Source organism: Melanerpes formicivorus, unplaced genomic scaffold (genome assembly GCF_026170545.1).
Source record: "Melanerpes formicivorus ecotype bairdi unplaced genomic scaffold, bMelFor1.0.p_v2 SCAF_52, whole genome shotgun sequence".
NCBI lineage: Eukaryota > Metazoa > Chordata > Aves > Piciformes > Picidae > Melanerpes > Melanerpes formicivorus.
Genome location: NW_027142404.1, coordinates 8,057 through 69,004, shown reverse-complemented (window position 1 = coordinate 69,004; position 60,948 = coordinate 8,057). Strand labels below are relative to the sequence as shown.

The 60,948-nt window shown below is 56.2% G+C and overlaps 4 long non-coding RNA genes across 4 annotated transcripts; all 4 read left to right on the top strand.

The window, feature by feature from the left end:
- The first annotated feature begins 4,520 nt into the window (after positions 1–4,520).
- LOC137452362 (uncharacterized) lies at positions 4,521–7,151 on the top strand. Its single transcript, XR_010990044.1, has 3 exons — positions 4,521–4,691; positions 4,936–5,095; positions 6,556–7,151. It is a non-coding gene; the product is annotated as an uncharacterized lncRNA (long non-coding RNA).
- Positions 7,152–25,194: 18,043 nt separating this feature from the next.
- Positions 25,195–27,808, top strand: LOC137452361 (uncharacterized). The gene is made up of 3 exons (XR_010990043.1): positions 25,195–25,348; positions 25,593–25,752; positions 27,213–27,808. It is a non-coding gene; the product is annotated as an uncharacterized lncRNA (long non-coding RNA).
- A 10,077-nt stretch (positions 27,809–37,885) lies between these two features.
- On the top strand, positions 37,886–40,499 carry LOC137452360 (uncharacterized). Its single transcript, XR_010990042.1, has 3 exons — positions 37,886–38,039; positions 38,284–38,443; positions 39,904–40,499. It is a non-coding gene; the product is annotated as an uncharacterized lncRNA (long non-coding RNA).
- Positions 40,500–48,089: 7,590 nt separating this feature from the next.
- On the top strand, positions 48,090–50,703 carry LOC137452359 (uncharacterized). The gene is made up of 3 exons (XR_010990041.1): positions 48,090–48,243; positions 48,488–48,647; positions 50,108–50,703. It is a non-coding gene; the product is annotated as an uncharacterized lncRNA (long non-coding RNA).
- Positions 50,704–60,948: the final 10,245 nt, after the last annotated feature.

The window sequence follows — 60,948 nt, the reverse complement described above, 5'->3', positions numbered from 1 at the left end:
TGCAAAGCCAATTCTTGCCTAACGTGTAAGTACATATTGCCTTCCCATCCCTCAATTTCCTTGCTGTGCTGCAAAGATTTTGATAGGAATTTCTAGGTATTAACTACAGCCAGGGCAATCCTTCAAGTGCCCTAGGAATGCAGTGAAAACCTTTTGGGAATTGTTCCTGCTCTGGTACTCCTCAAGCTATGAGGAGCTCTTCAGGGCAGCTCCAAGGTTAGGTTTGGATTCTCCTGGAGTCTCACACAGAACGAGTCTCACGATTCCAGTGGTCTCATTTCATAGCTGCATTTTCTTCTCTCTGCCTAGGTGACAGGACGACCTCACTAATCAAGAGAGATAGCCTGAGCTCTGCAGGAACCTTGAACCCAAGCAGCCAGTGCCTTCTGTGAGTACAAGCTGTCCTTGCTCAACGTGGAAGTAGTTGAGAGCTGAAGCCAGACCACGCCTTAATTCCCTTAGCTTCCTCTTCTGCAGATTAAACAGTCCCAGTTCCTTCAGCCACTCCTCCTAAGGCTTGTTATCCAGACCCCTCACCAGCTTTGTGGCCCTTCTCTGGACTCACTCTCTCACAAGGGGTGTCCTGGGGAACACCACTTGTGCCCGGCCGTCCACCGGCTGGGTTTAACTCTGTTCCCCACCGCTCTTGGGGCCCAGCCATCCATCCTGTTCTGCTGTCCAGCAGTCCCTTTGAAAAACAATCCATCTGAAAAAAGAAGTAGCAGAGAAGGAAAGTTGAAGCTGCAAGGATTGCAGTCCCCTCAGTTCTGGTTGTAGCCAGGTGGGGGTTGGTCTCTTCTCCCAGGCAAGCAGCACCAGAACAAGAGGACACAGTCTCAAGCTGTGCCAGGGGAGGTTTAGGCTGAATGTTAGGAAGTGGTTTACAGCTTGGCCAAAGACTCTTCTGATCCCTGTCTTCTGGTCGTGACCAGCAGCGTGCACGGGTGGCCAAGAAGGCCACTGGCAACCTGGCCAATATCAGGAACAGTGTGGCCAGCAGGAGCAGGGAGGTCATTCTGCCCCTGCACTTGGCACTGGTTAGGGCACACCTTGAGTCCCGTGTCCAGTTCTGGGCCCCTCCGTTTAAGCAAGACGTTGAGTTGCTGGAAGGAGTCCGGAGAAGGGCAACAAAGCTGGGGAGGGGTTTGGAGCACAGGCCTGTGAGGAGAGGCTGAGGGAGCTGGGGTTGCTTAGCCTGGAGAAGAGGAGGCTCAGGGGAGACCTTCTTGCTCTCTGCAACTCCCTGAAGGGAGGTTGTAGCCAGGTGGGGGTTGGTCTCTTCTTCCAGGCAAGCAGCACCAGAACAAGAGGACACAGTCTCAAGCTGTGGCAGGGGAGGTTTAGGCTAGAGGTTAGGAAGAGGTTCTGCACAGAGAGAGTGATGGCCCATTGGAATGGGCTGCCCAGGGAGGTGGTGGAGTCACCATCTTTGGAGGTGTTCAGGAGGAGACTGGATAGGGTGCTTGGTTGCATGGTTTAGTTGATTAGGTGGTGTTGGATGATAGGTTGGACACGATGATCTTGAAGGTCTCTTCCAACCTGGTCCGGTCCATTCCATTCCATCACCATCTAATCAACTAAACCATGGCACTGAGTGCCTCATCCAGTCTCTTTCTAAACACTTCCAGTGATGGTGACTCCACCACCTCCCTGGGCAGCACATTCCAAAGGCCAATCTCTCTTTCAACCTGCTCTATTCTATTCTATGAAGACCTTCTTCCTAACATCCAGGTTTAATTGGTGAGAGCCACAGACTTGGTTGCTGCCACCCGCTGCTAAGGGGTCTGAGTGGCCCCCAAATGGGGTTTGGAGGCAGGTAAAGGTTTCTTTTGGCATGTGAAGGGGTTTTGTGGGCATCTAGAAGGGGTGTGGAGCCCCCTGAAAGGGTCTGGGATAGTGTCAGGGGGTTCTGGGCTGGTCTACCAGCGGGTCTGGGGACATTAGAAGCGTCTGGGGGTACCTAAAACAGATCTGGGCGTATCAGATGGGGGGTTTGGGTGCATCCAAAGGGGTTTTGTGGGCATCTAAGTTGGGGAGTCTGGGGGGGTCCTGAAGGAGTTGGGGGGTTCTCCTCAAGCTATGAGCAGACACACAGACAGTTGTTAACGGACTTTCTTTGATCATTCCAGGACTGGTGTGCTGGGACTGGCAGGATCTTCCTGAGCTGTCCACGTACAGTTTCTGTCGACACTCTTCAGCTCGTACATCCGGTTTGCTGACAGAGGGTGTGGGGTTTGTGGGGCCCGGCAGCGAGACTTTTCCAAAGAGGAGCTCTTCAGGGCAGCTCCAAGGTTAGGTTTGGATTCTCCTGGAGTCTCACACAGAACGAGTCTCACGATTCCAGTGGTCTCATTTCATAGCTGCATTTTCTTCTCTCTGCCTAGGTGACAGGACGACCTCACTAATCAAGAGAGATAGCCTGAGCTCTGCAGGAACCTTGAACCCAAGCAGCCAGTGCCTTCTGTGAGTACAAGCTGTCCTTGCTCAACGTGGAAGTAGTTGAGAGCTGAAGCCAGACCATACCTTAATTCCCTCAGCTTCCTCTTCTGCAGATTAAACAGTCCCAGTTCCTTCAGCCACTCCTCCTAAGGCTTGTTATCCAGACCCCTCACCAGCTTTGTGGCCCTTCTCTGGACTCACTCTCTCACAAGGGGTGTCCTGGGGAACACCACTTGTGCCCGGCCGGCCACCGGCTGGGTTTAACTCTGTTCCCCACCGCTCTTGGGGCCCAGCCATCCATCCTGTTCTGCTGTCCAGCAGTCCCTTTGAAAAAAAATCCATCTGAAAAAAGAAGTAGCAGAGAAGGAAAGCTGAAGCTGCAAGGATTGCAGTCCCCTCAGTTCTGGTTGTAGCCAGGTGGGGGTTGGTCTCTTCTCCCAGGCAAGCAGCACCAGAACAAGAGGACACAGTCTCAAGCTGTGCCAGGGGAGGTTTAGGCTGGATGTTAGGAAGAAGGTCTTCATAGAATAGAATAGAGCAGGTTGAAAGAGAGATTGGCCTTTGGAATGTGCTGCTCAGGGAGGTGGTGCCCAGGGAGTCACCATCACTGGAAGTGTTTAGAAAGAGACTGGATGAGGCACTCAGTGCCGTGGTTTAGTTGATTAGATGGTGTTGGAATGGAATGGAACGGAATAGAATAGAATAGACCAGACCGAGTTGGAAGAGACCTTCAAGATCATCGTGTCCAACCTATCATCCAACACCACCTAATCAACTAAACCAAGCAACCAGGCACCCTATCCAGTCTCCTCCTGAACACCTCCAAAGATGGTGACTCCACCACCACCCTGGGCAGCCCATTCCAATGGGCCATCACTCTCTCCGTGCAGAACCTCTTCCTAACCTCTAGCCTAAACCTCCCCTGGTGCAGCCTGAGACTGTGTCCTCTTGCTGGGCCTGGTGATGATCAAAGTTCTTTTCCAAGCTGCTTACTCCTGTTTGGTTTTATTCTCCTGCATGAATTGTCAGTTCAAAGCACTCGAGAGAAATGGTGTGATGGCTGTGCTGCCAAGCATCAGACTGGGGACCGAAAGACAACCTCCTGTGGATCGATGTACCGGGATATTCCAGGAACCTCTGTGCTGCCACAGACCTGGACTTAAACTCGTTCCAGATGCCGCGGTGTGTTCCACATGACAATCGCACTCGGCACGTGAAGAGTGGCCAAGAGACTTCCCTTGTTTCCTTTGTGGAAGGCTTTTGTGTGTCCCCCGGCCCCGGGGGCCGTGTTCCTCTCGGGCAGGCTGAGGACGAGGCTGCCCTCGGCAGCAGGCGTGCCGCAAGCGGAGCGGCGAAGCTGTGTTCCTGGCAGTTCTCTCTCCGCCTGGATCAGGACGAAGGTGCCGGCCGACAAGGACTTGCCCTGACACAGGGTCAGAGAGCTGAGAGCACCAAAGGGTTTAATTGGTGAGAGCAACAGACTTGGTTGCTGCCACCCGCTGCTAAGTGGCCCCCACATGGGGTTTGGAGGCAGGTAAAGGTTTCTTTTGGCGTGTGAAGGGGTTTTGTGGGCATCTAGAAGGGGTGTGGAGCCCCCTGAAAGGGTCTGGGATAGTGTCAGGGGGTTCTGGGCTGGTCCACCAGCGGGTCTGGGGACATTGGAAGCATCTGGGGGTACCTAAAGTGGAGCTGGGTGTTTCAGATGGGGGGTTTGGGTGCAACCAAAGGGGTTTTGTGGGCATCTAAGTTGGAGAATCTGTGGGGGTCCTGAAGGAGTTGGGGGGTTCTCAGTGAGGTTTTGGAGTCTCTATGGAGTCCCTGTTGTATCTTGGGTCTGCTGTGGGATTGGTAGTGACTGGGTGCTCCGGTTTTGGTGGCTCCAGGGCAGCAGGTACCCACAGGGCTGTGCCTTGCTTTATGTTCCCCAGCTGTGGGCCAAGCAGGAGCCCCAGGGGAAGGGAATTTCAGCATGTGGCGGGTGATAGTGGAGGCGACTTCCTGACAAAATGGCTTTGGGGGTTTGGTTAGGTCTTGTTTTTATGGTTGACTCACTCTTGCTTTCTTTCCTTTTTTTTCAGGGAGCTTAACTGCTTTGCCTGAGGACCAGTTGCAGATTTGTATTCGGCCTCAGCCACAAGCCCTGACACGGAGCGGGGTGCTTTGGTGTCAGAATGTGGAGCTGTTGGAAACCAAATTGCTCACTGAAAAAAAGAAAAGGAATAATTTGTCATAAAAAAATCCCCACAGTTCCTGTAAGCTTTCGAGTTCCTACTTAATAATATAAAGCAGTTTGTGGTTTGGTTGGTTTGGTTTTTTTCTTGTTGTGCTGCAAAGATTTTGATAGGAATTTCTAGGTATTAACTACAGCCAGAGCAAGCCTCTACTTGCCCTGGGAACGCAGTGAAAACCTTTTGGGAATTGGTTCTGCTCTGTTACTCCTCAAGCTATGAGCAGACACACAGGCAGTTGTTAACAGAGTTTCTTTGTGCATTCCAGGTCCGGTGTGTTCAGACCGGCAGGATCTTCCTGGGCCATCCGATTACGGTTTCCGTTGACACTTTTCAGCCCTTACATCCGGTTTGCCGACAGAGGACGTTGGTTTGTGGGCCCTGGCAGCGACAGTTTTCCAAAGAGGAGCTCTAAGGCCAGCTGCAAGGTTAGGTTTGGATTCTCCTGGGGTGCCTGTGCTTGAAAGCCCCCCAGAGGCCGTGCAGAGTGGTGCTCGCAGTAGCTCTGTGCAAGTCTGCCATGGGCTCAGGAGGCCAGTATCTAGAGAGAGGGAAGGACAGAGACACTTCTAAGACAGTTTTAAAGAAATAATTATGAGAAGAGGCAAATTAATTCTGGGGACTCATGTGATATATCTGTTCAAGAGAAAAAAAAATGAAGGAGGTTTCTGACCATAACCAGGCTGACAAAGCACAGTAATGTGGTTTCCTATGGGATTCAACTCCTCCTGCATTGCACAGGACACTTCAACAGCTGTCCTGACAAGCTCTAAGTAATGAACTTAATCCACCCTGTGCGAGCAATGGGGCAAAAGATTACAAAATCCATGTATGCAGTTGAGATGTGTTACGTTGGGACGCCCAGGATACAGCTCATCAAGCTCTCCTAGTGTTTAGACGCAAGATGGAAGAAGGAAGGGGGAAGACAGAGCAGAAGGTCTATTTAAATATGAAACTCCTAGGCTGAAAGAAAAGAAAAACATTTTAAAGAGCACTCAGTGAGACTCTGTCACCAGCATAGCTAATCACAGAATCACTGAGTGTTAGGGGTTGGAAGGGACCCCAAAATAGCATCCGGTCCAACCCCTGTGCCAGTGCAGGATCACCTGGGGCGGGTTTTGAATGTCTCCAGAGACTCCACTAACTCTCTGGGCAGCCTGCTCCAGGGCTCTGGCACACACAGTGAAAAGGTTTTCCCTTCTGTTCCTGTGGAACTTCCTCCTTTTATTCGTCGGACGCAGCGAAGCCGCTGGGTCGTGTTGCTGCGGCAAGGTGACCCACCCTGTAGTTCAGGGCCTGGGTCTGTGCCTTCATGGCAGCCTGTTCCCTTGGCACCCTGTCAGCTTAACAGCCCTGTGCTCGGGGCCTGTGTGACGAGTTGTGGAGCCCTCCATCCCCCTTCTGTCCCCAGCAGCAGCCCAAGGTCCCTGTAAGCAGGGCTGGGGAGGCTGCTTTAGGCAGCTAACAGGAACCAACCTTGCCTGGCCCTTAGGGGGCTGAGGTCAGTCCCTGGGCTCCCGAAGAGGTGGTGTTGCGCTGCTGCCAGGAGGGCCGGCCCGTAGGTGGGGCACGGGCCAGAGCCTGTGGCTCTCTGTGGGGCTTTTTGGGAGTGCTGCTGAGGCCTCACTCTGTCCTGTTGGCATCCTTTGTCAGGGTAGCCAGATCCTAGGCCTGATGTCTATCGTTAGCTCAATCGCAGAATTTGCTCGTCTGCTGTTCCTGTCCGTAAATTTTTGCCAGTGCTTCTGTAATAAAAAGGTTTTTATTTCTCCTGTAACTTGCAAGCTGGTGACCTCCTTAGGAGCACCACTGTGTTGTTCACAAAGTTCTTTGCTGTTGCAAAGCTGGGAGAAGTGTGAGGTTCAGCTGATGAAGTTTCTCTCTTTAGGAGTGTCTGCTCAGCCGTCCTCTTCCTGGATCTCGGAGCTTTGTCTCTCCCTGTTTGCGGTGCCCCGACAAGGACTTGTGCCGACACATCCTCGGGAAGCTGAAACCACCAAAGGGTTTAATGGGTGAGAGCAAAGCTCAGCTGTGTGCTGAAGCTGCAAACCTTGCCCAGAAGGCTGTCCCCGGCTCGGGGTGATAAAAAGAACAGGAGCGTAGCCGCTCGGCTGTCTTTCCTTCTGTGATGCCACAGGGGGGTGGGCGAGGATACAGCAGAGGAGCAGTGAGGGAGGGGTGAGGGCAGCCTCCCACAAAGGCTGCTTGCAGACCTGAAATGCCAAATGTTTGAAATGCCAGGACGTTCTTGGAGGGGAGGGAAAGCCCCGGGCAAGTGTAAGAGTGAGTGTGAGGTGTTCCAGCAGAGGAACAGCGGTGCTGCTTATTGAGAGATTGCAGAAGGGCAGTGATTTGTGTGCAGAAAGGCCTTGACGTGACCCCCCTCTGTTCTGTAGAAAGGCTTCTAGAGGAGAAAAGCACATCCTGAGCAGAGCCACGGGGGGGTGTGGGGTGTGGTTTGAAGCAGAAATAGCAACTGTCTCTCAATTAAAACAGTGGATTGTCTTTCGTGTGTGTGTGTGGTGTGCTGTTTTTTCATTGACTGGAAAAAGCTCTGCAGGGAGACCAGCTGATCTGCTCCCGAGGCACAGCAGCACCGGACCTGCTGAGCGCTGGGGGCCTGTTAAGGAGGGTCTGCTGTCATCTGAAGTGGGCTTGGGGGTATGAAAGGGGAATTTGGGGGCATGTGAAGGGTTCTGGGAGCATCTAGAGGTGTCTGGGGACCTCTGGAGGGGCTCCTGGGTCATGTCTGGAGGGTCAGGGAGGAGTGGGGGGGTCTGTGCCTCAGTGTGGTTTCGGGGTCTCTGTGTCAGGTCCCCACAGCGTGTGGGTTGCTGTGTGGCACTGCTGGAGTCTCGGTGTCCCTAGCGCCGCTGACTCTTCTGCTCACTGCTCCCACCTTGTGGGCACGGCCAGGTACTGCTTGCTGTCGCCTGCTGCCAAGGGTGTGAGTGGCCTCTGCAGGGAGGCGCAGAGAGGTATTCTGGGGCGTCTAGAGGGGCTTTGTGGGCATCGAGAGGTGTCTGGCGGCCTCTGGAGGGTCTCCGGGGGGGTCTCTGGAGGGTCCTGAAGCAGCTGAGGGGGCGGGGAGTGGTGGTGCTGTGTTAGAGGTCTCGGGGGGGTTCCAGGGTTTGGGGTCCCGCAGGATTGGGGTGGTCTCACCCCGGTATTGGGTGTCCTGCAGTCCCAGGGTCCCCCAGCCACATCTCCCCCGGCATCTCAAGGCGAGCTGCGAGCACCTCAAGGGCCTTAGAGGGTGAGAAAGGAGGGCTGGGGGCATGTAGACGGAAGTGAGGGCACCAAGACGGCACCGTCCTCCCCGTGACAGCGCCTGCCCTTCCCAAGATGGCGCCGCCCTACCCGTGACAGCGCCTGCCCTTCCCAAGATGGCGTCGATCTCCCCGTGACAGCGCCTGCCCTTTCCAAGATGGCGTCGCCCTCCCCGTGACAGCGCCTGCCCTTCCCAAGATGGCGCCGCCCTCGCCCCGTCGGCTCCGACCTAGCCAGCGTAATCCTCGTCCCCTCTGCTTTCTCCGCTCCGCATCAGCTCAGTGTGGACTCTGCTGCTCTCTGGAGTTGCTCTGTGCCTGCTGCAGGACTCTGCTATGGGTTTGAGGGTGGGCGGCAGCGAGGGGGGGGCCGAGAAACACCAGCGGCGGGGGGGGGGGGGGTGGGTGTCGATTTGCCGCGGTCGGGAGCAGTCTACTCCCAGTTCACGAGCTGTTCTCCTGTCTCTCCCAGCTCTTGCAGGCTGACCCCAATGCCCTCAGACTCGCCCAGCGATCCCAGGGTGAACCCGGCAGCACCCAGACTCGCCCAGCGATCGTCACGTGATTAGGGGCCGCGCAAAGGAGGGGCGGGGAGCAGAGAAAGCGGCGGCGGCGCCCAGCCTCCAGCCACGCCCGCTGGAACATGCTTTCCAATTAGTACGCTACCTCTTAGGTTTCCAACCTGGGTATTCAAAGAACGCCGAGGAAAGTGGGGGCAGGTGCTTTTGCCAGGCAGCCTCCAATGAGCAGGCCCGGGGCAACGAGGAGGTGGCAGCAGCCAGCACATGCAGGCATTTCCTGGGGCTCAGTGAATGTTTAGAGCTCAGGGGCTCAGCCTGTGCTTCCGCTTCCTTTTCTTCAGCACAGGAGTTCGGTTTGGCTGTCCAGAGCCTTGCTCTGCACCCGAATGCCGTACCGAGCGTGAGGGAAAGATGAAGCAACACCCACGTAGGCACCCAGGGAAAAAGCGGAGGTTGTCTTAGGAGCCGGTTTGAGACAAAATTCACCCAACTCCTTCTGCGGTGGTGTACGGGAAAGAGTCGGTAGGGGAAGCCGCAGGACAGCCTGCAGCAAAGCTCAGGACTTGTTCCCTCGCCTCTGCCTTCTGCACGTCTCCTCGTCGGCCGCCTGTGAGCGAGACGCTTCACCAGCTGGCTTGTTTGAAATCAGCAAAGTTATGGCATGGAAGTTATCTGGTAGGAGTCGTTGCTAAACAGATGCAGTTGAAGCTTTGTATCTTCCGTTCTCTCTACTAGTTATTCTAATCTTGCCCTGTTGGTTTAGCCCATCAGTTTTCATGTTCTCTTCATCTATTAGTAGCAGAAGAAAGGGCCCCTTGATTCCAGTATTTCTTGCTGTAGTTCAGAGGTAGAGTTGGCTTTCCCTCTGACCTTTTATACTTTTACTTTGTGTTAAGTGGAACCCAAAACTGAATAGGATACTTTGTGTAAAGCTTGAGCAGCCCTTAACTTTCCAATTATTATACCGCATGCACTACTGCTTTGCAACATTCACAGGACTGTGGTGGTGTCAGATAGTTCACTTGCATTTAGTTCCTCAGGGCCCAGGCCTTCCTTTGGGCTGATGGTCTTGGCCAAAGCTGCAATGTTCAGTCCTTGCTGTGAAAGGCAGGAGGTGCTGGCTGGGCAGTTTGCTTTATTTTGTGCCTTTTTGGGGGCGACTCAAAGGGAGTGGGGGGATTGTGGGTGGGCTGGTTCTGCCACGTGGGGCAGGGGGCTGCTGCAGCAGAGGAGCAGGTGAGCGAGGGCTGGGGGCCCCCCCCTAAAGTGCTGAAAATTCTCCGAGGGGACCACACTATCTTTAAAAGTGTAAGTACTGGGGTGAGGCGAGGCGGAGGCAAACCTCTGGTTTGCAGCTGGAGAGGGAGGGCTTGGAGTGACTGGTGCGTAAGAAAGCTTTGGAAACGACCCCTGTCTGCCCTCTCTGCTTCTAAAAGGCTTTTAGCATTGGAAAATAAAAGCCAGGTGGGGGCCCGGCTGCTGCCCACGCCCAGGGAGGTGCTCAGTGCTGCCACCCGGTGTGTAACGGCCGGCAGTGCAGCCGTGCCGCGGCGTGTGCCGCCCCGGGGGAGCTCAATGCTGCCACCCTGTGTGTAAGGGCCGGCAGTGCAGCCGTGCCGCGGCGTGTGCCGCCCCGGGGGAGCTCAATGTTGCCATCCGGTGTGTAACGGCCGGCAGTGCTGGCGGAACGAACGTTTTTCTGACAGCTCTTGGAGGAACGTTTCTGTACAGGTGTTCCCCAGGGCTCCTCAGCTGCTCAGAACTCAACGTGTTGTCTTGGAGGGGAATAAAACCCATGGAACGCTGAGCGTGAGGTCACAACGCAGGCACCGCCCCCCCCAGCGTGGCACCGCCCCCCCCAGCGTGGCACCGCCCCCCCAGCGTGGCACCGCCCCCCCCAGCGTGGCACCGCCCCCCCCAGCGTGGCACCGCCCCCCCCCCCGCGTGGCACCGCCCCCCCAGCGTGGCACCGCCCCCCCAGCGTGGCACCGCCCCCCCAGCGTGGCACCGCCCCCCCAGCGTGGCACCGCCCCCCCAGCGTGGCACCGCCCCCCCAGCGTGGCACCGCCCCCCCAGCGTGGCACCGCCCCCCCAGCGTGGCACCGCCCCCCCAGCGTGGCACCGCCCCCCCAGCGTGGCACCGCCCCCCCCAGCGTGGCACCGCCCCCCCCAGCGTGGCACCGCCCCCCCCCAGCGTGGCACCGCCCCCCCCAGCGTGGCACCGCCCCCCCAGCGTGGCACCGCCCCCCCCAGCGTGGCACCGCCCCCCCAGCGTGGCACCGCCCCCCCCCAGCGTGGCACCGCCCCCCCCAGCGTGGCACCGCCCCCCCCAGCGTGGCACCGCCCCCCCCAGCGTGGCACCGCCCCCCCCAGCGTGGCACCGCCCCCCCAGCGTGGCACCGCCCCCCCCAGCGTGGCACCGCCCCCCCCAGCGTGGCACCGCCCCCCCCAGCGTGGCACCGCCCTCAATAACATGGCGCCAGATGCTTTAAAGTGGCTCAGTGCAGGGTTGTGGCTGGTAGAGGTTGGAGCTCTTCTGCTGTGTCCCAGGTCAGTGCCAGTCTCTGCTGCTTTGGGGGGTTTCTCTATAGCAGCCGCTGGAGCTGCGCGGGGCTTGGGGGGGTGGCCACCGGCGGGGCAGCGCGGGGCTTTTGGGGGGGAGAGGGGGGCGTGTCCGGGCTTGGCCGGCGGGGCTCTGCGGGGGTGGCGGCTGCTGCCTCAACCGTACCCAGAGGCCCCGTGGGAGCTCAATGCTGCCACCCTGTGTGTAATGGCCGGCAGTGCAGCCGTGCCGCGGCGTGTGCCGCCCTGGGGGAGCTAATTTCTGCAGCCTAACTGCGCTGAATGCTCGAAAATTCTTAGGGGAAGAGCGGAGGGCGGAGAGCTTGACTCGAGCGTCGCTATGGATCCGGCGCCTGCGCCCTAGCCCGGCTCTGCTCGCGCCAGGGGGGCAGCGTTCCGGTGGTCGCTATGGATACGGCGCCTGCGCCGCAGCGGGTCCGGTCCCGGTGTCGCTGCCGGCCCGGGACTCCCAGGTGTGTTCCTTCCGGCGTCTGAAGGTGGTCTGGGGCCATCGGCAGGGCTTTTGGGGGTGACGGAGGAGGTCTTGGGGACACCTAAAAGGGTCTGGGGATACGTAAAGTTCTCGTGGGGCCATCGGAAAGGGTCAAGGGTCGTGGGGAGGCAGCTGGGCACCTCCGACGGACCCTTTGGGAGGTCTCTGCAGGCTCCCGTGGGAGCTGGGGGTGTCTCGGGGTGGGTTTGGGTTTGGGTTTGTGCTGCAAACAGCGTTGATAATGACTTAGAGAAAGACACACAAGAGACTCAGTAAGTCTCTTGTATCGTGCTTCTATTCTGGCGCCTGACACAGGTAGGATCATTTCAAAAGAGCTGTGTGTCTTCAGAGAGGTTTGGGCAAACTTTTATACAAAAAGTTATCTGTCTATAATGACAGAGGTCCAGATGCTGCCTATCTATACAAAGCTTATCTATCTAAAAGAGCAGAAGTACACATATCATGCAGGTGTCCTTTGTCTTATCCAAAAGAGCATCTTGTCCAAGACTAACAGAAGTGAATCACTGACAAATCCTGTTATTCCTTCTCTATCCAAAGGCTGTCTGCCAACCCCTCTCCCCCTCCCTGCGTCCCAGCATTTCAGCTAACAAGCGGAAAATTCTTATCAACTCTGTGGTTCTGTTAATGAGACTTTTCTGTTCATCAGTTCCCCCCTTTCTCACAGCCAACAGTATATTCCTATACTATATTTTCTTAAGGCAAACTTTGGACCCAGGCTTTCTGAGCTATCTTTCCCATGCTGACACTTGTGGAAGTTACTCTCAGATGTAGTCACCCAGTCTGATGCCCCCCAAGTCCAATTCATTGAGGCTTCCCCAAATAAAGGGGTCCTCATTTGGCCTCGAGGAAGTTCAGTGCATATCCAACAGTTAGAGAGATTAGTTTGCAAAGCCAATTCTTGCCTAACGTGTAAGTACATATTGCCTTCCCATCCCTCAATTTCCTTGCTGTGCTGCAAAGATTTTGATAGGAATTTCTAGGTATTAACTACAGCCAGGGCAATCCTTCAAGTGCCCTAGGAACGCAGTGAAAACCTTTTGGGAATTGTTCCTGCTCTGGTACTCCTCAAGCTATGAGGAGCTCTTCAGGGCAGCTCCAAGGTTAGGTTTGGATTCTCCTGGAGTCTCACACAGAACGAGTCTCACGATTCCAGTGGTCTCATTTCATAGCTGCATTTTCTTCTCTCTGCCTAGGTGACAGGACGACCTCACTAATCAAGAGAGATAGCCTGAGCTCTGCAGGAACCTTGAACCCAAGCAGCCAGTGCCTTCTGTGAGTACAAGCTGTCCTTGCTCAACGTGGAAGTAGTTGAGAGCTGAAGCCAGACCACGCCTTAATTCCCTTAGCTTCCTCTTCTGCAGATTAAACAGTCCCAGTTCCTTCAGCCACTCCTCCTAAGGCTTGTTATCCAGACCCCTCACCAGCTTTGTGGCCCTTCTCTGGACTCACTCTCTCACAAGGGGTGTCCTGGGGAACACCACTTGTGCCCGGCCGGCCACCGGCTGGGTTTAACTCTGTTCCCCACCGCTCTTGGGGCCCAGCCATCCATCCTGTTCTGCTGTCCAGCAGTCCCTTTGAAAAAAAATCCATCTGAAAAAAGAAGTAGCAGAGAAGGAAAGTTGAAGCTGCAAGGATTGCAGTCCCCTCAGTTCTGGTTGTAGCCAGGTGGGGGTTGGTCTCTTCTCCCAGGCAAGCAGCACCAGAACAAGAGGACACAGTCTCAAGCTGTGCCAGGGGAGGTTTAGGCTGGATGTTAGGAAGTGGTTTACAGCTTGGCCAAAGACTCTTCTGATCCCTGTCTTCTGGTCGTGTCGGGTGCCAAGAAGGCCACTGGCAACCTGGCCAATATCAGGAACAGTGTGGCCAGCAGGAGCAGGGAGGTCATTCTGCCCCTGCACTTGGCACTGGTTAGGGCACACCTTGAGTCCCGTGTCCAGTTCTGGGCCCCTCCGTTTAAGCAAGACGTTGAGTTGCTGGAAGGAGTCCGGAGAAGGGCAACAAAGCTGGGGAGGGGTTTGGAGCACAGGCCTGTGAGGAGAGGCTGAGGGAGCTGGGGTTGCTTAGCCTGGAGAAGAGGAGGCTCAGGGGAGACCTTCTTGCTCTCTGCAACTCCCTGAAGGGAGGTTGTAGCCAGGTGGGGGTTGGTCTCTTCTTCCAGGCAAGCAGCACCAGAACAAGAGGACACAGTCTCAAGCTGTGGCAGGGGAGGTTTAGGCTAGAGGTTAGGAAGAGGTTCTGCACAGAGAAAGTGATTGCCCATTGGAGTGGGCTGCCCAGGGAGGTGGTGGAGTCACCATCTTTGGAGGTGTTCAGGAGGAGACTGGATAGGGTGCTTGGTTGCATGGTTTAGTTGATTAGGTGGTGTTGGATGATAGGTTGGACACGATGATCTTGAAGGTCTCTTCCAACCTGGTCCGGTCCATTCCATTCCATCACCATCTAATCAACTAAACCATGGCACTGAGTGCCTCATCCAGTCTCTTTCTAAACACTTCCAGTGATGGTGACTCCACCACCTCCCTGGGCAGCACATTCCAAAGGCCAATCTCTCTTTCATCCTGCTCTATTCTAGTCTGTGAAGATCTTCTTCCTAACATCCAGGTTTAATTGGTGAGAGCAACAGACTTGGTTGCTGCCACCCGCTGCTAAGGGGTCTGAGTGGCCCCCAAATGGGGTTTGGAGGCAGGTAAAGGTTTCTTTTGGCGTGTGAAGGGGTTTTGTGGGCATCTAGAAGGGGTGTGGAGCCCCCTGAAAGGGTCTGGGATAGTGTCAGGGGGTTCTGGGCTGGTCCACCAGCGGGTCTGGGGACATTAGAAGCGTCTGGGGGTACCTAAAACGGAGCTGGGCGTATCAGATGGGGGGTTTGGGTGACTCCAAAGGGGTTTTGTGGGCATCTAAGTTGGGGAATCTGTGGGGGTCCTGAAGGAGTTGGGGGGTTCTCAGTGAGGTTTTGGAGTCTCTATGGAGTGCCTGGAGTCTCCTGGAGTGCCTGTGCTTGAAACCCCCCCCAAAGGCCGTGCAGAGTGGTGCTCACAGTAGCTCTGCAAGTCTGCCATGGGCTCAGGAGGCTGTGGAGTGGTTAAACCTTTTCTTTTGCTCAAGCACAATCTTTCTGAATTCTTGGATTTTTTTTTTTTCCCAGGGTGATGTGAAACTGTCTGATTTTGGGCTAAGCACAGCTGTTCAGAAGTCTCAGAGACCTGAGCTCTACAGGAACTTCGCACACAAACCCCCAAGTGCTTTCTGTGAGTACAAGCTGTCCTTGTCCAGCATGGAGGTAGTTGAGAGCTGAAGCCAGACCACGCCATAATTCCCTCAGCTTCCTCTTCTGAAAAAAGAAGTAGCAGAGAAGGAAAGCTGAAGCTGCAAAGACTGCAGTCCCCTCAGTTCTGGTGGTACCCTCTGTGAGATCCTAAGCCACCTGAACTGAGCCGGTCAGGCAGCCAAGCTAGTGCAGCAGTGTCTTCTGGAGAGTTGATAGGAGCCAGTTCTGTGGGGTTTGTTGAAGGGAGTGGCCAGTCGTTCTACATGAACAATTGTCTTAGTGCTAGCAAGCAGGAGGCTCTGAAGTGTGGTACTTTGAGAGCTCCATTCATACTTGCCCTTCAGGAGGAGCCAGCTCTTTCATTGAAGGATCTTCCTGAGGTGTCCAAGTACAATTTCTGTTGACACTTTTCAGCTCTTACATCCAGGTTGCTGACAGAGGATGTTGGTTTGTGGGCCCTGGCAGCGACAGTTTTCCAAAGAGGAGCTCTAAGGCCAGCTGCAAGGTTAGGTTTGGATTCTCCTGGGGTGCCTGTTGTTCACAAAGTTCTTTGCTGTTGCAAAGCTGGGAGAAGTGTGAGGTTCAGCTGATGAAGTTTCTCTCTTTAGGAGTGTCTGCTCAGCCGTCCTCTTCCTGGATCTCGGAGCTTTGTCTCTCCCTGTTTGCGGTGCCCCGACAAGGACTTGTGCCGACACATCCTCGGGAAGCTGAAACCACCAAAGGGTTTAATGGGTTTGAGACAAAATTCACCCAACACCTTCTGCGGTGGTGTACGGGAAAGAGTCGGTAGGGGAAGCCGCAGGACAGCCTGCAGCAAAGCTCAGGACTTGTTCCCTCGCCTCTGCCTTCTGCACGTCTCCTCGTCGGCCGCCTGTGAGCGAGACGCTTCACCAGCTGGCTTGTTTGAAATCAGCAAAGTTATGGCATGGAAGTTATCTGGTAGGAGTCGTTGCTAAACAGATGCAGTTGAAGCTTTGTATCTTCCGTTCTCTCTACTAGTTATTCTAATCTTGCCCTGTTGGTTTAGCCCATCAGTTTTCATGTTCTCTTCATCTATTAGTAGCAGAAGAAAGGGCCCCTTGATTCCAGTATTTCTTGCTGTAGTTCAGAGGTAGAGTTGGAGTTGGCTTTCCCTCTGACCTTTTATACTTTTACTTTGTGTTAAGTGGAACCCAAAACTGAATAGGATACTTTGTGTAAAGCTTGAGCAGCCCTTAACTTTCGAATTATTATACTGCATGCACTACTGCTTTGCAACATTCACAGGACTGTGGTGGTGTCAGACGGTTCACTTGCATTTAGCTCCTCAGGGGCCAGGCCTTCCTTTGGGCTGATAGTCTTGGCCAAAGCTGCAATGTTCAGTCCTTGCTGTGAAAGGCAGGAGGTTCATCAGGAGGTTTCCTTTCTGAGGAGGTTCCCCTCAGAAAGGAAACTGGTGACATGGTCACAAGTGATGAGGAAAAGGCTGAGGTGCTTAATAACTTCTTTACCTCAGTCTTCACTGCAAGGGCCTCTAGCCACACTCCTGATGTTATGGAAGTCAAAGCCAGGGACGGGGAGGAAGAACTGCCCATTGTAAGTGCAGATCAGGTTCGTGATCACCTGAAGAACCTGAAAGTGTTCAAGTCCATGGGACCCGACGGGATACACCCACGGGTGCTGAGAGAACTGGCAGAGGAGGTTGCTAAACCCCTCTCTATTATATTTCAAAAGTCATGGCAGTCTGGGGCAGTCCCCACAGACTGGAAAAGGGGAAACATTGCCCCCATCTTCAAAAAGGGCAAGAAGGAGTAACCAGGGAACTCCAGGCCAGTCAGTCTCACCTCTGTGCCCGGAAAGATCATGGAGCAGATCCTCCTGGAGTCACTACTCGCTCAAAAGAATAGTGAAGAGGTGATTGGGAACAGTCAGCATGGCTTTGCCAAGGGCAAATCCTGCCTGACCAACCTGGTGGCCTTCTATGAGCAGGTGACAAAATTAATAGCTGAGGGGCGAGCAACTGATGTCGTTTACCTGGACCTGAGCAAAGCCTTCGACACTGTCCCGCACCACATCCTGGTCTCCAGGCTGGTGACACATGGGTGTGATGGGTGACCACTGGATGGATAAGGAACTGGCTTGATGGCCGCAGCCAAAGAGTGGCTGTCAATGGCTCCATGTCCCAGGGGAGGCCAGGGACAAGCAGAGTCCCTCAGGGATCACTCCTGGAACCAGGCTTGTTCAACATCTCTGTGGGTGCCATGGACAGTGGCATTGAGTGCACCCTCAGCAAGTTTGCTGATGACACCAAGCTGTGTGGTGCAGCAGACACGCTGGAGGGAAGGGAGGCCATCCAGAGGGACCTTGACAGGCTGGAGAGGTGGGCACAAGCCAACCTCATGAAGTTCAATAAGAGCAAGTGCAGGGTCCTGCATCTGGGTCGAGGCAATCCCAGGCACAAATCCAGGCTGGGCAGTGACTGGCTGGAAAGTAGCCCTGAGGAGAGAGACTTGGGGGTGCTGGTGGACAAAAAGCTCAACATGAGCTCTCAATGTGCACTTGCAGCCCGCAAGGCCAATCAGATCCTGGGCTGCATCAGGAGAAGTGTGGCTAGCAGGTCGAGGGAGGTGATCCTCCCCCTCTGCTCAGCCCTGGTGAGACCCCACCTGGAGTACTGTGTCCAGTTCTGGAGCCCCTATGACAAGAGGGATGTGGAGGTGCTGGAACGTGTCCAGAGAAGGGCCACGAGGATGATCAGAGGGCTGGAGCACCTCTCCTATGAGGGCAGACTGAAGGAGTTGGGGCTGTTCAGTCTGCAGAAGAGAGGGCTCCGAGGTGACCTAATTGTGGCCTTCCAGTATCTGAAAGGGGCCTACAGGAAGGCTGGGGAAGTTTGCTTTATTTTGTGCCTTTTTGGGGGTGAATCAAAGGGAGTGGGGGGATTGTGGGTGGGCTGGTTCTGCCACGTGGGGCAGGGGGCTGCTGCAGCAGAGGAGCAGGTGAGCGAGGGCTGGGGGCCCCCCCCTAAAGTGCTGAAAATTCTCCGAGGGGACCACACTATCTTTAAAAGTGTAAGTACTGGGGTGAGGCGAGGCGGAGGCAAACCTCTGGTTTGCAGCTGGAGAGGGAGGGCTTGGAGTGACTGGTGCGTAAGAAAGCTTTGGAAACGACCCCTGTCTGCCCTCTCTGCTTCTAAAAGGCTTTTAGCATTGGAAAATAAAAGCCAGGTGGGGGCCCGGCTGCTGCCCACGCCCAGGGAGGTGCTCAGTGCTGCCACCCGGTGTGTAACGGCCGGCAGTGCAGCCGTGCCGCGGCGTGTGCCGCCCCGTGGGAGCTCAATGCTGCCACCCTGTGTGTAACGGCCGGCAGTGCAGCCGTGCCGCGGCGTGTGCCGCCCCGGGGGAGCTCAATGTTGCCATCCGGTGTGTAACGGCCGGCAGTGCTGGCGGAACGAACGTTTTTCTGACAGCTCTTGGAGGAACGTTTCTGTACAGGTGTTCCCCAGGGCTCCTCAGCTGCTCAGAACTCAACGTGTTGTCTTGGAGGGGAATAAAACCCATGGAACGCTGAGCGTGAGGTCACAACGCAGGCACCGCCCCCCCCAGCGTGGCGCCGACCCCCCAGCGTGGCGCCGCCCCCCCCAGCGTGGCACCGCCCCCCCCAGCGTGGCACCGCCCCCCCCAGCGTGGCACCGCCCCCCCCCAGCGTGGCACCGCCCCCCCCAGCGTGGCACCGCCCCCCCCAGCGTGGCACCGCCCCCCCCAGCGTGGCACCGCCCCCCCCAGCGTGGCACCGCCCCCCCCAGCGTGGCACCGCCCCCCCCCAGCGTGGCACCGCCCCCCCCAGCGTGGCACCGCCCCCCCCAGCGTGGCACCGCCCCCCCCGCGTGGCACCGCCCCCCCCGCGTGGCACCGCCCCCCCCGCGTGGCACCGCCCCCCCCGCGTGGCACCGCCCCCCCCGCGTGGCACCGCCCCCCCCAGCGTGGCACCGCCCCCCCCCAGCGTGGCACCGCCCCCCCCCAGCGTGGCACCGCCCCCCCCAGCGTGGCACCGCCCCCCCCAGCGTGGCACCGCCCCCCCCAGCGTGGCACCGCCCCCCCCCAGCGTGGCACCGCCCCCCTCAGCGTGGCACCGCCCCTCCAGCCTGAACCCCACCCCCCAGCTTGGCACCGCCCTCAACAACATGGCGCCAGATGCTTTAAAGTGGCTTAGTGCAGGGTTGTGGCTGGTAGAGGTTGGAGCTCTTCTGCTGTGTCCCAGGTCAGTGCCAGTCTCTGCTGCTTTGGGGGGTTTCTCTATAGCAGCCGCTGGAGCTGCGCGGGGCTTGGGGGGGTGGCCACCGGCGGGGCAGCGCGGGGCTTTTGGGGGGGGAGGGGGGCGTGTCCGGGCTTGGCCGGCGGGGCTCTGCGGGGGTGGCGGCTGCTGCCTCAACCGTACCCAGAGGCCCCGTGGGAGCTCAATGCTGCCACCCTGTGTGTAATGGCCGGCAGTGCAGCCGTGCCGCGGCGTGTGCCGCCCCGGGGGAGCTCAATGCTGCCACCCGGTGTGTAATGGCCGGCAGTGCAGCCGTGCCGCGGCGTATACCGCCCCGGGGGAGCTCAGTGCTCAACCCTGTGTGTAATGGCCGGCAGTGCAGCCGTGCCGCGGCGTATACCGCCCCGTGGGAGGTCAGTGCTCAACCCGGTGTGTAATGGCCGGCAGTGCAGCCGTGCCGCGGCGTGTGCCGCCCTGGGGGAGCTAATTTCTGCAGCCTAACTGCGCTGAATGCTCGACAATTCTTAGGGGAAGAGCGGAGGGCGGAGAGCTTGACTCGAGCGTCGCTATGGATCCGGCGCCTGCGCCCTAGCCCGGCTCTGCTCGCGCCAGGGGGGCAGCGTCCCGGTGGTCGCTATGGACACGGCGCCTGCGCCGCAGCGGGTCCGGTCCCGGTGTCGCTGCCGGCCCGGGACTCCCAGGTGTGTTCCTTCCGGCGTCTGAAGGTGGTCTGGGGCCATCGGCAGGGCTTTTGGGGGTGACGGAGGAGGTCTTGGGGACACCTAAAAGGGTCTGGGGATACGTAAAGTTCTCGTGGGGCCATCGGAAAGGGTCAAGGGTCGTGGGGAGGCAGCTGGGCACCTCCGACGGACCCTTTGGGAGGTCTCTGCAGGCTCCCGTGGGAGCTGGGGGTGTCTCGGGGTGGGTTTGGGTTTGGGTTTGTGCTGCAAACAGCGTTGATAATGACTTAGAGAAAGACACACAAGAGACTCAGTAAGTCTCTTGTATCGTGCTTCTATTCTGGCGCCTGACACAGGTAGGATCATTTCAAAAGAGCTGTGTGTCTTCAGAGAGGTTTGGGCAAACTTTTACACAAAAAGTTATCTGTCTATAATGACAGAGGTCCAGATGCTGCCTATCTATACAAAGCTTATCTATCTAAAAGAGCAGAAGTACACATATCATGCAGGTGTCCTTTATCGTATACAAAAGAGCATCTTGTCCAAGACTAACAGAAGTGAATCACTGACAAATCCTGTTATTCCTTCTCTATCCAAAGGCTGTCTGCCAACCCCTCTCCCCCTCCCTGCGTCCCAGCATTTCAGCTAACAAGCGGAAAATTCTTATCAACTCTGTGGTTCTGTTAATGAGACTTTTCTGTTCATCAGTTCCCCCCTTTCTCACAGCCAACAGTATATTCCTATACTATATTTTCTTAAGGCAAACTTTGGACCCAGGCTTTCTGAGCTATCTTTCCCATGCTGACACTTGTGGAAGTTACTCTCAGATGTAGTCACCCAGTCTGATGCCCCCCAAGTCCAATTCATTGAGGCTTCCCCAAATAAAGGGGTCCTCATTTGGCCTCGAGGAAGTTCAGTGCATATCCAACAGTTAGAGAGATTAGTTTGCAAAGCCAATTCTTGCCTAACGTGTAAGTACATATTGCCTTCCCATCCCTCAATTTCCTTGCTGTGCTGCAAAGATTTTGATAGGAATTTCTAGGTATTAACTACAGCCAGGGCAATCCTTCAAGTGCCCTAGGAATGCAGTGAAAACCTTTTGGGAATTGTTCCTGCTCTGGTACTCCTCAAGCTATGAGGAGCTCTTCAGGGCAGCTCCAAGGTTAGGTTTGGATTCTCCTGGAGTCGCACACAGAACGAGTCTCACGATTCCAGTGGTCTCATTTCATAGCTGCATTTTCTTCTCTCTGCCTAGGTGACAGGACGACCTCACTAATCAAGAGAGATAGCCTGAGCTCTGCAGGAACCTTGAACCCAAGCAGCCAGTGCCTTCTGTGAGTACTAGCTGTCCTTGCTCAACGTGGAAGTAGTTGAGAGCTGAAGCCAGACCACGCCTTAATTCCCTTAGCTTCCTCTTCTGCAGATTAAACAGTCCCAGTTCCTTCAGCCACTCCTCCTAAGGCTTGTTATCCAGACCCCTCACCAGCTTTGTGGCCCTTCTCTGGACTCACTCTCTCACAAGGGGTGTCCTGGGGAACACCACTTGTGCCCGGCCGTCCACCGGCTGGGTTTAACTCTGTTCCCCACCGCTCTTGGGGCCCAGCCATCCATCCTGTTCTGCTGTCCAGCAGTCCCTTTGAAAAACAATCCATCTGAAAAAAGAAGTAGCAGAGAAGGAAAGTTGAAGCTGCAAGGATTGCAGTCCCCTCAGTTCTGGTTGTAGCCAGGTGGGGGTTGGTCTCTTCTCCCAGGCAAGCAGCACCAGAACAAGAGGACACAGTCTCAAGCTGTGCCAGGGGAGGTTTAGGCTGAATGTTAGGAAGTGGTTTACAGCTTGGCCAAAGACTCTTCTGATCCCTGTCTTCTGGTCGTGACCAGCAGCGTGCACGGGTGGCCAAGAAGGCCACTGGCAACCTGGCCAATATCAGGAACAGTGTGGCCAGCAGGAGCAGGGAGGTCATTCTGCCCCTGCACTTGGCACTGGTTAGGGCACACCTTGAGTCCCGTGTCCAGTTCTGGGCCCCTCCGTTTAAGCAAGACGTTGAGTTGCTGGAAGGAGTCCGGAGAAGGGCAACAAAGCTGGGGAGGGGTTTGGAGCACAGGCCTGTGAGGAGAGGCTGAGGGAGCTGGGGTTGCTTAGCCTGGAGAAGAGGAGGCTCAGGGGAGACCTTCTTGCTCTCTGCAACTCCCTGAAGGGAGGTTGTAGCCAGGTGGGGGTTGGTCTCTTCTTCCAGGCAAGCAGCACCAGAACAAGAGGACACAGTCTCAAGCTGTGGCAGGGGAGGTTTAGGCTAGAGGTTAGGAAGAGGTTCTGCACAGAGAGAGTGATGGCCCATTGGAATGGGCTGCCCAGGGAGGTGGTGGAGTCACCATCTTTGGAGGTGTTCAGGAGGAGACTGGATAGGGTGCTTGGTTGCATGGTTCAGTTGATTAGGTGGTGTTGGATGATAGGTTGGACACGATGATCTTGAAGGTCTCTTCCAACCTGGTCCGGTCCATTCCATTCCATCACCATCTAATCAACTAAACCATGGCACTGAGTGCCTCATCCAGTCTCTTTCTAAACACTTCCAGTGATGGTGACTCCACCACCTCCCTGGGCAGCACATTCCAAAGGCCAATCTCTCTTTCAACCTGCTCTATTCTATTCTATGAAGACCTTCTTCCTAACATCCAGGTTTAATTGGTGAGAGCAACAGACTTGGTTGCTGCCACCCGCTGCTAAGGGGTCTGAGTGGCCCCCAAATGGGGTTTGGAGGCAGGTAAAGGTTTCTTTTGGCATGTGAAGGGGTTTTGTGGGCATCTAGAAGGGGTGTGGAGCCCCCTGAAAGGGTCTGGGATAGTGTCAGGGGGTTCTGGGCTGGTCTACCAGCGGGTCTGGGGACATTAGAAGCGTCTGGGGGTACCTAAAACAGATCTGGGCGTATCAGATGGGGGGTTTGGGTGCATCCAAAGGGGTTTTGTGGGCATCTAAGTTGGGGAGTCTGGGGGGGTCCTGAAGGAGTTGGGGGGTTCTCCTCAAGCTATGAGCAGACACACAGACAGTTGTTAACGGACTTTCTTTGATCATTCCAGGACTGGTGTGCTGGGACTGGCAGGATCTTCCTGAGCTGTCCACGTACAGTTTCTGTCGACACTCTTCAGCTCGTACATCCGGTTTGCTGACAGAGGGTGTGGGGTTTGTGGGGCCCGGCAGCGAGACTTTTCCAAAGAGGAGCTCTTCAGGGCAGCTCCAAGGTTAGGTTTGGATTCTCCTGGAGTCTCACACAGAACGAGTCTCACGATTCCAGTGGTCTCATTTCATAGCTGCATTTTCTTCTCTCTGCCTAGGTGACAGGACGACCTCACTAATCAAGAGAGATAGCCTGAGCTCTGCAGGAACCTTGAACCCAAGCAGCCAGTGCCTTCTGTGAGTACAAGCTGTCCTTGCTCAACGTGGAACTAGTTGAGAGCTGAAGCCAGACCATACCTTAATTCCCTCAGCTTCCTCTTCTGCAGATTAAACAGTCCCAGTTCCTTCAGCCACTCCTCCTAAGGCTTGTTATCCAGACCCCTCACCAGCTTTGTGGCCCTTCTCTGGACTCACTCTCTCACAAGGGGTGTCCTGGGGAACACCACTTGTGCCCGGCCGTCCACCGGCTGGGTTTAACTCTGTTCCCCACCGCTCTTGGGGCCCAGCCATCCATCCTGTTCTGCTGTCCAGCAGTCCCTTTGAAAAACAATCCATCTGAAAAAAGAAGTAGCAGAGAAGGAAAGCTGAAGCTGCAAGGATTGCAGTCCCCTCAGTTCTGGTTGTAGCCAGGTGGGGGTTGGTCTCTTCTCCCAGGCAAGCAGCACCAGAACAAGAGGACACAGTCTCAAGCTGTGCCAGGGGAGGTTTAGGCTGGATGTTAGGAAGAAGGTCTTCATAGAATAGAATAGAGCAGGTTGAAAGAGAGATTGGCCTTTGGAATGTGCTGCTCAGGGAGGTGGTGCCCAGGGAGTCACCATCACTGGAAGTGTTTAGAAAGAGACTGGATGAGGCACTCAGTGCCGTGGTTTAGTTGATTAGATGGTGTTGGAATGGAATGGAACGGAATAGAATAGAATAGACCAGACCGAGTTGGAAGAGACCTTCAAGATCATCGTGTCCAACCTATCATCCAACACCACCTAATCAACTAAACCAAGCAACCAGGCACCCTATCCAGTCTCCTCCTGAACACCTCCAAAGATGGTGACTCCACCACCACCCTGGGCAGCCCATTCCAATGGGCCATCACTCTCTCCGTGCAGAACCTCTTCCTAACCTCTAGCCTAAACCTCCCCTGGTGCAGCCTGAGACTGTGTCCTCTTGCTGGGCCTGGTGATGATCAAAGTTCTTTTCCAAGCTGCTTACTCCTGTTTGGTTTTATTCTCCTGCATGAATTGTCAGTTCAAAGCACTCGAGAGAAATGGTGTGATGGCTGTGCTGCCAAGCATCAGACTGGGGACCGAAAGACAACCTCCTGTGGATCGATGTACCGGGATATTCCAGGAACCTCTGTGCTGCCACAGACCTGGACTTAAACTCGTTCCAGATGCCGCGGTGTGTTCCACATGACAATCGCACTCGGCACGTGAAGAGTGGCCAAGAGACTTCCCTTGTTTCCTTTGTGGAAGGCTTTTGTGTGTCCCCCGGCCCCGGGGGCCGTGTTCCTCTCGGGCAGGCTGCGGACGAGGCTGCCCTCGGCAGCAGGCGTGCCGCAAGCGGAGCGGCGAAGCTGTGTTCCTGGCAGTTCTCTCTCCGCCTGGATCAGGACGAAGGTGCCGGCCGACAAGGACTTGCACTGACACAGGGTCAGAGAGCTGAGAGCACCAAAGGGTTTAATTGGTGAGAGCAACAGACTTGGTTGCTGCCACCCGCTGCTAAGTGGCCCCCACGTGGGGTTTGGAGGCAGGTAAAGGTTTCTTTTGGCGTGTGAAGGGGTTTTGTGGGCATCTAGAAGGGGTGTGGAGCCCCCTGAAAGGGTCTGGGATAGTGTCAGGGGGTTCTGGGCTGGTCCACCAGCGGGTCTGGGGACATTGGAAGCATCTGGGGGTACCTAAAGTGGAGCTGGGTGTTTCAGATGGGGGGTTTGGGTGCAACCAAAGGGGTTTTGTGGGCATCTAAGTTGGAGAATCTGTGGGGGTCCTGAAGGAGTTGGGGGGTTCTCAGTGAGGTTTTGGAGTCTCTATGGAGTCCCTGTTGTATCTTGGGTCTGCTGTGGGATTGGTAGTGACTGGGTGCTCCGGTTTTGGTGGCTCCAGGGCAGCAGGTACCCACAGGGCTGTGCCTTGCTTTATGTTCCCCAGCTGTGGGCCAAGCAGGAGCCCCAGGGGAAGGGAATTTCAGCATGTGGCGGGTGATAGTGGAGGCGACTTCCTGACAAAATGGCTTTGGGGGTTTGGTTAGGTCTTGTTTTTATGGTTGACTCACTCTTGCTTTCTTTCCTTTTTTTTCAGGGAGCTTAACTGCTTTGCCTGAGGACCAGTTGCAGATTTGTATTCGGCCTCAGCCACAAGCCCTGACACGGAGCGGGGTGCTTTGGTGTCAGAATGTGGAGCTGTTGGAAACCAAATTGCTCACTGAAAAAAAGAAAAGGAATAATTTGTCATAAAAAAATCCCCACAGTTCCTGTAAGCTTTCGAGTTCCTACTTAATAATATAAAGCAGTTTGTGGTTTGGTTGGTTTGGTTTTTTTCTTGTTGTGCTGCAAAGATTTTGATAGGAATTTCTAGGTATTAACTACAGCCAGAGCAAGCCTCTACTTGCCCTGGGAACGCAGTGAAAACCTTTTGGGAATTGGTTCTGCTCTGTTACTCCTCAAGCTATGAGCAGACACACAGGCAGTTGTTAACAGAGTTTCTTTGTGCATTCCAGGTCCGGTGTGTTCAGACCGGCAGGATCTTCCTGGGCCATCCGATTACGGTTTCCGTTGACACTTTTCAGCCCTTACATCCGGTTTGCCGACAGAGGACGTTGGTTTGTGGGCCCTGGCAGCGACAGTTTTCCAAAGAGGAGCTCTAAGGCCAGCTGCAAGGTTAGGTTTGGATTCTCCTGGGGTGCCTGTGCTTGAAAGCCCCCCAGAGGCCGTGCAGAGTGGTGCTCGCAGTAGCTCTGTGCAAGTCTGCCATGGGCTCAGGAGGCCAGTATCTAGAGAGAGGGAAGGACAGAGACACTTCTAAGACAGTTTTAAAGAAATAATTATGAGAAGAGGCAAATTAATTCTGGGGACTCATGTGATATATCTGTTCAAGAGAAAAAAAAATGAAGGAGGTTTCTGACCATAACCAGGCTGACAAAGCACAGTAATGTGGTTTCCTATGGGATTCAACTCCTCCTGCATTGCACAGGACACTTCAACAGCTGTCCTGACAAGCTCTAAGTAATGAACTTAATCCACCCTGTGCGAGCAATGGGGCAAAAGATTACAAAATCCATGTATGCAGTTGAGATGTGTTACGTTGGGACGCCCAGGATACAGCTCATCAAGCTCTCCTAGTGTTTAGACGCAAGATGGAAGAAGGAAGGGGGAAGACAGAGCAGAAGGTCTATTTAAATATGAAACTCCTAGGCTGAAAGAAAAGAAAAACATTTTAAAGAGCACTCAGTGAGACTCTGTCACCAGCATAGCTAATCACAGAATCACTGAGTGTTAGGGGTTGGAAGGGACCCCAAAATAGCATCCGGTCCAACCCCTGTGCCAGTGCAGGATCACCTGGGGCGGGTTTTGAATGTCTCCAGAGACTCCACTAACTCTCTGGGCAGCCTGCTCCAGGGCTCTGGCACACACAGTGAAAAGGTTTTCCCTTCTGTTCCTGTGGAACTTCCTCCTTTTATTCGTCGGACGCAGCGAAGCCGCTGGGTCGTGTTGCTGCGGCAAGGTGACCCACCCTGTAGTTCAGGGCCTGGGTCTGTGCCTTCATGGCAGCCTGTTCCCTTGGCACCCTGTCAGCTTAACAGCCCTGTGCTCGGGGCCTGTGTGACGAGTTGTGGAGCCCTCCATCCCCCTTCTGTCCCCAGCAGCAGCCCAAGGTCCCTGTAAGCAGGGCTGGGGAGGCTGCTTTAGGCAGCTAACAGGAACCAACCTTGCCTGGCCCTTAGGGGGCTGAGGTCAGTCCCTGGGCTCCCGAAGAGGTGGTGTTGCGCTGCTGCCAGGAGGGCCGGCCCGTAGGTGGGGCACGGGCCAGAGCCTGTGGCTCTCTGTGGGGCTTTTTGGGAGTGCTGCTGAGGCCTCACTCTGTCCTGTTGGCATCCTTTGTCAGGGTAGCCAGATCCTAGGCCTGATGTCTATCGTTAGCTCAATCGCAGAATTTGCTCGTCTGCTGTTCCTGTCCGTAAATTTTTGCCAGTGCTTCTGTAATAAAAAGGTTTTTATTTCTCCTGTAACTTGCAAGCTGGTGACCTCCTTAGGAGCACCACTGTGTTGTTCACAAAGTTCTTTGCTGTTGCAAAGCTGGGAGAAGTGTGAGGTTCAGCTGATGAAGTTTCTCTCTTTAGGAGTGTCTGCTCAGCCGTCCTCTTCCTGGATCTCGGAGCTTTGTCTCTCCCTGTTTGCGGTGCCCCGACAAGGACTTGTGCCGACACATCCTCGGGAAGCTGAAACCACCAAAGGGTTTAATGGGTGAGAGCAAAGCTCAGCTGTGTGCTGAAGCTGCAAACCTTGCCCAGAAGGCTGTCCCCGGCTCGGGGTGATAAAAAGAACAGGAGCGTAGCCGCTCGGCTGTCTTTCCTTCTGTGATGCCACAGGGGGGTGGGCGAGGATACAGCAGAGGAGCAGTGAGGGAGGGGTGAGGGCAGCCTCCCACAAAGGCTGCTTGCAGACCTGAAATGCCAAATGTTTGAAATGCCAGGACGTTCTTGGAGGGGAGGGAAAGCCCCGGGCAAGTGTAAGAGTGAGTGTGAGGTGTTCCAGCAGAGGAACAGCGGTGCTGCTTATTGAGAGATTGCAGAAGGGCAGTGATTTGTGTGCAGAAAGGCCTTGACGTGACCCCCCTCTGTTCTGTAGAAAGGCTTCTAGAGGAGAAAAGCACATCCTGAGCAGAGCCACGGGGGGGTGTGGGGTGTGGTTTGAAGCAGAAATAGCAACTGTCTCTCAATTAAAACAGTGGATTGTCTTTCGTGTGTGTGTGTGGTGTGCTGTTTTTTCATTGACTGGAAAAAGCTCTGCAGGGAGACCAGCTGATCTGCTCCCGAGGCACAGCAGCACCGGACCTGCTGAGCGCTGGGGGCCTGTTAAGGAGGGTCTGCTGTCATCTGAAGTGGGCTTGGGGGTATGAAAGGGGAATTTGGGGGCATGTGAAGGGTTCTGGGAGCATCTAGAGGTGTCTGGGGACCTCTGGAGGGGCTCCTGGGTCATGTCTGGAGGGTCAGGGAGGAGTGGGGGGGTCTGTGCCTCAGTGTGGTTTCGGGGTCTCTGTGTCAGGTCCCCACAGCGTGTGGGTTGCTGTGTGGCACTGCTGGAGTCTCGGTGTCCCTAGCGCCGCTGACTCTTCTGCTCACTGCTCCCACCTTGTGGGCACGGCCAGGTACTGCTTGCTGTCGCCTGCTGCCAAGGGTGTGAGTGGCCTCTGCAGGGAGGCGCAGAGAGGTATTCTGGGGCGTCTAGAGGGGCTTTGTGGGCATCGAGAGGTGTCTGGCGGCCTCTGGAGGGTCTCCGGGGGGGTCTCTGGAGGGTCCTGAAGCAGCTGAGGGGGCGGGGAGTGGTGGTGCTGTGTTAGAGGTCTCGGGGGGGTTCCAGGGTTTGGGGTCCCGCAGGATTGGGGTGGTCTCACCCCGGTATTGGGTGTCCTGCAGTCCCAGGGTCCCCCAGCCACATCTCCCCCGGCATCTCAAGGCGAGCTGCGAGCACCTCAAGGGCCTTAGAGGGTGAGAAAGGAGGGCTGGGGGCATGTAGACGGAAGTGAGGGCACCAAGACGGCACCGTCCTCCCCGTGACAGCGCCTGCCCTTCCCAAGATGGCGCCGCCCTACCCGTGACAGCGCCTGCCCTTCCCAAGATGGCGTCGATCTCCCCGTGACAGCGCCTGCCCTTTCCAAGATGGCGTCGCCCTCCCCGTGACAGCGCCTGCCCTTCCCAAGATGGCGCCGCCCTCGCCCCGTCGGCTCCGACCTAGCCAGCGTAATCCTCGTCCCCTCTGCTTTCTCCGCTCCGCATCAGCTCAGTGTGGACTCTGCTGCTCTCTGGAGTTGCTCTGTGCCTGCTGCAGGACTCTGCTATGGGTTTGAGGGTGGGCGGCAGCGAGGGGGGGGCCGAGAAACACCAGCGGCGGGGGGGGGGGGGGTGGGTGTCGATTTGCCGCGGTCGGGAGCAGTCTACTCCCAGTTCACGAGCTGTTCTCCTGTCTCTCCCAGCTCTTGCAGGCTGACCCCAATGCCCTCAGACTCGCCCAGCGATCCCAGGGTGAACCCGGCAGCACCCAGACTCGCCCAGCGATCGTCACGTGATTAGGGGCCGCGCAAAGGAGGGGCGGGGAGCAGAGAAAGCGGCGGCGGCGCCCAGCCTCCAGCCACGCCCGCTGGAACATGCTTTCCAATTAGTACGCTACCTCTTAGGTTTCCAACCTGGGTATTCAAAGAACGCCGAGGAAAGTGGGGGCAGGTGCTTTTGCCAGGCAGCCTCCAATGAGCAGGCCCGGGGCAACGAGGAGGTGGCAGCAGCCAGCACATGCAGGCATTTCCAGGGGCTCAGCCTGTGCTTCCGCTTCCTTTTCTTCAGCACAGGAGTTCGGTTTGGCTGTCCAGAGCCTTGCTCTGCACCCAAATGCCGTACCGAGCGTGAGGGAAAGATGAAGCAACACCCACGTAGGCACCCAGGGAAAAAGCGGAGGTTGTCTTAGGAGCCGGTTTGAGACAAAATTCACCCAACTCCTTCTGCGGTGGTGTACGGGAAAGAGTCGGTAGGGGAAGCCGCAGGACAGCCTGCAGCAAAGCTCAGGACTTGTTCCCTCGCCTCTGCCTTCTGCACGTCTCCTCGTCGGCCGCCTGTGAGCGAGACGCTTCACCAGCTGGCTTGTTTGAAATCAGCAAAGTTATGGCATGGAAGTTATCTGGTAGGAGTCGTTGCTAAACAGATGCAGTTGAAGCTTTGTATCTTCCGTTCTCTCTACTAGTTATTCTAATCTTGCCCTGTTGGTTTAGCCCATCAGTTTTCATGTTCTCTTCATCTATTAGTAGCAGAAGAAAGGGCCCCTTGATTCCAGTATTTCTTGCTGTAGTTCAGAGGTAGAGTTGGCTTTCCCTCTGACCTTTTATACTTTTACTTTGTGTTAAGTGGAACCCAAAACTGAATAGGATACTTTGTGTAAAGCTTGAGCAGCCCTTAACTTTCCAATTATTATACCGCATGCACTACTGCTTTGCAACATTCACAGGACTGTGGTGGTGTCAGATAGTTCACTTGCATTTAGTTCCTCAGGGCCCAGGCCTTCCTTTGGGCTGATGGTCTTGGCCAAAGCTGCAATGTTCAGTCCTTGCTGTGAAAGGCAGGAGGTGCTGGCTGGGCAGTTTGCTTTATTTTGTGCCTTTTTGGGGGTGAATCAAAGGGAGTGGGGGGATTGTGGGTGGGCTGGTTCTGCCACGTGGGGCAGGGGGCTGCTGCAGCAGAGGAGCAGGTGAGCGAGGGCTGGGGGCCCCCCCCTAAAGTGCTGAAAATTCTCCGAGGGGACCACACTATCTTTAAAAGTGTAAGTACTGGGGTGAGGCGAGGCGGAGGCAAACCTCTGGTTTGCAGCTGGAGAGGGAGGGCTTGGAGTGACTGGTGCGTAAGAAAGCTTTGGAAACGACCCCTGTCTGCCCTCTCTGCTTCTAAAAGGCTTTTAGCATTGGAAAATAAAAGCCAGGTGGGGGCCCGGCTGCTGCCCACGCCCAGGGAGGTGCTCAGTGCTGCCACCCGGTGTGTAACGGCCGGCAGTGCAGCCGTGCCGCGGCGTGTGCCGCCCCGTGGGAGCTCAATGCTGCCACCCTGTGTGTAAGGGCCGGCAGTGCAGCCGTGCCGCGGCGTGTGCCGCCCCGGGGGAGCTCAATGTTGCCATCCGGTGTGTAACGGCCGGCAGTGCTGGCGGAACGAACGTTTTTCTGACAGCTCTTGGAGGAACGTTTCTGTACAGGTGTTCCCCAGGGCTCCTCAGCTGCTCAGAACTCAACGTGTTGTCTTGGAGGGGAATAAAACCCATGGAACGCTGAGCGTGAGGTCACAACGCAGGCACCGCCCCCCCCAGCGTGGCGCCGACCCCCCAGCGTGGCGCCGCCCCCCCCAGCGTGGCGCCGCCCCCCCCAGCGTGGCACCGCCCCCCCCAGCGTGGCACCGCCCCCCCCCAGCGTGGCACCGCCCCCCCCAGCGTGGCACCGCCCCCCCAGCGTGGCACCGCCCCCCCCCAGCGTGGCACCGCCCCCCCCAGCGTGGCACCGCCCCCCCCAGCGTGGCACCGCCCCCCCCCAGCGTGGCACCGCCCCCCCCAGCGTGGCACCGCCCCCCCCAGCGTGGCACCGCCCCCCCCAGCGTGGCACCGCCCCCCCCCAGCGTGGCACCGCCCCCCCCAGCGTGGCACCGCCCCCCCAGCGTGGCACCGCCCCCCCCAGCGTGGCACCGCCCCCCCAGCGTGGCACCGCCCCCCCCAGCGTGGCACCGCCCCCCCCAGCGTGGCACCGCCCCCCCCCAGCGTGGCACCGCCCCCCCCAGCGTGGCACCGCCCCCCCCCAGCGTGGCACCGCCCCCCCCAGCGTGGCACCGCCCCCCCCAGCGTGGCACCGCCCCCCCAGCGTGGCACCGCCCCCCCAGCGTGGCACCGCCCCCCCCAGCGTGGCACCGCCCCCCCCAGCGTGGCACCGCCCCCCCCCAGCGTGGCACCGCCCCCCCCAGCGTGGCACCGCCCCCCTCAGCGTGGCACCGCCCCTCCAGCCTGAACCCCACCCCCCCAGCTTGGCACCGCCCTCAACAACATGGCGCCAGATGCTTTAAAGTGGCTTAGTGCAGGGTTGTGGCTGGTAGAGGTTGGAGCTCTTCTGCTGTGTCCCAGGTCAGTGCCAGTCTCTGCTGCTTTGGGGGGTTTCTCTATAGCAGCCGCTGGAGCTGCGCGGGGCTTGGGGGGGTGGCCACCGGCGGGGCAGCGCGGGGCTTTTGGGGGGGGAGGGGGGCGTGTCCGGGCTTGGCCGGCGGGGCTCTGCGGGGGTGGCGGCTGCTGCCTCAACCGTACCCAGAGGCCCCGTGGGAGCTCAATGCTGCCACCCTGTGTGTAATGGCCGGCAGTGCAGCCGTGCCGCGGCGTGTGCCGCCCCGGGGGAGCTCAATGCTGCCACCCGGTGTGTAATGGCCGGCAGTGCAGCCGTGCCGCGGCGTATACCGCCCCGGGGGAGCTCAGTGCTCAACCCTGTGTGTAATGGCCGGCAGTGCAGCCGTGCCGCGGCGTATACCGCCCCGTGGGAGGTCAGTGCTCAACCCGGTGTGTAATGGCCGGCAGTGCAGCCGTGCCGCGGCGTGTGCCGCCCTGGGGGAGCTAATTTCTGCAGCCTAACTGCGCTGAATGCTCGACAATTCTTAGGGGAAGAGCGGAGGGCGGAGAGCTTGACTCGAGCGTCGCTATGGATCCGGCGCCTGCGCCCTAGCCCGGCTCTGCTCGCGCCAGGGGGGCAGCGTCCCGGTGGTCGCTATGGACACGGCGCCTGCGCCGCAGCGGGTCCGGTCCCGGTGTCGCTGCCGGCCCGGGACTCCCAGGTGTGTTCCTTCCGGCGTCTGAAGGTGGTCTGGGGCCATCGGCAGGGCTTTTGGGGGTGACGGAGGAGGTCTTGGGGACACCTAAAAGGGTCTGGGGATACGTAAAGTTCTCGTGGGGCCATCGGAAAGGGTCAAGGGTCGTGGGGAGGCAGCTGGGCACCTCCGACGGACCCTTTGGGAGGTCTCTGCAGGCTCCCGTGGGAGCTGGGGGTGTCTCGGGGTGGGTTTGGGTTTGGGTTTGTGCTGCAAACAGCGTTGATAATGACTTAGAGAAAGACACACAAGAGACTCAGTAAGTCTCTTGTATCGTGCTTCTATTCTGGCGCCTGACACAGGTAGGATCATTTCAAAAGAGCTGTGTGTCTTCAGAGAGGTTTGGGCAAACTTTTACACAAAAAGTTATCTGTCTATAATGACAGAGGTCCAGATGCTGCCTATCTATACAAAGCTTATCTATCTAAAAGAGCAGAAGTACACATATCATGCAGGTGTCCTTTGTCTTATCCAAAAGAGCATCTTGTCCAAGACTAACAGAAGTGAATCACTGACAAATCCTGTTATTCCTTCTCTATCCAAAGGCTGTCTGCCAACCCCTCTCCCCCTCCCTGCGTCCCAGCATTTCAGCTAACAAGCGGAAAATTCTTATCAACTCTGTGGTTCTGTTAATGAGACTTTTCTGTTCATCAGTTCCCCCCTTTCTCACAGCCAACAGTATATTCCTATACTATATTTTCTTAAGGCAAACTTTGGACCCAGGCTTTCTGAGCTATCTTTCCCATGCTGACACTTGTGGAAGTTACTCTCAGATGTAGTCACCCAGTCTGATGCCCCCCAAGTCCAATTCATTGAGGCTTCCCCAAATAAAGGGGTCCTCATTTGGCCTCGAGGAAGTTCAGTGCATATCCAACAGTTAGAGAGATTAGTTTGCAAAGCCAATTCTTGCCTAACGTGTAAGTACATATTGCCTTCCCATCCCTCAATTTCCTTGCTGTGCTGCAAAGATTTTGATAGGAATTTCTAGGTATTAACTACAGCCAGGGCAATCCTTCAAGTGCCCTAGGAATGCAGTGAAAACCTTTTGGGAATTGTTCCTGCTCTGGTACTCCTCAAGCTATGAGGAGCTCTTCAGGGCAGCTCCAAGGTTAGGTTTGGATTCTCCTGGAGTCTCACACAGAACGAGTCTCACGATTCCAGTGGTCTCATTTCATAGCTGCATTTTCTTCTCTCTGCCTAGGTGACAGGACGACCTCACTAATCAAGAGAGATAGCCTGAGCTCTGCAGGAACCTTGAACCCAAGCAGCCAGTGCCTTCTGTGAGTACAAGCTGTCCTTGCTCAACGTGGAAGTAGTTGAGAGCTGAAGCCAGACCACGCCTTAATTCCCTTAGCTTCCTCTTCTGCAGATTAAACAGTCCCAGTTCCTTCAGCCACTCCTCCTAAGGCTTGTTATCCAGACCCCTCACCAGCTTTGTGGCCCTTCTCTGGACTCACTCTCTCACAAGGGGTGTCCTGGGGAACACCACTTGTGCCCGGCCGTCCACCGGCTGGGTTTAACTCTGTTCCCCACCGCTCTTGGGGCCCAGCCATCCATCCTGTTCTGCTGTCCAGCAGTCCCTTTGAAAAACAATCCATCTGAAAAAAGAAGTAGCAGAGAAGGAAAGTTGAAGCTGCAAGGATTGCAGTCCCCTCAGTTCTGGTTGTAGCCAGGTGGGGGTTGGTCTCTTCTCCCAGGCAAGCAGCACCAGAACAAGAGGACACAGTCTCAAGCTGTGCCAGGGGAGGTTTAGGCTGAATGTTAGGAAGTGGTTTACAGCTTGGCCAAAGACTCTTCTGATCCCTGTCTTCTGGTCGTGACCAGCAGCGTGCACGGGTGGCCAAGAAGGCCACTGGCAACCTGGCCAATATCAGGAACAGTGTGGCCAGCAGGAGCAGGGAGGTCATTCTGCCCCTGCACTTGGCACTGGTTAGGGCACACCTTGAGTCCCGTGTCCAGTTCTGGGCCCCTCCGTTTAAGCAAGACGTTGAGTTGCTGGAAGGAGTCCGGAGAAGGGCAACAAAGCTGGGGAGGGGTTTGGAGCACAGGCCTGTGAGGAGAGGCTGAGGGAGCTGGGGTTGCTTAGCCTGGAGAAGAGGAGGCTCAGGGGAGACCTTCTTGCTCTCTGCAACTCCCTGAAGGGAGGTTGTAGCCAGGTGGGGGTTGGTCTCTTCTTCCAGGCAAGCAGCACCAGAACAAGAGGACACAGTCTCAAGCTGTGGCAGGGGAGGTTTAGGCTAGAGGTTAGGAAGAGGTTCTGCACAGAGAGAGTGATGGCCCATTGGAATGGGCTGCCCAGGGAGGTGGTGGAGTCACCATCTTTGGAGGTGTTCAGGAGGAGACTGGATAGGGTGCTTGGTTGCATGGTTCAGTTGATTAGGTGGTGTTGGATGATAGGTTGGACACGATGATCTTGAAGGTCTCTTCCAACCTGGTCCGGTCCATTCCATTCCATCACCATCTAATCAACTAAACCATGGCACTGAGTGCCTCATCCAGTCTCTTTCTAAACACTTCCAGTGATGGTGACTCCACCACCTCCCTGGGCAGCACATTCCAAAGGCCAATCTCTCTTTCAACCTGCTCTATTCTATTCTATGAAGACCTTCTTCCTAACATCCAGGTTTAATTGGTGAGAGCAACAGACTTGGTTGCTGCCACCCGCTGCTAAGGGGTCTGAGTGGCCCCCAAATGGGGTTTGGAGGCAGGTAAAGGTTTCTTTTGGCATGTGAAGGGGTTTTGTGGGCATCTAGAAGGGGTGTGGAGCCCCCTGAAAGGGTCTGGGATAGTGTCAGGGGGTTCTGGGCTGGTCTACCAGCGGGTCTGGGGACATTAGAAGCGTCTGGGGGTACCTAAAACAGATCTGGGCGTATCAGATGGGGGGTTTGGGTGCATCCAAAGGGGTTTTGTGGGCATCTAAGTTGGGGAGTCTGGGGGGGTCCTGAAGGAGTTGGGGGGTTCTCCTCAAGCTATGAGCAGACACACAGACAGTTGTTAACGGACTTTCTTTGATCATTCCAGGACTGGTGTGCTGGGACTGGCAGGATCTTCCTGAGCTGTCCACGTACAGTTTCTGTCGACACTCTTCAGCTCGTACATCCGGTTTGCTGACAGAGGGTGTGGGGTTTGTGGGGCCCGGCAGCGAGACTTTTCCAAAGAGGAGCTCTTCAGGGCAGCTCCAAGGTTAGGTTTGGATTCTCCTGGAGTCTCACACAGAACGAGTCTCACGATTCCAGTGGTCTCATTTCATAGCTGCATTTTCTTCTCTCTGCCTAGGTGACAGGACGACCTCACTAATCAAGAGAGATAGCCTGAGCTCTGCAGGAACCTTGAACCCAAGCAGCCAGTGCCTTCTGTGAGTACAAGCTGTCCTTGCTCAACGTGGAACTAGTTGAGAGCTGAAGCCAGACCATACCTTAATTCCCTCAGCTTCCTCTTCTGCAGATTAAACAGTCCCAGTTCCTTCAGCCACTCCTCCTAAGGCTTGTTATCCAGACCCCTCACCAGCTTTGTGGCCCTTCTCTGGACTCACTCTCTCACAAGGGGTGTCCTGGGGAACACCACTTGTGCCCGGCCGGCCACCGGCTGGGTTTAACTCTGTTCCCCACCGCTCTTGGGGCCCAGCCATCCATCCTGTTCTGCTGTCCAGCAGTCCCTTTGAAAAACAATCCATCTGAAAAAAGAAGTAGCAGAGAAGGAAAGCTGAAGCTGCAAGGATTGCAGTCCCCTCAGTTCTGGTTGTAGCCAGGTGGGGGTTGGTCTCTTCTCCCAGGCAAGCAGCACCAGAACAAGAGGACACAGTCTCAAGCTGTGCCAGGGGAGGTTTAGGCTGGATGTTAGGAAGAAGGTCTTCATAGAATAGAATAGAGCAGGTTGAAAGAGAGATTGGCCTTTGGAATGTGCTGCTCAGGGAGGTGGTGCCCAGGGAGTCACCATCACTGGAAGTGTTTAGAAAGAGACTGGATGAGGCACTCAGTGCCGTGGTTTAGTTGATTAGATGGTGTTGGAATGGAATGGAACGGAATAGAATAGAATAGACCAGACCGAGTTGGAAGAGACCTTCAAGATCATCGTGTCCAACCTATCATCCAACACCACCTAATCAACTAAACCAAGCAACCAGGCACCCTATCCAGTCTCCTCCTGAACACCTCCAAAGATGGTGACTCCACCACCACCCTGGGCAGCCCATTCCAATGGGCCATCACTCTCTCCGTGCAGAACCTCTTCCTAACCTCTAGCCTAAACCTCCCCTGGTGCAGCCTGAGACTGTGTCCTCTTGCTGGGCCTGGTGATGATCAAAGTTCTTTTCCAAGCTGCTTACTCCTGTTTGGTTTTATTCTCCTGCATGAATTGTCAGTTCAAAGCACTCGAGAGAAATGGTGTGATGGCTGTGCTGCCAAGCATCAGACTGGGGACCGAAAGACAACCTCCTGTGGATCGATGTACCGGGATATTCCAGGAACCTCTGTGCTGCCACAGACCTGGACTTAAACTCGTTCCAGATGCCGCGGTGTGTTCCACATGACAATCGCACTCGGCACGTGAAGAGTGGCCAAGAGACTTCCCTTGTTTCCTTTGTGGAAGGCTTTTGTGTGTCCCCCGGCCCCGGGGGCCGTGTTCCTCTCGGGCAGGCTGCGGACGAGGCTGCCCTCGGCAGCAGGCGTGCCGCAAGCGGAGCGGCGAAGCTGTGTTCCTGGCAGTTCTCTCTCCGCCTGGATCAGGACGAAGGTGCCGGCCGACAAGGACTTGCACTGACACAGGGTCAGAGAGCTGAGAGCACCAAAGGGTTTAATTGGTGAGAGCAACAGACTTGGTTGCTGCCACCCGCTGCTAAGTGGCCCCCACGTGGGGTTTGGAGGCAGGTAAAGGTTTCTTTTGGCGTGTGAAGGGGTTTTGTGGGCATCTAGAAGGGGTGTGGAGCCCCCTGAAAGGGTCTGGGATAGTGTCAGGGGGTTCTGGGCTGGTCCACCAGCGGGTCTGGGGACATTGGAAGCATCTGGGGGTACCTAAAGTGGAGCTGGGTGTTTCAGATGGGGGGTTTGGGTGCAACCAAAGGGGTTTTGTGGGCATCTAAGTTGGAGAATCTGTGGGGGTCCTGAAGGAGTTGGGGGGTTCTCAGTGAGGTTTTGGAGTCTCTATGGAGTCCCTGTTGTATCTTGGGTCTGCTGTGGGATTGGTAGTGACTGGGTGCTCCGGTTTTGGTGGCTCCAGGGCAGCAGGTACCCACAGGGCTGTGCCTTGCTTTATGTTCCCCAGCTGTGGGCCAAGCAGGAGCCCCAGGGGAAGGGAATTTCAGCATGTGGCGGGTGATAGTGGAGGCGACTTCCTGACAAAATGGCTTTGGGGGTTTGGTTAGGTCTTGTTTTTATGGTTGACTCACTCTTGCTTTCTTTCCTTTTTTTTCAGGGAGCTTAACTGCTTTGCCTGAGGACCAGTTGCAGATTTGTATTCGGCCTCAGCCACAAGCCCTGACACGGAGCGGGGTGCTTTGGTGTCAGAATGTGGAGCTGTTGGAAACCAAATTGCTCACTGAAAAAAAGAAAAGGAATAATTTGTCATAAAAAAATCCCCACAGTTCCTGTAAGCTTTCGAGTTCCTACTTAATAATATAAAGCAGTTTGTGGTTTGGTTGGTTTGGTTTTTTTCTTGTTGTGCTGCAAAGATTTTGATAGGAATTTCTAGGTATTAACTACAGCCAGAGCAAGCCTCTACTTGCCCTGGGAACGCAGTGAAAACCTTTTGGGAATTGGTTCTGCTCTGTTACTCCTCAAGCTATGAGCAGACACACAGGCAGTTGTTAACAGAGTTTCTTTGTGCATTCCAGGTCCGGTGTGTTCAGACCGGCAGGATCTTCCTGGGCCATCCGATTACGGTTTCCGTTGACACTTTTCAGCCCTTACATCCGGTTTGCCGACAGAGGACGTTGGTTTGTGGGCCCTGGCAGCGACAGTTTTCCAAAGAGGAGCTCTAAGGCCAGCTGCAAGGTTAGGTTTGGATTCTCCTGGGGTGCCTGTGCTTGAAAGCCCCCCAGAGGCCGTGCAGAGTGGTGCTCGCAGTAGCTCTGTGCAAGTCTGCCATGGGCTCAGGAGGCCAGTATCTAGAGAGAGGGAAGGACAGAGACACTTCTAAGACAGTTTTAAAGAAATAATTATGAGAAGAGGCAAATTAATTCTGGGGACTCATGTGATATATCTGTTCAAGAGAAAAAAAAATGAAGGAGGTTTCTGACCATAACCAGGCTGACAAAGCACAGTAATGTGGTTTCCTATGGGATTCAACTCCTCCTGCATTGCACAGGACACTTCAACAGCTGTCCTGACAAGCTCTAAGTAATGAACTTAATCCACCCTGTGCGAGCAATGGGGCAAAAGATTACAAAATCCATGTATGCAGTTGAGATGTGTTACGTTGGGACGCCCAGGATACAGCTCATCAAGCTCTCCTAGTGTTTAGACGCAAGATGGAAGAAGGAAGGGGGAAGACAGAGCAGAAGGTCTATTTAAATATGAAACTCCTAGGCTGAAAGAAAAGAAAAACATTTTAAAGAGCACTCAGTGAGACTCTGTCACCAGCATAGCTAATCACAGAATCACTGAGTGTTAGGGGTTGGAAGGGACCCCAAAATAGCATCCGGTCCAACCCCTGTGCCAGTGCAGGATCACCTGGGGCGGGTTTTGAATGTCTCCAGAGACTCCACTAACTCTCTGGGCAGCCTGCTCCAGGGCTCTGGCACACACAGTGAAAAGGTTTTCCCTTCTGTTCCTGTGGAACTTCCTCCTTTTATTCGTCGGACGCAGCGAAGCCGCTGGGTCGTGTTGCTGCGGCAAGGTGACCCACCCTGTAGTTCAGGGCCTGGGTCTGTGCCTTCATGGCAGCCTGTTCCCTTGGCACCCTGTCAGCTTAACAGCCCTGTGCTCGGGGCCTGTGTGACGAGTTGTGGAGCCCTCCATCCCCCTTCTGTCCCCAGCAGCAGCCCAAGGTCCCTGTAAGCAGGGCTGGGGAGGCTGCTTTAGGCAGCTAACAGGAACCAACCTTGCCTGGCCCTTAGGGGGCTGAGGTCAGTCCCTGGGCTCCCGAAGAGGTGGTGTTGCGCTGCTGCCAGGAGGGCCGGCCCGTAGGTGGGGCACGGGCCAGAGCCTGTGGCTCTCTGTGGGGCTTTTTGGGAGTGCTGCTGAGGCCTCACTCTGTCCTGTTGGCATCCTTTGTCAGGGTAGCCAGATCCTAGGCCTGATGTCTATCGTTAGCTCAATCGCAGAATTTGCTCGTCTGCTGTTCCTGTCCGTAAATTTTTGCCAGTGCTTCTGTAATAAAAAGGTTTTTATTTCTCCTGTAACTTGCAAGCTGGTGACCTCCTTAGGAGCACCACTGTGTTGTTCACAAAGTTCTTTGCTGTTGCAAAGCTGGGAGAAGTGTGAGGTTCAGCTGATGAAGTTTCTCTCTTTAGGAGTGTCTGCTCAGCCGTCCTCTTCCTGGATCTCGGAGCTTTGTCTCTCCCTGTTTGCGGTGCCCCGACAAGGACTTGTGCCGACACATCCTCGGGAAGCTGAAACCACCAAAGGGTTTAATGGGTGAGAGCAAAGCTCAGCTGTGTGCTGAAGCTGCAAACCTTGCCCAGAAGGCTGTCCCCGGCTCGGGGTGATAAAAAGAACAGGAGCGTAGCCGCTCGGCTGTCTTTCCTTCTGTGATGCCACAGCGGGGTGGGCGAGGATACAGCAGAGGAGCAGTGAGGGAGGGGTGAGGGCAGCCTCCCACAAAGGCTGCTTGCAGACCTGAAATGCCAAATGTTTGAAATGCCAGGACGTTCTTGGAGGGGAGGGAAAGCCCCGGGCAAGTGTAAGAGTGAGTGTGAGGTGTTCCAGCAGAGGAACAGCGGTGCTGCTTATTGAGAGATTGCAGAAGGGCAGTGATTTGTGTGCAGAAAGGCCTTGACGTGACCCCCCTCTGTTCTGTAGAAAGGCTTCTAGAGGAGAAAAGCACATCCTGAGCAGAGCCACGGGGGGGTGTGGGGTGTGGTTTGAAGCAGAAATAGCAACTGTCTCTCAATTAAAACAGTGGATTGTCTTTCGTGTGTGTGTGTGGTGTGCTGTTTTTTCATTGACTGGAAAAAGCTCTGCAGGGAGACCAGCTGATCTGCTCCCGAGGCACAGCAGCACCGGACCTGCTGAGCGCTGGGGGCCTGTTAAGGAGGGTCTGCTGTCATCTGAAGTGGGCTTGGGGGTATGAAAGGGGAATTTGGGGGCATGTGAAGGGTTCTGGGAGCATCTAGAGGTGTCTGGGGACCTCTGGAGGGGCTCCTGGGTCATGTCTGGAGGGTCAGGGAGGAGTGGGGGGGTCTGTGCCTCAGTGTGGTTTCGGGGTCTCTGTGTCAGGTCCCCACAGCGTGTGGGTTGCTGTGTGGCACTGCTGGAGTCTCGGTGTCCCTAGCGCCGCTGACTCTTCTGCTCACTGCTCCCACCTTGTGGGCACGGCCAGGTACTGCTTGCTGTCGCCTGCTGCCAAGGGTGTGAGTGGCCTCTGCAGGGAGGCGCAGAGAGGTATTCTGGGGCGTCTAGAGGGGCTTTGTGGGCATCGAGAGGTGTCTGGCGGCCTCTGGAGGGTCTCCGGGGGGGTCTCTGGAGGGTCCTGAAGCAGCTGAGGGGGCGGGGAGTGGTGGTGCTGTGTTAGAGGTCTCGGGGGGGTTCCAGGGTTTGGGGTCCCGCAGGATTGGGGTGGTCTCACCCCGGTATTGGGTGTCCTGCAGTCCCAGGGTCCCCCAGCCACATCTCCCCCGGCATCTCAAGGCGAGCTGCGAGCACCTCAAGGGCCTTAGAGGGTGAGAAAGGAGGGCTGGGGGCATGTAGACGGAAGTGAGGGCACCAAGACGGCACCGTCCTCCCCGTGACAGCGCCTGCCCTTCCCAAGATGGCGCCGCCCTACCCGTGACAGCGCCTGCCCTTCCCAAGATGGCGTCGATCTCCCCGTGACAGCGCCTGCCCTTTCCAAGATGGCGTCGCCCTCCCCGTGACAGCGCCTGCCCTTCCCAAGATGGCGCCGCCCTCGCCCCGTCGGCTCCGACCTAGCCAGCGTAATCCTCGTCCCCTCTGCTTTCTCCGCTCCGCATCAGCTCAGTGTGGACTCTGCTGCTCTCTGGAGTTGCTCTGTGCCTGCTGCAGGACTCTGCTATGGGTTTGAGGGTGGGCGGCAGCGAGGGGGGGGCCGAGAAACACCAGCGGCGGGGGGGGGGGGGGGTGGGTGTCGATTTGCCGCGGTCGGGAGCAGTCTACTCCCAGTTCACGAGCTGTTCTCCTGTCTCTCCCAGCTCTTGCAGGCTGACCCCAATGCCCTCAGACTCGCCCAGCGATCCCAGGGTGAACCCGGCAGCACCCAGACTCGCCCAGCGATCGTCACGTGATTAGGGGCCGCGCAAAGGAGGGGCGGGGAGCAGAGAAAGCGGCGGCGGCGCCCAGCCTCCAGCCACGCCCGCTGGAACATGCTTTCCAATTAGTACGCTACCTCTTAGGTTTCCAACCTGGGTATTCAAAGAACGCCGAGGAAAGTGGGGGCAGGTGCTTTTGCCAGGCAGCCTCCAATGAGCAGGCCCGGGGCAACGAGGAGGTGGCAGCAGCCAGCACATGCAGGCATTTCCAGGGGCTCAGCCTGTGCTTCCGCTTCCTTTTCTTCAGCACAGGAGTTCGGTTTGGCTGTCCAGAGCCTTGCTCTGCACCCGAATGCCGTACCGAGCGTGAGGGAAAGATGAAGCAACACCCACGTAGGCACCCAGGGAAAAAGCGGAGGTTGTCTTAGGAGCCGGTTTGAGACAAAATTCACCCAACTCCTTCTGCGGTGGTGTACGGGAAAGAGTCGGTAGGGGAAGCCGCAGGACAGCCTGCAGCAAAGCTCAGGACTTGTTCCCTCGCCTCTGCCTTCTGCACGTCTCCTCGTCGGCCGCCTGTGAGCGAGACGCTTCACCAGCTGGCTTGTTTGAAATCAGCAAAGTTATGGCATGGAAGTTATCTGGTAGGAGTCGTTGCTAAACAGATGCAGTTGAAGCTTTGTATCTTCCGTTCTCTCTACTAGTTATTCTAATCTTGCCCTGTTGGTTTAGCCCATCAGTTTTCATGTTCTCTTCATCTATTAGTAGCAGAAGAAAGGGCCCCTTGATTCCAGTATTTCTTGCTGTAGTTCAGAGGTAGAGTTGGCTTTCCCTCTGACCTTTTATACTTTTACTTTGTGTTAAGTGGAACCCAAAACTGAATAGGATACTTTGTGTAAAGCTTGAGCAGCCCTTAACTTTCCAATTATTATACCGCATGCACTACTGCTTTGCAACATTCACAGGACTGTGGTGGTGTCAGATAGTTCACTTGCATTTAGTTCCTCAGGGCCCAGGCCTTCCTTTGGGCTGATGGTCTTGGCCAAAGCTGCAATGTTCAGTCCTTGCTGTGAAAGGCAGGAGGTGCTGGCTGGGCAGTTTGCTTTATTTTGTGCCTTTTTGGGGGCGACTCAAAGGGAGTGGGGGGATTGTGGGTGGGCTGGTTCTGCCACGTGGGGCAGGGGGCTGCTGCAGCAGAGGAGCAGGTGAGCGAGGGCTGGGGGCCCCCCCCTAAAGTGCTGAAAATTCTCCGAGGGGACCACACTATCTTTAAAAGTGTAAGTACTGGGGTGAGGCGAGGCGGAGGCAAACCTCTGGTTTGCAGCTGGAGAGGGAGGGCTTGGAGTGACTGGTGCGTAAGAAAGCTTTGGAAACGACCCCTGTCTGCCCTCTCTGCTTCTAAAAGGCTTTTAGCATTGGAAAATAAAAGCCAGGTGGGGGCCCGGCTGCTGCCCACGCCCAGGGAGGTGCTCAGTGCTGCCACCCGGTGTGTAACGGCCGGCAGTGCAGCCGTGCCGCGGCGTGTGCCGCCCCGGGGGAGCTCAATGCTGCCACCCTGTGTGTAAGGGCCGGCAGTGCAGCCGTGCCGCGGCGTGTGCCGCCCCGGGGGAGCTCAATGTTGCCATCCGGTGTGTAACGGCCGGCAGTGCTGGCGGAACGAACGTTTTTCTGACAGCTCTTGGAGGAACGTTTCTGTACAGGTGTTCCCCAGGGCTCCTCAGCTGCTCAGAACTCAACGTGTTGTCTTGGAGGGGAATAAAACCCATGGAACGCTGAGCGTGAGGTCACAACGCAGGCACCGCCCCCCCCAGCGTGGCACCGCCCCCCCCAGCGTGGCACCGCCCCCCCAGCGTGGCACCGCCCCCCCCAGCGTGGCACCGCCCCCCCAGCGTGGCACCGCCCCCCCGCGTGGCACCGCCCCCCCCAGCGTGGCACCGCCCCCCCAGCGTGGCACCGCCCCCCCAGCGTGGCACCGCCCCCCCAGCGTGGCACCGCCCCCCACAGCGTGGCACCGCACCCCCCCAGCGTGGCACCGCCCCCCCCAGCGTGGCACCGCCCCCCCCAGCGTGGCACCGCCCCCCCCCAGCGTGGCACCGCCCCCCCCAGCGTGGCACCGCCCCCCCCCAGCGTGGCACCGCCCCCCCCAGCGTGGCACCGCCCCCCCCAGCGTGGCACCGCCCCCCCCAGCGTGGCACCGCCCCCCCCAGCGTGGCACCGCCCCCCCCAGCGTGGCACCGCCCCCCCCAGCGTTGCACCGCCCCCCCAGCGTGGCACCGCCCCCCCAGCGTGGCACCGCCCCCCCAGCGTGGCACCGCCCCCCCCAGCGTGGCACCGCCCCCCCCAGCGTGGCACCGCCCCCCCCAGCGTGGCACCGCCCCCCCCAGCGTGGCACCGCCCCCCCCAGCGTGGCACCGCCCTCAATAACATGGCGCCAGATGCTTTAAAGTGGCTCAGTGCAGGGTTGTGGCTGGTAGAGGTTGGAGCTCTTCTGCTGTGTCCCAGGTCAGTGCCAGTCTCTGCTGCTTTGGGGGGTTTCTCTATAGCAGCCGCTGGAGCTGCGCGGGGCTTGGGGGGGTGGCCACCGGCGGGGCAGCGCGGGGCTTTTGGGGGGGAGAGGGGGGCGTGTCCGGGCTTGGCCGGCGGGGCTCTGCGGGGGTGGCGGCTGCTGCCTCAACCGTACCCAGAGGCCCCGTGGGAGCTCAATGCTGCCACCCTGTGTGTAATGGCCGGCAGTGCAGCCGTGCCGCGGCGTGTGCCGCCCTGGGGGAGCTAATTTCTGCAGCCTAACTGCGCTGAATGCTCGAAAATTCTTAGGGGAAGAGCGGAGGGCGGAGAGCTTGACTCGAGCGTCGCTATGGATCCGGCGCCTGCGCCCTAGCCCGGCTCTGCTCGCGCCAGGGGGGCAGCGTTCCGGTGGTCGCTATGGATACGGCGCCTGCGCCGCAGCGGGTCCGGTCCCGGTGTCGCTGCCGGCCCGGGACTCCCAGGTGTGTTCTTTCCGGCGTCTGAAGGTGGTCTGGGGCCATCGGCAGGGCTTTTGGGGGTGACGGAGGAGGTCTTGGGGACACCTAAAAGGGTCTGGGGATACGTAAAGTTCTCGTGGGGCCATCGGAAAGGGTCAAGGGTCGTGGGGAGGCAGTTGGGCACCTCCGACGGACCCTTTGGGAGGTCTCTGCAGGCTCCCGTGGGAGCTGGGGGTGTCTCGGGGTGGGTTTGGGTTTGGGTTTGTGCTGCAAACAGCGTTGATAATGACTTAGAGAAAGACACACAAGAGACTCAGTAAGTCTCTTGTATCGTGCTTCTATTCTGGCGCCTGACACAGGTAGGATCATTTCAAAAGAGCTGTGTGTCTTCAGAGAGGTTTGGGCAAACTTTTATACAAAAAGTTATCTGTCTATAATGACAGAGGTCCAGATGCTGCCTATCTATACAAAGCTTATCTCTCTAAAAGAGCAGAAGTACACATATCATGCAGGTGTCCTTTGTCTTATCCAAAAGAGCATCTTGTCCAAGACTAACAGAAGTGAATCACTGACAAATCCTGTTATTCCTTCTCTATCCAAAGGCTGTCTGCCAACCCCTCTCCCCCTCCCTGCGTCCCAGCATTTCAGCTAACAAGCGGAAAATTCTTATCAACTCTGTGGTTCTGTTAATGAGACTTTTCTGTTCATCAGTTCCCCCCTTTCTCACAGCCAACAGTATATTCCTATACTATATTTTCTTAAGGCAAACTTTGGACCCAGGCTTTCTGAGCTATCTTTCCCATGCTGACAATTGTGGAAGTTACTCTCAGATGTAGTCACCCAGTCTGATGCCCCCCAAGTCCAATTCATTGAGGCTTCCCCAAATAAAGGGGTCCTCATTTGGCCTCGAGGAAGTTCAGTGCATATCCAACAGTTAGAGAGATTAGTTTGCAAAGCCAATTCTTGCCTAACGTGTAAGTACATATTGCCTTCCCATCCCTCAATTTCCTTGCTGTGCTGCAAAGATTTTGATAGGAATTTCTAGGTATTAACTACAGCCAGGGCAATCCTTCAAGTGCCCTAGGAACGCAGTGAAAACCTTTTGGGAATTGTTCCTGCTCTGGTACTCCTCAAGCTATGAGGAGCTCTTCAGGGCAGCTCCAAGGTTAGGTTTGGATTCTCCTGGAGTCGCACACAGAACGAGTCTCACGATTCCAGTGGTCTCATTTCATAGCTGCATTTTCTTCTCTCTGCCTAGGTGACAGGACGACCTCACTAATCAAGAGAGACAGCCTGAGCTCTGCAGGAACCTTGAACCCAAGCAGCCAGTGCCTTCTGTGAGTACAAGCTGTCCTTGCTCAACGTGGAAGTAGTTGAGAGCTGAAGCCAGACCACGCCTTAATTCCCTTAGCTTCCTCTTCTGCAGATTAAACAGTCCCAGTTCCTTCAGCCACTCCTCCTAAGGCTTGTTATCCAGACCCCTCACCAGCTTTGTGGCCCTTCTCTGGACTCACTCTCTCACAAGGGGTGTCCTGGGGAACACCACTTGTGCCCGGCCGTCCACCGGCTGGGTTTAACTCTGTTCCCCACCGCTCTTGGGGCCCAGCCATCCATCCTGTTCTGCTGTCCAGCAGTCCCTTTGAAAAACAATCCATCTGAAAAAAGAAGTAGCAGAGAAGGAAAGTTGAAGCTGCAAGGATTGCAGTCCCCTCAGTTCTGGTTGTAGCCAGGTGGGGGTTGGTCTCTTCTCCCAGGCAAGCAGCACCAGAACAAGAGGACACAGTCTCAAGCTGTGCCAGGGGAGGTTTAGGCTGGATGTTAGGAAGTGGTTTACAGCTTGGCCAAAGACTCTTCTGATCCCTGTCTTCTGGTCGTGTCGGGTGCCAAGAAGGCCACTGGCAACCTGGCCAATATCAGGAACAGTGTGGCCAGCAGGAGCAGGGAGGTCATTCTGCCCCTGCACTTGGCACTGGTTAGGGCACACCTTGAGTCCCGTGTCCAGTTCTGGGCCCCTCCGTTTAAGCAAGACGTTGAGTTGCTGGAAGGAGTCCGGAGAAGGGCAACAAAGCTGGGGAGGGGTTTGGAGCACAGGCCTGTGAGGAGAGGCTGAGGGAGCTGGGGTTGCTTAGCCTGGAGAAGAGGAGGCTCAGGGGAGACCTTCTTGCTCTCTGCAACTCCCTGAAGGGAGGTTGTAGCCAGGTGGGGGTTGGTCTCTTCTTCCAGGCAAGCAGCACCAGAACAAGAGGACACAGTCTCAAGCTGTGGCAGGGGAGGTTTAGGCTAGAGGTTAGGAAGAGGTTCTGCACAGAGAGAGTGATGGCCCATTGGAATGGGCTGCCCAGGGAGGTGGTGGAGTCACCATCTTTGGAGGTGTTCAGGAGGAGACTGGATAGGGTGCTTGGTTGCATGGTTTAGTTGATTAGGTGGTGTTGGATGATAGGTTGGACACGATGATCTTGAAGGTCTCTTCCAACCTGGTCCGGTCCATTCCATTCCATCACCATCTAATCAACTAAACCATGGCACTGAGTGCCTCATCCAGTCTCTTTCTAAACACTTCCAGTGATGGTGACTCCACCACCTCCCTGGGCAGCACATTCCAAAGGCCAATCTCTCTTTCATCCTGCTCTATTCTAGTCTGTGAAGATCTTCTTCCTAACATCCAGGTTTAATTGGTGAGAGCAACAGACTTGGTTGCTGCCACCCGCTGCTAAGGGGTCTGAGTGGCCCCCAAATGGGGTTTGGAGGCAGGTAAAGGTTTCTTTTGGCGTGTGAAGGGGTTTTGTGGGCATCTAGAAGGGGTGTGGAGCCCCCTGAAAGGGTCTGGGATAGTGTCAGGGGGTTCTGGGCTGGTCCACCAGCGGGTCTGGGGACATTGGAAGCGTCTGGGGGTACCTAAAACGGAGCTGGGCGTATCAGATGGGGGGTTTGGGTGCATCCAAAGGGGTTTTGTGGGCATCTAAGTTGGAGAATCTGTGGGGGTCCTGAAGGAGTTGGGGGGTTCTCAGTGAGGTTTTGGAGTCTCTATGGAGTCCCTGTTGTATCTTGGGTCTGCTGTGGGATTGGTAGTGACTGGGTGCTCCGGTTTTGGTGGCTCCAGGGCAGCAGGTACCCACAGGGCTGTGCCTTGCTTTATGTTCCCCAGCTGTGGGCCAAGCAGGAGCCCCAGGGGAAGGGAATTTCAGCATGTGGCGGGTGATAGTGGAGGCGACTTCCTGACAAAATGGCTTTGGGGGTTTGGTTAGGTCTTGTTTTTATGGTTGACTCACTCTTGCTTTCTTTCCTTTTTTTTCAGGGAGCTTAACTGCTTTGCCTGAGGACCAGTTGCAGATTTGTATTCGGCCTCAGCCACAAGCCCTGACACGGAGCGGGGTGCTTTGGTGTCAGAATGTGGAGCTGTTGGAAACCAAATTGCTCACTGAAAAAAAGAAAAGGAATAATTTGTCATAAAAAAATCCCCACAGTTCCTGTAAGCTTTCGAGTTCCTACTTAATAATATAAAGCAGTTTGTGGTTTGGTTGGTTTGGTTTTTTTCTTGTTGTGCTGCAAAGATTTTGATAGGAATTTCTAGGTATTAACTACAGCCAGAGCAAGCCTCTACTTGCCCTGGGAACGCAGTGAAAACCTTTTGGGAATTGGTTCTGCTCTGTTACTCCTCAAGCTATGAGCAGACACACAGGCAGTTGTTAACAGAGTTTCTTTGTGCATTCCAGGTCTGGTGTGTTCAGACCGGCAGGATCTTCCTGGGCCATCCGATTACGGTTTCCGTTGACACTTTTCAGCCCTTACATCCGGTTTGCCGACAGAGGACGTTGGTTTGTGGGCCCTGGCAGCGACAGTTTTCCAAAGAGGAGCTCTAAGGCCAGCTGCAAGGTTAGGTTTGGATTCTCCTGGGGTGCCTGTGCTTGAAAGCCCCCCAGAGGCCGTGCAGAGTGGTGCTCGCAGTAGCTCTGTGCAAGTCTGCCATGGGCTCAGGAGGCCAGTATCTAGAGAGAGGGAAGGACAGAGACACTTCTAAGACAGTTTTAAAGAAATAATTATGAGAAGAGGCAAATTAATTCTGGGGACTCATGTGATATATCTGTTCAAGAGAAAAAAAAATGAAGGAGGTTTCTGACCATAACCAGGCTGACAAAGCACAGTAATGTGGTTTCCTATGGGATTCAACTCCTCCTGCATTGCACAGGACACTTCAACAGCTGTCCTGACAAGCTCTAAGTAATGAACTTAATCCACCCTGTGCGAGCAATGGGGCAAAAGATTACAAAATCCATGTATGCAGTTGAGATGTGTTACGTTGGGACGCCCAGGATACAGCTCATCAAGCTCTCCTAGTGTTTAGACGCAAGATGGAAGAAGGAAGGGGGAAGACAGAGCAGAAGGTCTATTTAAATATGAAACTCCTAGGCTGAAAGAAAAGAAAAACATTTTAAAGAGCACTCAGTGAGACTCTGTCACCAGCATAGCTAATCACAGAATCACTGAGTGTTAGGGGTTGGAAGGGACCCCAAAATAGCATCCGGTCCAACCCCTGTGCCAGTGCAGGATCACCTGGGGCGGGTTTTGAATGTCTCCAGAGACTCCACTAACTCTCTGGGCAGCCTGCTCCAGGGCTCTGGCACACACAGTGAAAAGGTTTTCCCTTCTGTTCCTGTGGAACTTCCTCCTTTTATTCGTCGGACGCAGCGAAGCCGCTGGGTCGTGTTGCTGCGGCAAGGTGACCCACCCTGTAGTTCAGGGCCTGGGTCTGTGCCTTCATGGCAGCCTGTTCCCTTGGCACCCTGTCAGCTTAACAGCCCTGTGCTCGGGGCCTGTGTGACGAGTTGTGGAGCCCTCCATCCCCCTTCTGTCCCCAGCAGCAGCCCAAGGTCCCTGTAAGCAGGGCTGGGGAGGCTGCTTTAGGCAGCTAACAGGAACCAACCTTGCCTGGCCCTTAGGGGGCTGAGGTCAGTCCCTGGGCTCCTGAAGAGGTGGTGTTGCGCTGCTGCCAGGAGGGCCGGCCCGTAGGTGGGGCACGGGCCAGAGCCTGTGGCTCTCTGTGGGGCTTTTTGGGAGTGCTGCTGAGGCCTCACTCTGTCCTGTTGGCATCCTTTGTCAGGGTAGCCAGATCCTAGGCCTGATGTCTATCGTTAGCTCAATCGCAGAATTTGCTCGTCTGCTGTTCCTGTCCGTAAATTTTTGCCAGTGCTTCTGTAATAAAAAGGTTTTTATTTCTCCTGTAACTTGCAAGCTGGTGACCTCCTTAGGAGCACCACTGTGTTGTTCACAAAGTTCTTTGCTGTTGCAAAGCTGGGAGAAGTGTGAGGTTCAGCTGATGAAGTTTCTCTCTTTAGGAGTGTCTGCTCAGCCGTCCTCTTCCTGGATCTCGGAGCTTTGTCTCTCCCTGTTTGCGGTGCCCCGACAAGGACTTGTGCCGACACATCCTCGGGAAGCTGAAACCACCAAAGGGTTTAATGGGTGAGAGCAAAGCTCAGCTGTGTGCTGAAGCTGCAAACCTTGCCCAGAAGGCTGTCCCCGGCTCGGGGTGATAAAAAGAACAGGAGCGTAGCCGCTCGGCTGTCTTTCCTTCTGTGATGCCACAGGGGGGTGGGCGAGGATACAGCAGAGGAGCAGTGAGGGAGGGGTGAGGGCAGCCTCCCACAAAGGCTGCTTGCAGACCTGAAATGCCAAATGTTTGAAATGCCAGGACGTTCTTGGAGGGGAGGGAAAGCCCCGGGCAAGTGTAAGAGTGAGTGTGAGGTGTTCCAGCAGAGGAACAGCGGTGCTGCTTATTGAGAGATTGCAGAAGGGCAGTGATTTGTGTGCAGAAAGGCCTTGACGTGACCCCCCTCTGTTCTGTAGAAAGGCTTCTAGAGGAGAAAAGCACATCCTGAGCAGAGCCACGGGGGGGTGTGGGGTGTGGTTTGAAGCAGAAATAGCAACTGTCTCTCAATTAAAACAGTGGATTGTCTTTCGTGTGTGTGTGTGGTGTGCTGTTTTTTCATTGACTGGAAAAAGCTCTGCAGGGAGACCAGCTGATCTGCTCCCGAGGCACAGCAGCACCGGACCTGCTGAGCGCTGGGGGCCTGTTAAGGAGGGTCTGCTGTCATCTGAAGTGGGCTTGGGGGTATGAAAGGGGAATTTGGGGGCATGTGAAGGGTTCTGGGAGCATCTAGAGGTGTCTGGGGACCTCTGGAGGGGCTCCTGGGTCATGTCTGGAGGGTCAGGGAGGAGTGGGGGGGTCTGTGCCTCAGTGTGGTTTCGGGGTCTCTGTGTCAGGTCCCCACAGCGTGTGGGTTGCTGTGTGGCACTGCTGGAGTCTCGGTGTCCCTAGCGCCGCTGACTCTTCTGCTCACTGCTCCCACCTTGTGGGCACGGCCAGGTACTGCTTGCTGTCGCCTGCTGCCAAGGGTGTGAGTGGCCTCTGCAGGGAGGCGCAGAGAGGTATTCTGGGGCGTCTAGAGGGGCTTTGTGGGCATCGAGAGGTGTCTGGCGGCCTCTGGAGGGTCTCCGGGGGGGTCTCTGGAGGGTCCTGAAGCAGCTGAGGGGGCGGGGAGTGGTGGTGCTGTGTTAGAGGTCTCGGGGGGGTTCCAGGGTTTGGGGTCCCGCAGGATTGGGGTGGTCTCACCCCGGTATTGGGTGTCCTGCAGTCCCAGGGTCCCCCAGCCACATCTCCCCCGGCATCTCAAGGCGAGCTGCGAGCACCTCAAGGGCCTTAGAGGGTGAGAAAGGAGGGCTGGGGGCATGTAGACGGAAGTGAGGGCACCAAGACGGCACCGTCCTCCCCGTGACAGCGCCTGCCCTTCCCAAGATGGCGCCGCCCTACCCGTGACAGCGCCTGCCCTTCCCAAGATGGCGTCGATCTCCCCGTGACAGCGCCTGCCCTTTCCAAGATGGCGTCGCCCTCCCCGTGACAGCGCCTGCCCTTCCCAAGATGGCGCCGCCCTCGCCCCGTCGGCTCCGACCTAGCCAGCGTAATCCTCGTCCCCTCTGCTTTCTCCGCTCCGCATCAGCTCAGTGTGGACTCTGCTGCTCTCTGGAGTTGCTCTGTGCCTGCTGCAGGACTCTGCTATGGGTTTGAGGGTGGGCGGCAGCGAGGGGGGGGGCCGAGAAACACCAGCGGCGGGGGGGGGGGGGTGGGTGTCGATTTGCCGCGGTCGGGAGCAGTCTACTCCCAGTTCACGAGCTGTTCTCCTGTCTCTCCCAGCTCTTGCAGGCTGACCCCAATGCCCTCAGACTCGCCCAGCGATCCCAGGGTGAACCCGGCAGCACCCAGACTCGCCCAGCGATCGTCACGTGATTAGGGGCCGCGCAAAGGAGGGGCGGGGAGCAGAGAAAGCGGCGGCGGCGCCCAGCCTCCAGCCACGCCCGCTGGAACATGCTTTCCAATTAGTACGCTACCTCTTAGGTTTCCAACCTGGGTATTCAAAGAACGCCGAGGAAAGTGGGGGCAGGTGCTTTTGCCAGGCAGCCTCCAATGAGCAGGCCCGGGGCAACGAGGAGGTGGCAGCAGCCAGCACATGCAGGCATTTCCTGGGGCTCAGCCTGTGCTTCCGCTTCCTTTTCTTCAGCACAGGAGTTCGGTTTGGCTGTCCAGAGCCTTGCTCTGCACCCGAATGCCGTACCGAGCGTGAGGGAAAGATGAAGCAACACCCACGTAGGCACCCAGGGAAAAAGCGGAGGTTGTCTTAGGAGCCGGTTTGAGACAAAATTCACCCAACTCCTTCTGCGGTGGTGTACGGGAAAGAGTCGGTAGGGGAAGCCGCAGGACAGCCTGCAGCAAAGCTCAGGACTTGTTCCCTCGCCTCTGCCTTCTGCACGTCTCCTCGTCGGCCGCCTGTGAGCGAGACGCTTCACCAGCTGGCTTGTTTGAAATCAGCAAAGTTATGGCATGGAAGTTATCTGGTAGGAGTCGTTGCTAAACAGATGCAGTTGAAGCTTTGTATCTTCCGTTCTCTCTACTAGTTATTCTAATCTTGCCCTGTTGGTTTAGCCCATCAGTTTTCATGTTCTCTTCATCTATTAGTAGCAGAAGAAAGGGCCCCTTGATTCCAGTATTTCTTGCTGTAGTTCAGAGGTAGAGTTGGCTTTCCCTCTGACCTTTTATACTTTTACTTTGTGTTAAGTGGAACCCAAAACTGAATAGGATACTTTGTGTAAAGCTTGAGCAGCCCTTAACTTTCCAATTATTATACCGCATGCACTACTGCTTTGCAACATTCACAGGACTGTGGTGGTGTCAGATAGTTCACTTGCATTTAGTTCCTCAGGGCCCAGGCCTTCCTTTGGGCTGATGGTCTTGGCCAAAGCTGCAATGTTCAGTCCTTGCTGTGAAAGGCAGGAGGTGCTGGCTGGGCAGTTTGCTTTATTTTGTGCCTTTTTGGGGGCGACTCAAAGGGAGTGGGGGGATTGTGGGTGGGCTGGTTCTGCCACGTGGGGCAGGGGGCTGCTGCAGCAGAGGAGCAGGTGAGCGAGGGCTGGGGGCCCCCCCCTAAAGTGCTGAAAATTCTCCGAGGGGACCACACTATCTTTAAAAGTGTAAGTACTGGGGTGAGGCGAGGCGGAGGCAAACCTCTGGTTTGCAGCTGGAGAGGGAGGGCTTGGAGTGACTGGTGCGTAAGAAAGCTTTGGAAACGACCCCTGTCTGCCCTCTCTGCTTCTAAAAGGCTTTTAGCATTGGAAAATAAAAGCCAGGTGGGGGCCCGGCTGCTGCCCACGCCCAGGGAGGTGCTCAGTGCTGCCACCCGGTGTGTAACGGCCGGCAGTGCAGCCGTGCCGCGGCGTGTGCCGCCCCGGGGGAGCTCAATGCTGCCACCCTGTGTGTAAGGGCCGGCAGTGCAGCCGTGCCGCGGCGTGTGCCGCCCCGGGGGAGCTCAATGTTGCCATCCGGTGTGTAACGGCCGGCAGTGCTGGCGGAACGAACGTTTTTCTGACAGCTCTTGGAGGAACGTTTCTGTACAGGTGTTCCCCAGGGCTCCTCAGCTGCTCAGAACTCAACGTGTTGTCTTGGAGGGGAATAAAACCCATGGAACGCTGAGCGTGAGGTCACAACGCAGGCACCGCCCCCCCCAGCGTGGCACCGCCCCCCCCAGCGTGGCACCGCCCCCCCAGCGTGGCACCGCCCCCCCCAGCGTGGCACCGCCCCCCCCAGCGTGGCACCGCCCCCCCGCGTGGCACCGCCCCCCCCAGCGTGGCACCGCCCCCCCAGCGTGGCACCGCCCCCCCAGCGTGGCACCGCCCCCCACAGCGTGGCACCGCACCCCCCCAGCGTGGCACCGCCCCCCCCAGCGTGGCACCGCCCCCCCCAGCGTGGCACCGCCCCCCCCAGCGTGGCACCGCCCCCCCCAGCGTGGCACCGCCCCCCCCAGCGTGGCACCGCCCCCCCCAGCGTGGCACCGCCCCCCCCAGCGTGGCACCGCCCCCCCCAGCGTGGCACCGCCCCCCCCAGCGTGGCACCGCCCCCCCCAGCGTGGCACCGCCCCCCCCAGCGTGGCACCGCCCCCCCCAGCGTGGCACCGCCCCCCCCAGCGTGGCACCGCCCCCCCAGCGTGGCACCGCCCCCCCCAGCGTGGCACCGCCCCCCCCAGCGTGGCACCGCCCCCCCCAGCGTGGCACCGCCCCCCCCAGCGTTGCACCGCCCCCCCAGCGTGGCACCGCCCCCCCAGCGTGGCACCGCCCCCCCAGCGTGGCACCGCCCCCCCCAGCGTGGCACCGCCCCCCCCAGCGTGGCACCGCCCCCCCCAGCGTGGCACCGCCCCCCCCAGCGTGGCACCGCCCTCAATAACATGGCGCCAGATGCTTTAAAGTGGCTCAGTGCAGGGTTGTGGCTGGTAGAGGTTGGAGCTCTTCTGCTGTGTCCCAGGTCAGTGCCAGTCTCTGCTGCTTTGGGGGGTTTCTCTATAGCAGCCGCTGGAGCTGCGCGGGGCTTGGGGGGGTGGCCACCGGCGGGGCAGCGCGGGGCTTTTGGGGGGGAGAGGGGGGCGTGTCCGGGCTTGGCCGGCGGGGCTCTGCGGGGGTGGCGGCTGCTGCCTCAACCGTACCCAGAGGCCCCGTGGGAGCTCAATGCTGCCACCCTGTGTGTAATGGCCGGCAGTGCAGCCGTGCCGCGGCGTGTGCCGCCCTGGGGGAGCTAATTTCTGCAGCCTAACTGCGCTGAATGCTCGAAAATTCTTAGGGGAAGAGCGGAGGGCGGAGAGCTTGACTCGAGCGTCGCTATGGATCCGGCGCCTGCGCCCTAGCCCGGCTATGCTCGCGCCAGGGGGGCAGCGTCCCGGTGGTCGCTATGGATACGGCGCCTGCGCCGCAGCGGGTCCGGTCCCGGTGTCGCTGCCGGCCCGGGACTCCCAGGTGTGTTCCTTCCGGCGTCTGAAGGTGGTCTGGGGCCATCGGCAGGGCTTTTGGGGGTGACGGAGGAGGTCTTGGGGACACCTAAAAGGGTCTGGGGATACGTAAAGTTCTCGTGGGGCCATCGGAAAGGGTCAAGGGTCGTGGGGAGGCAGCTGGGCACCTCCGACGGACCCTTTGGGAGGTCTCTGCAGGCTCCCGTGGGAGCTGGGGGTGTCTCGGGGTGGGTTTGGGTTTGGGTTTGTGCTGCAAACAGCGTTGATAATGACTTAGAGAAAGACACACAAGAGACTCAGTAAGTCTCTTGTATCGTGCTTCTATTCTGGCGCCTGACACAGGTAGGATCATTTCAAAAGAGCTGTGTGTCTTCAGAGAGGTTTGGGCAAACTTTTATACAAAAAGTTATCTGTCTATAATGACAGAGGTCCAGATGCTGCCTATCTATACAAAGCTTATCTCTCTAAAAGAGCAGAAGTACACATATCATGCAGGTGTCCTTTGTCTTATCCAAAAGAGCATCTTGTCCAAGACTAACAGAAGTGAATCACTGACAAATCCTGTTATTCCTTCTCTATCCAAAGGCTGTCTGCCAACCCCTCTCCCCCTCCCTGCGTCCCAGCATTTCAGCTAACAAGCGGAAAATTCTTATCAACTCTGTGGTTCTGTTAATGAGACTTTTCTGTTCATCAGTTCCCCCCTTTCTCACAGCCAACAGTATATTCCTATACTATATTTTCTTAAGGCAAACTTTGGACCCAGGCTTTCTGAGCTATCTTTCCCATGCTGACACTTGTGGAAGTTACTCTCAGATGTAGTCACCCAGTCTGATGCCCCCCAAGTCCAATTCATTGAGGCTTCCCCAAATAAAGGGGTCCTCATTTGGCCTCGAGGAAGTTCAGTGCATATCCAACAGTTAGAGAGATTAGTTTGCAAAGCCAATTCTTGCCTAACGTGTAAGTACATATTGACTTCCCATCCCTCAATTTCCTTGCTGTGCTGCAAAGATTTTGATAGGAATTTCTAGGTATTAACTACAGCCAGGGCAATCCTTCAAGTGCCCTAGGAATGCAGTGAAAACCTTTTGGGAATTGTTCCTGCTCTGGTACTCCTCAAGCTATGAGGAGCTCTTCAGGGCAGCTCCAAGGTTAGGTTTGGATTCTCCTGGAGTCTCACACAGAACGAGTCTCACGATTCCAGTGGTCTAATTTCATAGCTGCATTTTCTTCTCTCTGCCTAGGTGACAGGACGACCTCACTAATCAAGAGAGATAGCCTGAGCTCTGCAGGAACCTTGAACCCAAGCAGCCAGTGCCTTCTGTGAGTACAAGCTGTCCTTGCTCAACGTGGAACTAGTTGAGAGCTGAAGCCAGACCACGCCTTAATTCCCTTAGCTTCCTCTTCTGCAGATTAAACAGTCCCAGTTCCTTCAGCCACTCCTCCTAAGGCTTGTTATCCAGACCCCTCACCAGCTTTGTGGCCCTTCTCTGGACTCACTCTCTCACAAGGGGTGTCCTGGGGAACACCACTTGTGCCCGGCCGGCCACCGGCTGGGTTTAACTCTGTTCCCCACCGCTCTTGGGGCCCAGCCATCCATCCTGTTCTGCTGTCCAGCAGTCCCTTTGAAAAACAATCCATCTGAAAAAAGAAGTAGCAGAGAAGGAAAGTTGAAGCTGCAAGGATTGCAGTCCCCTCAGTTCTGGTTGTAGCCAGGTGGGGGTTGGTCTCTTCTCCCAGGCAAGCAGCACCAGAACAAGAGGACACAGTCTCAAGCTGTGCCAGGGGAGGTTTAGGCTGGATGTTAGGAAGTGGTTTACAGCTTGGCCAAAGACTCTTCTGATCCCTGTCTTCTGGTCGTGTCGGGTGCCAAGAAGGCCACTGGCAACCTGGCCAATATCAGGAACAGTGTGGCCAGCAGGAGCAGGGAGGTCATTCTGCCCCTGCACTTGGCACTGGTTAGGGCACACCTTGAGTCCCGTGTCCAGTTCTGGGCCCCTCCGTTTAAGCAAGACGTTGAGTTGCTGGAAGGAGTCCGGAGAAGGGCAACAAAGCTGGGGAGGGGTTTGGAGCACAGGCCTGTGAGGAGAGGCTGAGGGAGCTGGGGTTGCTTAGCCTGGAGAAGAGGAGGCTCAGGGGAGACCTTCTTGCTCTCTGCAACTCCCTGAAGGGAGGTTGTAGCCAGGTGGGGGTTGGTCTCTTCTTCCAGGCAAGCAGCACCAGAACAAGAGGACACAGTCTCAAGCTGTGGCAGGGGAGGTTTAGGCTAGAGGTTAGGAAGAGGTTCTGCACAGAGAAAGTGATTGCCCATTGGAGTGGGCTGCCCAGGGAGGTGGTGGAGTCACCATCTTTGGAGGTGTTCAGGAGGAGACTGGATAGGGTGCTTGGTTGCATGGTTTAGTTGATTAGGTGGTGTTGGATGATAGGTTGGACACGATGATCTTGAAGGTCTCTTCCAACCTGGTCCGGTCCATTCCATTCCATCACCATCTAATCAACTAAACCATGGCACTGAGTGCCTCATCCAGTCTCTTTCTAAACACTTCCAGTGATGGTGACTCCACCACCTCCCTGGGCAGCACATTCCAAAGGCCAATCTCTCTTTCATCCTGCTCTATTCTAGTCTGTGAAGATCTTCTTCCTAACATCCAGGTTTAATTGGTGAGAGCAACAGACTTGGTTGCTGCCACCCGCTGCTAAGGGGTCTGAGTGGCCCCCAAATGGGGTTTGGAGGCAGGTAAAGGTTTCTTTTGGCATGTGAAGGGGTTTTGTGGGCATCTAGAAGGGGTGTGGAGCCCCCTGAAAGGGTCTGGGATAGTGTCAGGGGGTTCTGGGCTGGTCCACCAGCGGGTCTGGGGACATTAGAAGCGTCTGGGGGTACCTAAAATGGAGCTGGGCGTATCAGATGGGGGGTTTGGGTGACTCCAAAGGGGTTTTGTGGGCATCTAAGTTGGGGAGTCTGGGGGGGTCCTGAAGGAGTTGGGGGGTTCTCAGTGAGGTTTTGGAGTCTCTATGGAGTGCCTGGAGTCTCCTGGAGTGCCTGTGCTTGAAACCCCCCCCAAAGGCCGTGCAGAGTGGTGCTCACAGTAGCTCTGCAAGTCTGCCATGGGCTCAGGAGGCTGTGGAGCGGTTAAACCTTTTCTTTTGCTCAAGCACAATCTTTCTGAATTCTTGGATTTTTTTTTTTTCCCAGGGTGATGTGAAACTGTCTGATTTTGGGCTAAGCACAGCTGTTCAGAAGTCTCAGAGACCTGAGCTCTACAGGAACTTCGCACACAAACCCCCAAGTGCTTTCTGTGAGTACAAGCTGTCCTTGTCCAGCATGGAGGTAGTTGAGAGCTGAAGCCAGACCACGCCATAATTCCCTCAGCTTCCTCTTCTGAAAAAAGAAGTAGCAGAGAAGGAAAGCTGAAGCTGCAAAGACTGCAGTCCCCTCAGTTCTGGTGGTACCCTCTGTGAGATCCTAAGCCACCTGAACTGAGCCGGTCAGGCAGCCAAGCTAGTGCAGCAGTGTCTTCTGGAGAGTTGATAGGAGCCAGTTCTGTGGGGTTTGTTGAAGGGAGTGGCCAGTCGTTCTACATGAACAATTGTCTTAGTGCTAGCAAGCAGGAGGCTCTGAAGTGTGGTACTTTGAGAGCTCCATTCATACTTGCCCTTCAGGAGGAGCCAGCTCTTTCATTGAAGGATCTTCCTGAGGTGTCCAAGTACAATTTCTGTTGACACTTTTCAGCTCTTACATCCAGGTTGCTGACAGAGGATGTTGGTTTGTGGGCCCTGGCAGCGACAGTTTTCCAAAGAGGAGCTCTAAGGCCAGCTGCAAGGTTAGGTTTGGATTCTCCTGGGGTGCCTGTTGTTCACAAAGTTCTTTGCTGTTGCAAAGCTGGGAGAAGTGTGAGGTTCAGCTGATGAAGTTTCTCTCTTTAGGAGTGTCTGCTCAGCCGTCCTCTTCCTGGATCTCGGAGCTTTGTCTCTCCCTGTTTGCGGTGCCCCGACAAGGACTTGTGCCGACACATCCTCGGGAAGCTGAAACCACCAAAGGGTTTAATGGGTTTGAGACAAAATTCACCCAACACCTTCTGCGGTGGTGTACGGGAAAGAGTCGGTAGGGGAAGCCGCAGGACAGCCTGCAGCAAAGCTCAGGACTTGTTCCCTCGCCTCTGCCTTCTGCACGTCTCCTCGTCGGCCGCCTGTGAGCGAGACGCTTCACCAGCTGGCTTGTTTGAAATCAGCAAAGTTATGGCATGGAAGTTATCTGGTAGGAGTCGTTGCTAAACAGATGCAGTTGAAGCTTTGTATCTTCCGTTCTCTCTACTAGTTATTCTAATCTTGCCCTGTTGGTTTAGCCCATCAGTTTTCATGTTCTCTTCATCTATTAGTAGCAGAAGAAAGGGCCCCTTGATTCCAGTATTTCTTGCTGTAGTTCAGAGGTAGAGTTGGAGTTGGCTTTCCCTCTGACCTTTTATACTTTTACTTTGTGTTAAGTGGAACCCAAAACTGAATAGGATACTTTGTGTAAAGCTTGAGCAGCCCTTAACTTTCGAATTATTATACTGCATGCACTACTGCTTTGCAACATTCACAGGACTGTGGTGGTGTCAGACGGTTCACTTGCATTTAGCTCCTCAGGGGCCAGGCCTTCCTTTGGGCTGATAGTCTTGGCCAAAGCTGCAATGTTCAGTCCTTGCTGTGAAAGGCAGGAGGTTCATCAGGAGGTTTCCTTTCTGAGGAGGTTCCCCTCAGAAAGGAAACTGGTGACATGGTCACAAGTGATGAGGAAAAGGCTGAGGTGCTTAATAACTTCTTTACCTCAGTCTTCACTGCAAGGGCCTCTAGCCACACTCCTGATGTTATGGAAGTCAAAGCCAGGGACGGGGAGGAAGAACTGCCCATTGTAAGTGCAGATCAGGTTCGTGATCACCTGAAGAACCTGAAAGTGTTCAAGTCCATGGGACCCGACGGGATACACCCACGGGTGCTGAGAGAACTGGCAGAGGAGGTTGCTAAACCCCTCTCTATTATATTTCAAAAGTCATGGCAGTCTGGGGCAGTCCCCACAGACTGGAAAAGGGGAAACATTGCCCCCATCTTCAAAAAGGGCAAGAAGGAGTAACCAGGGAACTCCAGGCCAGTCAGTCTCACCTCTGTGCCCGGAAAGATCATGGAGCAGATCCTCCTGGAGTCACTACTCGCTCAAAAGAATAGTGAAGAGGTGATTGGGAACAGTCAGCATGGCTTTGCCAAGGGCAAATCCTGCCTGACCAACCTGGTGGCCTTCTATGAGCAGGTGACAAAATTAATAGCTGAGGGGCGAGCAACTGATGTCGTTTACCTGGACCTGAGCAAAGCCTTCGACACTGTCCCGCACCACATCCTGGTCTCCAGGCTGGTGACACATGGGTGTGATGGGTGACCACTGGATGGATAAGGAACTGGCTTGATGGCCGCAGCCAAAGAGTGGCTGTCAATGGCTCCATGTCCCAGGGGAGGCCAGGGACAAGCAGAGTCCCTCAGGGATCACTCCTGGAACCAGGCTTGTTCAACATCTCTGTGGGTGCCATGGACAGTGGCATTGAGTGCACCCTCAGCAAGTTTGCTGATGACACCAAGCTGTGTGGTGCAGCAGACACGCTGGAGGGAAGGGAGGCCATCCAGAGGGACCTTGACAGGCTGGAGAGGTGGGCACAAGCCAACCTCATGAAGTTCAATAAGAGCAAGTGCAGGGTCCTGCATCTGGGTCGAGGCAATCCCAGGCACAAATCCAGGCTGGGCAGTGACTGGCTGGAAAGTAGCCCTGAGGAGAGAGACTTGGGGGTGCTGGTGGACAAAAAGCTCAACATGAGCTCTCAATGTGCACTTGC